Source organism: Xiphias gladius, chromosome 12 (assembly GCF_016859285.1).
Source record: "Xiphias gladius isolate SHS-SW01 ecotype Sanya breed wild chromosome 12, ASM1685928v1, whole genome shotgun sequence".
Taxonomy (NCBI): Eukaryota; Metazoa; Chordata; class Actinopteri; order Istiophoriformes; family Xiphiidae; genus Xiphias; species Xiphias gladius.
The window spans coordinates 13,629,397-13,699,894 of record NC_053411.1 but is presented as its reverse complement, the minus strand read 5'-3'; the positions used below and the strand labels follow the sequence as shown (position 1 = coordinate 13,699,894).

The following is a 70,498-nucleotide window of genomic DNA, read 5'->3' as shown; positions in this document are numbered from 1 at the left end:
GGCACCCTGGAACTAAAGGCTAAACCGTGGAGACATTTCATGAAAATATAACTTATGTTGGGTTATAAGAAATCTGAGCTCTGATGTTTCACCTCAACACACAATGGACAACTGGCAAACAATGCACAGGAGCTGGTTAATGGTAAATACTATATGATTTGAACTAATCTGTGACACCACGTTGTAACCGACATGTCCAGACTGCTAACAAGAACAGACAGTTGAGTTTTATCGTCCGGCTTTCCTTTTTTATAATTCTAATTCATGTTTATTACTGCCGCCGAGGAGGTTATGTTTTCACCCATGTCTGTTTGCTTGTTTGTTTGTTTATTTGTAAGCAGGATTATGCAGAAAGTAATGATCTGTTTTACACCAAACTTGGTGGAGGGATGGGCCATGGGCCAGGGAAGAATCAGTTAAATTTTGGTGCGGATCTGGTGAAAGGGGCAGATCCAGGAATTTTTTTATCACTTTCCTTAACATGGTGAGATAGGGCATTTTGGCTTTGGTGGAGTTGTGGTTCTACTTGGCGACTTTCTAGTCTTCCAATTTTATGAGTTGAAGAAGAACAGTTGAATGTTCCATTAAACAACTGGCCAGTACACGGTGATTTACAGGATGCTGATGGCTGCTAAGGATGAATGAGTCCTCTACATTCTGGCAAAAGGACACTGTAATTTCTCAAATGGCTTTGTAGGAGCATTTGACAGGGGGCCCAGTATGACATATCTGGTCTCGAAATCCAGACTTCAGGGGATCCAGTCCCTACATTGTGCGACAGTTTATGTGTGTTAACCCTGCGATAGACTCACTATCTGTCCAGGGTGTACCCCGTCTCTCACCCACTGCACAGTGGCATAGGATTTAGCCTCCCGTGAGTCTACCTTACCTCCAGATTCAGTATAATGTAATGTTAATTATAAGGAGTGCTTTCTGTCGTATTTTAACTCACCAGGTTTTTTTGTAGAAACACATTTTGTGTTCAGTGATATAAACCTGTAGTTTACATCACCGTGGTAGTGAATTGTGTTTTTTGTTTGGTCACTGTGTTGTGTTTTAATTCAAGAACAGACTGGAGAATATGTTAAAATTAGTACACACACACACACACACACACACACACACACACACGCACACACACACACACACCCAATATATGGTGGAACACCACTTGACATAATTAATTAGTGGCTTAAACAGAAGCCTCCTGCTTAAAAAATGACCTGTTGATTTTGGCAACAGGCAAAGCGGGGGGCATGCATTTGTGTGTGTCTGTGTGGAATGGGGGGTATTACCATGCTGTATAAATCCACACCAAGCACAATTAACAAGCAATTGGGAGGAGAAGTAATTAGTATTATCTGCTTATCACCATCAACCCCTATTCTAAGGAAAATGGGTTAAAAAACACACAATGACACACGCACACATGCATACACACACTAATTCCCTCCAGGCAAATGTGTAAGGGCTAATTACAAGCTCATTTGCAACTCAATAGCAGTATCCTCTCAGACAGGTCTATCCCCCTACGCCCCCCCTCCTCGTCCTCAGCATACTGTGTGTTAGCTTTAGCTCTCAGCCCACGCTGATAGTGCTCGCCAGACAAACGACAGAAATGACTTCCCCAGCCATCGCTGTGGGGTGAAAAGAGGAGAGAGAGGAAGATCTCTTTATTCAATAGACATAGGTGATATAAAGTAAATTTGGACTGCATTTGAAGCAAATACTGGAGGGGGATTTCATTAAAACTCTAAAGTAGAAGTTTACATCTTTAGTTGAGTTTTAATGGATATATTTATAATTTATACAAAATACATATATCTATATAAGGTAAATGGATATATAAGGAAATATTTGACATGCAATGGACCAGTTTAATAAGCATTATTGGCAATTGTATGGTATTTTAAGCTCCTGCCTTAGAAACATTTTCAGTGACTGTGGTTCTTGCAAAGCTTGTGATGCTTACACCTCATAACTGTATTAGTTTTGTCTCACTGTAACATCAAGGGATGCATATAATGACTTTTTTCATTTGCTCTTAATCTACCGATTATTCTCTCTATAAAATGACAGAAAATAGTGAAAAAAAACATCAAAATTTTCCAAAGCCCTAGTTGATATATTATAATTATCATATCTTTCCAGATATCATTCCAGAGATATCAGAGTTTTTCTTTTTAGTATGACCAGGTTAGTTTTATGTTTGACCTTAACCTCACAGCAAATTTACAAAGTAACATTTATTGTGCCTTAATTTGCAAATGATGGAAATCAAATATGGTGTTGTACTCAAGAAGGCTGTATTTGGACTGAAGCTAGCCTTAAAAAGGACGTCCCTGTAACCTTGGCTAAAATGACTGCAAAATTGCAAAATTCTTTTTTTTCTGTGACCAAATTTTTATTGGTTTCCCTCTTTCCCTATTTAGATTCATTATGGAGGAAACATTACATACGAAAACAAAAAACTGAAAAATTGCACTTGTTGTGGAATAAAGTGTGGTTCTTAAACATTTAAACTATAATGGAGTTCTGTGGAGCTATTTCTACTCAAGACATACCTACAAGACATAGCTTTCCTTTTGAGGTTTCTATAAAAAAATCTTAGAAATTAAGAGAACTCATATTTAAAATATCTGACTTCTATAAGTGTTCGAAAATTCTTAGGAACCCCAAAGGAGATTCTTAAAAGTCAGCAATCTTGTGGCATGCGACTAAATGCACTGTTCTTGTGTAGTGCTGTGTTACTGTGCCTAGTTTATTAACAATATAGCATGTCCAGGGGAAATTCCCTCTGTGCGAATTAAGAAGTGAGTCAGAGCAACAAGCTCCTTTACGCTTAAAGGTGTAAAGTGAAAAGCTGTCTGGAGATTATTTGTGTAATGAGATGTTCTTTCCAGGTATCTTTCACTGGTGGACTGGGTTATTGTTCCCTCCAGTATAATGAACCACCCCCAGAGTGTATCATGTTCGCTGTTTGAGGGATCAGCTTACCGCAAGCTCACGTTTAGCTGGCAAACTCTAATTTAAGCCTTTAAAAAATAGCTCCGGCAAATCACTGCTTGCACTGGATTATTTTTTTTCTTGTTTGCTGATTGTGGTCACAGAGCTTTGAATACTGAGAACTGACTGTCTGGGTGACACAGCAGGTGATGTAACAGGATGAGTTGAAACGGGACCATTTTCAGAGTTGATGTTTGGACCCTTGACTGCTGAAGTTTTTTAAAATAATATGAGGAAGGAAATTATAAAAATGTCTAGTCCATGTTTTGTTGTGATTAGATTTGATAATTAGCCCCAAGTGAATTTTCAGGTAATTTAAAGTACACATCAAACTGTTACATCGTACTGGGTAAAAAGCTTTAAAAATTGGATGATTTGAATGAATTGTGTAGGATTCAGTTGCCACCACCTCATTTAATATGTCCAGTATATGATACATAAATCAAGCGTTTTCTCAGGCCACTATATAACTAAAAGATAATGTGTTTTTGATTAATTGTAAAGAATATTTAATCTAGTGTAGTCTTTTCTTAAAGTACTGCCAGAATATGAAGTTTGGATTCACAAACCCTTTTTGGTATCCAATTTACAACTCATTATTGGTGGTTTTATTGGTTTAAGCTATTTTTTGGGTACATTTAGTCATTAACTAAAGCTCTGACTATGGTGCATTAAACCTTTAGTTAAAGTGACTTTCTGAGATTAAACACAGCATCAGAAGCATGTATGTACAGTAGACAGCTCTGACTAAAAACTATATATAAAAAAAGTAAAATATATGATTAATATTGTGCACTGTTGTGATGAAAAATAACTCTGGCATTTATTTGAGATGGTTCAGAAATACAAACCGTAGAAAAAAATGTTTCATTTGAAAATTAATTTTCTCAAATCAAAACCTCTGCCTTGCTTTATCACATAAAAAACCCTCCCCTTCCTCGGCTTCCATCATCATGTGTAACAGGTGTTACTGGAGTTGTTTAGGAATCCTGGGGGATTTAAGGTGGGACTTATTCTTACCTAATACTATAATGCTCATTAATTCCTGCTTTGGTGACTTACCTCCCCCTGATCCTCTCTGGTCGGCCGGGCCCAGCCCAGCCCATCCTTGCCCTGTGTGTCTGCTGATGCTGTAAGGGTGTCGATAAAAAGACTGCTCAGCTGTCAGACGCTAAGAAGAAGCACTGGAGGGTTGATTTGTCTTTCAGAGGGGTAATTGTTATGGAACGCGGAAACTTGAGGTTGTGAGATAGGGGTACATATGTGCATAGGCCTGTCACAATTATGGACAATTTTCATAACCCACCAAGGGCAAATTTGGGTATTAGAGAGGTGATCTTCCACTTCAGTATCTTGTTTAACAACTGCATGCAGGGATCTTGGGCATTCTGTGTCCAAAACAACAGTTTCCTTAGTTAGGGCAGGGTAAAGACATGATAAAGTTAATTTACTACAAGCATCAAGTCCCCCAACTGGGAATCCTGTTTTCAAACCTCATGAACACGAGCTTTGACACTGTTGAAGCATGACACACTTTGTCCTGGTCTCCTGCTCTGTGCCTGAACTTGCTCTCTGATTCTATTGTAAGTTGAGACGTGTTTTGCCATGTCAAGTAAAGTGTAAATTTGGACCATACCCAGTGTGCTTAATCAAATTTTCACTTGTACATTTTCTGCAATTACAAAAAATTTCTGCATGAGGAGCTCAGACACGTAAGAGATAGACATCCACACAAAAATTAAGATTTTGGGTCTTGATTTTCAATACATCAGGGAAAACAAAAGATTTAAATAAAACTAGACATTTGAATATGTCTTTTTGAGCTATGAGAAATTATAATGAACAATTTTCACTATTTTCTAACAGTTAATGGACTAAAACTTGAAAATAATCATCAGATTAATTTGTAATTACAGCCCTTACAGGCTCATTTTTTGTACAACTAAATGTAGCTGAAATTCATATCTGCAGTGATAAACACTTGTATAATAAGACAGCAGTCGTTCAACTAATTTCCTGCACCAACCAGTCTTAGACAAATGTATGTGGGATTGCACCCCAAGTCCTCAGGTTATGCATCATGTATGTTGTACTGCTTTATAATTATGAGGATTTTTGAAAGCCACCAGGTCATGTCGGGATAAAAAAATGTGCCTGTTGGTGACCTTTCTGTTAGGAGGGAGGGGGGGCTAAGGGAGGGAAAAGAGACACATAACCCTTTGATAGTCATTTGTTTAATGTTTTCTATATGCTCATGTCTGAAAACATGGGGGATGGACATGTGGACTGAGCCCCTCATTTATTGTGACACCTGTCAACATGTGTCAGCCCTGAGCTGCGTGCGCTAACTAATGGGAGGATCATCTTTCACATGGACCAAAACATCAACACAGTGTTGTCAGGCAGCTGGACTCAGGACTAAGAAATAATTGTAAATACTTTTTCTTCTTATTGGGTGTTATCTGAAACAAAATAAAGTTCAGTTAAACAAAACACTTAACACAACTCAACACATCTCACATTTTATCTGATTCTGGTGCATTTAATATTGAAGTTTTGCAATTGTATGTAAGCTTTGCAATCCCAGTGGCCAAAGTATGCTAGTTAATACCTCAGTTACAGGTAGAAGAAACAAACAAAACAGTTTTCAATAGAATTTGGGTTTGTTCAATGCTAATGAAATATTTTTGCAAACAGGGTACTGTAATAGAAAGCCAAGCAAATCTACCTGTGCATAAAGTAGGTTTATTGTTCCTGTCAATATGAATAAACTGTTTATGTTGATGAATGCAGGACTGTGGACAGTACTGTAAAACATCTGCTCTGCTTTGAGGCAATAACCCCCCCCCCATACCTGATGTAATGTAACATAGGTACTGCATGATTTCCACTTTAAACGTTTTAACAAAGTGCAGGGCAGAGCAGAAACTTCCGGAAAACAGTTTCTTCATTACAGTATGCTCCATTTATGAGCCACAATATGGTGTTTAAAACTCAGACTTTCAACAAACTGTAAGAAAAAGTGAATGTTGTCATTTCCGTTAGCATTAGCATCACTTGCTTATGCTATATTGGCTAAATCCACTCTCAACGGTTGTTAGTATTTAGTCAGTTGTCCCACTAAATGTAATAATGTCACCGGCAGAACTGATATTTCCGGCAACATGACTGCAAAAAATAGTGAAAACAAATAGTCACTCACTACTGGCTCATATTGATTTTGCTTAGAGTCATGTTGTGAGATCCTTTGACACAGGGCTGACAGCTAAACTAAAGTTTAATCTGTCATATAAATCCCACTTAATCTCCTTTATTACAACTGCTTTATATCAACTAGAGTAAGTGTTCACCCAGGTCTGTTGATACCAAAACAGTTGCTTCTTTCAGTTAACGTTAATCTTAACTGCTACTTTTTGTATCGAGTTTTTAAGTCAGTACAGGGGGTAAGGAAAATCCATCTTTTATTTGCTTTCTATTGCACCAGTAATGAGGCATAATAATATCACGGAAATCTTTGAGACCTTGTTGGCAACACAGCAGTTTGTGTTGTGCAAACATTGGGGTAATTGTATCATAGGTTCCATCATCTGTTCCTAAATGATCATTATAAAGTAGTCTTGTATTAGTGTATCGATCGAGGCAGAATTAACTCGCTCTGGCCACAGCAGCCACTGTAAATGTGTGTGTGTGGTGTGTGTGTAGGAGCGGTCGAGAACATATGTCACAGGGTTTCACTCAATTGTCCGTTTGTGTATGTAAAGTATGTATTTTTGAATTTCCTTCAGCACAGCATGACATAGCTAATATGTAAGCATAAAGACTCTTAATGATTTGTCACCTGTGTTTTTTTGGTTTTGTTTTGTCTATATGTGTATGTCTGTTGTGTCTTTTCCAGCTAGTTTCATGTGACAGCAGGGGTGGGAGGCTAAGAGGTGTTAGCCTGGTGAGAAGGATTACCTATATCTGTTAGGCCTCCTTTTCTTTCCCCCGGGCTGTGTCACGTCTCATTACTTCTGTCCTCCAGCCAGGATAGTCTGGCTTTAGCAGGATACATTTAAAATGCATGCAGCCTCGGTGTCCTGGAACACCAGGTTTAGAGGCAGAGTGATTTGCGTGCCGTTTGCTTGACAGGCTTTTTTTTTTCAGTAAGCAGACAGGTAAACTTCTCCCAAAGCTGGCATTGGTGACAGCTAAGCCTTCACTTGTTTAAGTGAAACGGATGCCTTCATCATGAGAGACATGCTCAGCGTGTGGTTACAATCTGTTGTTGTGATTGTCAAAACAAAAAAAGACTGTCTGTGTTCCTGGCTGACACACCTGCGTGTAATTAACATATGAAATAACACACACAAAATACATTATATAAAGAGGGGAAGAGGGGAGGTTACAAAGGAAGAAAGCAAATAAAAGTGGCAAACATTCTGCATTCTAGCTTCTCAAATGTGAGGATTTCCTGCTTTTCTCTGTTTTATATCATAAATTCATTACTTGCAGCCCTTAAGCGGGACTTCCGCCCACAGTTTTGATTCTAAAATTCTGAGTCGTTTAAGTCATTCCTCAAGGAAACATATCTAACATTCTATTTCCAGCTTATCAAATGTCACTGTTTGAAATTTATCTCTGTTTTATATCATTGTAAACACTGTAAAATGTTTTAGGTTTTAGACATTTGGTCGGACAAATTAAGCAATCAGAAGACCTCACTTTCGGCTGTTCAAAATGTGATCATTTGTCATCACGTGTCATTTGTCACTTTAGAGCAAACAATTTATTGATTAATCAAAAAACACGCCAGTCCTAACACCAGACCTCAGTCAAGTTTGTAACAAGATTCAACATTCGGATCAGCCTGCGTAGATGGATATGCGTTACCTCATCGGGAAAGTTTGTGGATTAGCGTAAAAATATAGATTTTAACTGTGTATTATGTCTAACCTTCTTGGCACTTTTGAAATTTTCCCAACTATGCCCATTCAAGCCGATTTTTATTTTTTTGGTGCAGATTTTTGTTATAGAACAACTGTCTCTCTGTGCAGGTATTTTCCACACTGAAGATACAATTCAAGTGTAGAAAATACACAGCGTGAGAGTAATCCGTTCCTCTCGGTTTTCTGTGACATTATATTTTTAATTTCCCCTAAGACACTTCAGTTAACAAACCATTAATTCAATAAATGTAAAGAACTCTTCAGCCATTTCTCTAAACCATTTGGACTAATCACTTGTAAATCCTTCCAGTCAAGTGGCTCACTAGGAGAAATCACTGATGTTAAGATGAGCGGCATAAGCATCCTCTATAGTCCTTTTCTCTTCAAACTGCTGTTGCACATGCTACAGTGGACAAACAACCAATTCATTCGTACCCACATTTCATTTTGCGAATTCCGTTCATCAGTATGGGTCATTGAGCCCTTCATTTCTCACCCATTCATTGACCCATACGGAAGGGCCTGTATGTCTACAACGCCTGTATGTCGACCCCTGCCTCTCATTGCATTCAACCTTCCCTCCCCCTCCTCTCGAGGAATCCCCCACCGCCTGCTCATCTCGCCCTCCAGCTGGTTACCTCCACCATCCAGAAGCCATGGAGCTCTCCTGGCCTTAGCAGGGCAGCTAATCTAGATGGCGGGAGGCCTCCCTCCTGCTAGTGTACACAAGAGAGGGCAGTCCTAATTGCTTATGTCGTAAAGCTCTCTGACCCAGATAAGCCTTCACTCCCCAAAGCTGTCAAGATAAACCCCACTTTACCTCACCAAACCTGCCTCTCCTGATCCACACAAGCCACCGCCCTCCCATCATTTCTGCACCTTCTGCCACATTATTAACACTCAGGACAGGGGGAGAAGGGAAGAGGAAATTGAACCACATGGGTAGACAAAACTTGATGTCTTTGACGAATATTAATTTGCTTGTCAGGTGTATACCAACAGCTTACTTAATGAGTTGCATGCTGCAGGAAAATATCTACTTTAAATGGTATACTTTATTTATATACAGTATGTTGGCAGTAACCTTCTAAGAAAAAGTCTGCATGTAGCTCAAAGGAGGTGGAAAAAACTTGGAAAACGATACCAGACAAAGCATTTTTAGAGGCATGAATAATCTTCAAAAATCAGTAAAATATAGTTCAGGACATGCTCATTAGTCATTGTAGGAGTTCATCTTTGAAGAGGAGGGTGTGACAAATTAACCAGAAAGCAAAAGTGCCCATATTTACAAACAACATATGACTTGATTAGGTGTGCCCAATGAAAGCTGATCTACAGCCAAAGTGTGGAGATGCGTGCTACTAGCTTTTGCGTGCCTGGCTCATTATTGAGCCCAGTAATGCAGGCTTAACCACAAAATGCTGCAGTGCTTCGGACAATTGTCAAGTGCCGAATGTCACATATGCCCCACTTCTCTAACAGATGGCCAGCTCACCGACTGACACTTGGGGAAACTGAACCTACACAAACAGATATTGAATTGATGTTTTTAATTTTCTATATCAACTTTCTAAAACTGACTTTTGTTACACGGAGTTGTGATGAAAAACATAATTCTTCAGAAATGTTAGTCAGTTACTCGGGTGGTGTAGATGTTTGGTTGCCATTGAAGAAATAATTCAGTCCACATCAAAAAGGAGCCTTATTTAGAACTCCTAAATTCCACTTTAATACAGATCTTAATTAACCAAATAGGAGCTTTTAAGTGGATGCTGTCCTGACTCACCCTGTAATCACCCATCACATGCTATTGGTGCAGAGATGCCTTTAAATCCCCATCTAAAGCCATGTTACACCACAGGTTAATGTCAACTGTGTCAAGCGCTAAGTGAACGATACTCCTACTGATATCCCGTAGCTTTTCTCACAGTGAATGACTGCGAATTTGAAATATATGAATTAATACCTAATGCCACGCACATTTTAGCTCAAGTGAGAGAAATCTGTTTTATTATGCCTTTTAGAAACATGTTTGTCATGTTTCCTTGGCTTGTCCTGCCCCCAGCTTCTTTACCTCCTCTTTAAGTGATACTTCTAGAAACACGGTTGACATTACTTGTCATTACAAATCCCTCTGGTGAAGTTAATTGATAGGATTTGTTCATTTCCAAGTGTTCAGAGAGCTTCCTGGAGACTGAGGGTGTTGTTAAGTATCTGTGACCAAAGACTGCATCTTGTACAATAATTCAAACTAATGGGAATGACAGTTATGGGTTAAATAAAGTCACCCAGTAGTTTTAATATAAATTCCAACAATACAAATCAGGCAATAGATTTTGTGAACACAAGAGAAAAAATAAATACAAATACTGCATTTTCAAGTAAGGAAAAGTCACATGAGAAATAAAGCACCACTTCACATCATCACACAAGGTAATTTGTTGAAATTGATCTCACTCCAAAAATACCTAATAAAATGATTTTTTTTAGTGGTTCTAAAACAAAACCGCTTAAATGTTCTGTACCAAACACAATTTTTCGCATAATCACACAATTTCGTGCTACCGTTTTTCCTGCTTGAAGTCATTTTAAAAAAAATTGTTCAACCAATCCCTGTTAAAGGAAAACATTTGTACAATAAATATATCTAAACTACAATTGAAGGAAAACATATCTAAAACTCTCATAAATCAACAACTACATAACAATTTCACACTTAAAAGTAACCAAACATCATCTTATGTATATGCAGTTTATGTACTTTCACTAAACCAACATGAGAAAAGTAGTAGTCAAGGTATAATACTGTTTGTTTTGTATGTACCAGTGGGTTACAGAATAAAGGTCTATAATTTGCTATTTGTTTACTAGTGGTGTTTAGATAAGTATTTCCACAGCAAACCTTTTGAAACCACAGGCTGCTTTTGTTTGTGGCTTATATTTTGATGATGCAGTATTTTTATCTTTCTACCCACTAACCATGTTACATTTCCACATGTAGCTCACTCACTCACATATACTCTTCTTAAAGAGGAGGGGGAAAAAAAACCCCAACCTTTAGATAATCGAATTGATTACCAGTGTCAGATCCTCAGTGTTATAATACAGTAGTTTTTCACAGTGCTGGCAGAATGCTAGTGTTGTACAATGTCTGTATACAAAGTAGCCCAGTGCTTTGTTGTCCTAGTGATGTGCGAGTAATCACCTCAGACAACTTTGAGGCAAGAACAACCACTGACAGGTTACTAAAACTTCTGAAATGCGCCCACAGAGGTGGCACAGAGTGAATTCACATCCCTCTGAGCACCAACCAACACTGGTGTTGCGTAATCCCTCACCTCATGCTGAAATATATTCTGCAACCTGGCGCTTAACACTCGAGCGCCTGTTGCCATCTGGTGGCCGGAGCACATCACGGCTTGGCACAAAAAAAGAGTCACACTTGCTTTTTCCATTAAACTGAAAAATTGTACATTTCTGAAAGACTTGGGGTCTTTTGTTAGCCTCATACTCAGACTGAATTGCCATTATTATTGACTGCAAACAGGGATGGCTAAATGTGATTTCAGTTGAACTTCAAGGTACGAGGCAATCTTTGATCAGCTGTCATGAAATGTAGGAACCGTAAACTAAACGTTACATACAGTAGTGAAATGTAGTGAAAACTTCTGTTTCTTTGAAAATGTAGAGACTCTGTGGCTTGCAACCACGTTTCTGTGTCTATTATTGTATCTGGACAAACTCAAAAATGTTTTAAAATATTACATGTACCTCATACAGATTAAAATTACCGTTGATCAAATGCCATCTAGATTTTAAATCATATTTGATTCCAAAACAGTAAACTCATGAGTTGCTGGCCAGCTTTTTACTTTCAGTCCCAACTAGCAGGACGCTCTCATAAATCCCTGGAGATCATTTTCCTGCTGCTCATTTTCAGAAGGATTTGAAAATAAACCCAAGAGTTGGATTAGCTTTAACTCTTACTGTGCCATCTTTACAAGAAATCCCAGGAAAAACTGTATGTTTTGGGCAGGGAGAGCCTGGCTGGAAACTAATTCTGATTTAAAAAAGAAAAATGTACACCCATCATTTCAGCAGAAGACTGATTTCATTAGAGAGCGATGCAGGCAGGACACAGAGTCCTCACCTTTTTTCAGCATCTTCTCGTGGAGGACGGATATTTGGTTTTCAGGCCCTCTTTGAAGCTGCGAAACAGAACCCGGTTGCGTTTGTTCTCCTCGTCTTTCCTGGCATGGAACTCCCCCTGGATCTTGAAGCCCCGGTGCACCACGAAGGCTGAGCTCAGCACCGAGAACCTGTATCCGGCCACATGGAGCTCGCAGGCCTGGAGGGAGATGGAGGGCGAGGATGAGAAGGCCGACATGACGGGGGGAAATAATGAGAGGGCAAAGAGAGGTGGTGAGAAGAAAGGTGACAGCAAGAAGGAAAGATGGGAAGCGAGGAGAAGAGATTATTTTCTCAGACTTCAGAAAGCTCCCTTCAGAGCCACAGAAGATATGATATAACTGTTTTTATAGGCAGAGTAATACTGCTGTTGACAAGTAAACTGACCTTTACAACTCCAGAACATAAAATGTACATCTAATTGTAATTTTATAACAAACATGGCAACAAGATTGTAATAGAGTCTCCGGACTTATTGGTTCTGCATTTCACGTTTCAAAAATGAGACAATAGGAGCAATTATATTATATTCTGTTATTTTCTCATCATCAGCACCAGCAAAAGCTCTAGAGCTTTTAGCTGTTTCTCATGATCTTCTTCCGCTTGAGCAGTCAGTGAGTGGCCCTCGACGTAAGATTTCTTAGTCAAACTGGAATTTATACTTAAACATTCATGTTGTACTGACCTGGCTGATGCGATTGAAGCCATATTGCTTGAAGTTCTCATCATATAGGGGCACAGTGCGGGGCCCGATGTAGAAAGGTTCCCAGGGGTCCACCCAAGCAAGTGTGTAGGCAACTTCCAGTGTGCCTGTCCCTCTAACGTGGCTGTTAACCCACTGTGAGTAGTTGGTGGGCGCCTGACAGCGCGTGCAAAGCTCTTCATAAAACGGCCGGACCTCACCTACCTGGTAGAGCTGAACCAGCTCTGCCTTGGTGGCAGGCATCTTCCTGGCGTGCCGGATCTCGAAAGCAGGTAACACAAAAACCTCATCGCTCGCTTGCTCTCGGCTCAAGATCATAGCCAGGAACTGATGGTGGAGGTCGGCGCTTGGCATCATGTCGATGTCAATGACCAGGACGTAGGAGGACTCTGTGCCACCTCGGGCAACATTACGAAGAAGGTTGTTGGGGTAGGAGATGTTTCCACTGATGGCATAGTTCTTGTATTTATCCCTGTAGGTCTCCAGTCTGGAGAACACTGCGGCACAGTCCTCAAGCCCTGCAAAATGCTCACGGTCCTGTTCAGGGAAACTGGCCATCTCTCCTGAGAGGCAGACCAAGTGGAAGTCCACCAGGGCCTGGATCTGAGGGCAGAAGAAGCTGAGAGCATAGACCAGAGCTGTGGCAAACTTGACATCTTGCCCATGTGCGAATATGGCCACAGAGAGAGGGTTTTGCCACCTTTCCAGAAGAGATTCCAGGTGATGCAGGTTGTTGATGGTTGTGTGTGTGGCTAAAGCCAAGACATTGGAGCTGGGGTCGGATCCTGGTTTCTGATTTGTGGTGAAATCACTTTTGATCAAGTTCTTGTACACCCGGTACTGACCACTGTTGTCGAAGATCCCACCAGTGGACAGCGAGTACCTCAGACGCTCCTTCCGTGTGTTTTTCTCGGGGGGCGCATTTTTCCTGGCTCCAGAGCCCCCGAAGAGCTCAGAGTATCGGTACCGCTGCTGCTTACCGTGAAACTTGGATAAAAAGGACAGGTATATGAGCTGCAGGAGCGCCACTATCAGCAGAGCACTCAGCACCACTTTGAAGGCGGAACATTTCTTGGAGAGATGCATTCCAGAGAAACTGCGAACTGGCAGATAACTGCACACAAAGCAGGTCCAAACACCGGAGCAGGCTGCTGTTTCCTTGGGGGCTGTCTATTTCTGTCCAAGCGTGCCAGCTAACATTGCCTACATGGCTACCACAATGCTAACACTACAGCCCGTTAGGCTGGAAATACAACGAAAATCTGACGACATGTTCAGCTGGTTAGTGACAGCGCTGCCCCAGATTTTCATATGGCTGTCGAAAGCGCGAATAAAAGGACGAAACTGGTCCAGTTTCTGTGGTCTCCATCAAAACACAACCATTCTGCGTTGCTGCTGCGACAGCGACGCATGTCGATGTGTAATAACCGTAAAGTCTGGAGTAAAGGCGCCGCTCAATGTGGTCCTGGAGCGCTGCTAGGTGGCTAGCTGTTAGCTGAACCGACTGAAACCACTCCGTCGGGTTACGTGAGAGCGAGGGTATCTGAAACAAATGTGAATGATCAGGAACGTCGGTGTGCTGTACGTCTTCTATAAATATCTACTTGGTATGGGGGGGGTAGGTAATAAGACGAGGTGGCCGAGTGGTTAAGGCGATGGACTGCTAATCCATTGTGCTCTGCACGCGTGGGTTCGAATCCCATCCTCGTCGGCAATTTTTTTTTTCTTTCTTTTAAATCATTTCTATCTTATATCATGTTTGTTTGTTTTTTTTAGCCCAATTACTCATATTGCCACGGTCTTGCAAAAATAACCCGGATACTCGCTGGATATATATATTTCTGTCTAACTGATTTTACTGGATAAATACTATATTCACGTGCGACTGGACCATCAGACGGCTCTCTATATAGAGATGTATGAACAGTGATGTTGCCAATATGATCGGTGTAGTGTCTTTTGTTTCACTATTCACCCTTGGTATAAATTTGAGCCTCCGAAAAACTTAACAAAACAAGCAAAACTAAATTAAGAGGGGCATCCAAAAAAATGTCTATTGATCTCTTTTCTCATTTAGAGGACTCCCCCCCCCAAAAAAAAAAAAACACAAACAAAAAAACATGGCTAGTTGCTGCCGACTTATAGCAGCAAAGCTTTAAATGCAACTCTTTTTTTAAACACATTCCCATCACAGGGAATAGATTTAAAAAGAGGGGCTGTCAAACAAAGTCTTGCACTAACGATAATTTGATAACCTGAGCGGTACAATCAGTGGCAGTTTGCCCTACTTAAAGTGTACTTACCTCACTTGTTAAAGTAAGGCAAACGCTCTCCCACAATTAACGAAAATACATTAGGTTATTTTTGCAGTTGTTTTTTTATTTTTTAGCCTTACTTTGAATTAAATCATTGTCATGTTATCCAAAACTGAAACTGACCCCAGAAAACCTTGTATGCGAATTATGCCGAATATAAATAATGTAAGGTGAGGTTGTGTGTATGCAGAGCAGCAGTGGCTGTATGAAAATACCTGTTAGACATTAATTTTGATCCACAAATGCAGACCGACAAATCTGGGAGGGAGAGAGATTGAAATCAATTAACCCAGATTTGATTTCACTGCATTACCGCTTGCAGTCCACTGGTCGCATGGTTACATTTGTGTAATCTAAATATGAAATCTACCACATATTTGCATGGAATACTGCGTAAATGGGTATAACTTCGTGAAAAAGGTTACAGAGGTGATGCTATGGTGTAAACAGTAGGTATAACTTACGGGCTATAACATCAAATGAAGACACCCCACAACAAAGCACAATTGTGACATTCTTTAATTCATGACCATTAACAAAAAACATTTTTGTCCTTACAACTACATGAACAGTGTGGACAGGACCCATCAGGTCCTAGGAGGCATTTCCTCAGTTTAGACCGTGTTAACAATGTAACCTAACCATTCCAAGCTCAAGCATGTGCTACAGATCAAAAAGAATATAACAAGCTATATCGTGTTTTCATGGAGTCACAGTGTGAACATGAAGCGACCCCACATCAGCATTAAATGAATACACACCAGCAGCCTTTCAATGCATGGCTTATGAAGGCAGTTTTCCGAGTCGTGCATAAAATGTGTCACAGGGAGAGGGTGGGAAAAGCTGGCAGAATAATTTTGATCTATAGTGACATGTTTACAGTATAACCTCTTTTTTCGTGTTCACGTGTTGTCAAAATGCCTTCCAGGACCTGTTCTGCCTCGGCAAGGGTGACTTTTTGCACGACTTCAACCTACTTTAGGGCCCCATGAAATCAGCTTTTTTTTTTTTCTTTTTTTACTAATTTTTTAAGTTGTTAGTCCAAAATCTGAAGTTTACAAAATGCAAAAGCTTGTTTACTTAAAACTGCAATGAGATCTAGCTTGTCCTGTATGTACTAGGTGTTTGACTTTTTTGTTTTTTTATGTTTTTTTAAACTTTGAACTTCCAATCCAGCACCCTGGCAATTATATTTTACGTGGGTAATGATATTTTCTGTAATCTGAGACGGTAAAATAATAATTACTCACTTGTGTAGATGAGAGTAAGACTTAAACTGAGAGTATTAGGAGGCTGTATTAAAAGTTGACTTTAAGCCACAATATTTCAGCTTTACTGAAAGGCAAATGCGAGAAACAACTTGACTTTTTACACACACTAGCATTCACACTGAACATACGTAAGCAGAGCACTATGTACACTTTGAATCTGTGCCTGTTGCAAATGACTTCAATACCAAGGGTATTATGTTAAGCAGAAATTTCAATCATCTCCAAATCCAAAGTTATCGTGTAAAGAGTTCAGTTTTTGAACCCAGATTTTGTGACTCCAACTATGTTTTCAGTACTGCAGAAATCATAAGGCCCCTCTGTCGCCCTATATTATCATAAACTATGACACTAAAACGCCAGCACCGCTTTTGGACCCGCCTCCTTCGCTGTCCCCGGAGGACGCTGCTGACTGGCCCTGTGCCTCTCCTTCACCCTCTCCCACCAACCGGATGTTGTATCGTTCCCTGTACTCTGTGAGTTCCCGTCCTTTCGCCTGCATCTGTGTGTTGATGGACTCGATTATTTTGGAGATCTGAGGGGACACAAGGGAAGAGAGTGAGATCTTTCCTACTACATGAAATTTTAGATTCTTGCCTGAAGTTGTCTCCTGACTTGTGACATTTTTGTGATTTAGATGAATACCTACTGAAAGAAGGTACTTGTTATTACTGGACTGTGAGGCTACTTGTATGTGGCTAGTAGAGGAAAGTGTTGACCTGACATGCGTCTGCTTGTTTTGCACTAGTACATTTGTTTTTCTTTTCTCATCCATTACCTGTTCTTTGTTGTTTTCCAAGGCTGGTAGAACTTCTTTTACTGTTCTCTCCACCAACACTCCTCCTACTAGACGAAAGCATTTCCTCGAAGCATCCACTTCCTTGAGCGTGTCAATTACTAAGCTGAATGGAAAAACAGAAACATTAATAACTAAAAAAATATTCCATCAGGACATCTTAAAGATCCATTCAACTGGTCAGTTTTCTGGTCTGAGAACTGTAACTGAAAAATCAACTGGAGATTATCCATGAATTTTCAGAAGGTGGCACCTTTTTTACAACAGAGCGGGATACATACATGTTGCCAATAGACTTTGAAATTTCTGCACTATAGTGGCTCGGTCACTAGCAGACTGTTAAACAGTTATTAAAAGGAAGAGGCACTAGAATTCAACGCAGAGGTGGTAACATCAGCTACCAACCTGTGCTCGTTGATCTCCATCTCCAGCTCCGCAGCTTTAGAAGCCATACTGCGTTGTTCCTGACGCATCCTCTGAAATGTTGCCACCACCTGTCACACAAAAAACACGCAATCAGCGACACAGTTGTGTGTCATACGGCACATTCATCTTAGTTTTAATCAATACTGAAACAATTCCAGTTCTGGTCATTAATTCAACAGTTAAATTATTTTTGGCTTAAAAAGCATTTGATTGTTAACACTTAAAAAAAAACACTGTGCTTGCTGCCTTTCATTGGGCACCTTTACTAATCAAGTACTTTGGATTTATGGCTGCTGATCAGACTAATTAACTCTAGAGAATTGTGGTGATATTTGTCATAGTTTTACAGGTTGTAGAGACAAACGATTAATAAGTACATCTACAAAACTGATTTCTGAAACTGTATGGCTTATTGAGAGTTCAAAATTGCCAAATTGTGCTGTCAGATTTAGCTGCATACTACGATTTTGCGCTGACTATTCATGTCCAGGCATAATAAACACTGTTTTGAGACAATAGTGGGTGCATTCACACAGATATTATTCTGCTGTTCTTGTACATTACTTGAGCAATTCTAATCTGTCCAACCTTATACTTCCAAGCTTGTAACTTTTTAGAGGCAACTTGGACTAAATTTATCTAACACGTTAGTAGAACAGGGTTGGTGGTCTTCAGTGATAAAAATAGCTTCCCCCACTCCCATTCACCAAACCACACCATCCCACTTAAGGCATATGCTAATTTAAATGCGCCTCAACCCTATTGAATTGAAGCACAAACCAGCGATAAACTCTTCTGAAGTGCAGATTATATTTAGGGCTTCACTCTGGCAGACTCTGTAGCAACGTTTTGTGGTGAGAAAGCAGAAAGATAGCCGGGTGATGGCGATGGGGAAGCTAACGTTAGCCTTGCCAAGCTGGGAGTCAGACGGGCGGCTTTAGCCTCACCTGACACGGATGGACAACAACGGCTAGGACTGTAGCGACTTAAACAGACTGAGGTGGAGGTGAGGGTACCTGTTCGGCCGAAGGGCCGGGCTGTTTTCCTCCGGCGCTGCTGCTGGACTTGCTACCCGTGCTGCTGCTGTTGGCTGCCATCTTGGAAGGGTGTTGCTGAGGAGGACCCCAGGCCGGATGTGTAGAGCTGGTTACAGTGATTGCCTGTGTGCAAACGGAGTCCGACTCGCATGGATATTTTCTTTTCTTTCTCCTTCAAATAATGAAGACAGTAAATATCGTGCCGCTCTTATTTTATATTTTAGGTGGCTAGTAGATTTTGGGTGTTTCTGGATCACTATACTGGCCTGACCAGTGGGTGTTTGCTTATGATTTCGTGTAGCTGGCCAAACCACAGTGTCTTAGTTGGTAAGAACAACTTCATCATTCTCCAACACACTACGTATAGCCTTTTCTTTTAATTGTTGTTTTCCAATAAAAAAAATAGAGCCAACCCCCGCTTCTGTTCTCGCCACTCTGTATCTAATTTTTCCCTAACAAATTCTAAAACATTCAGATTAACAGTTTACTTTGCAAGAGATTAAAATTTTTTGTAATTTAATTTATTAATTTATCAGCTACTTGATTTTCTTTAGCTACTGATTGTCCTGGCACCCAGAAAAATGCAACAACCAATAACATCCCATATTCTAATTTCTGAAAAAGCATCATAAAGTCTCCTGGAGCAGGTCTAGGATGTTTTAACCCAAAGATGCATTAATAAATAGCTATTTTGATCATTCAGACACATTCTGTTTTGGCCTCATGACTGTTGATACCAACCTCCCAAAGCTCAGATGACAAAACAATATGCAGCCAAACGGTTCTTTAAAATGTATGTAGGCTTTTAAAACAGATACAGATACATGATAACAGTGTTAGCAACGCGAGAGAGTCTGAATCTGTTTTGTCCACCAGTGGCGAATATATCAAAAACACCTTCCGGTATGCGATGTAGAAGTCATCAGGGCGGAGCTGTTGTATTGGACCGCACTTAACGGGAGGAGGCGTACACAGTCAACCGGCACCTTATCCATTCATCTGTATTACTATTCAGAGGTGGGCTGCTTGGTTTTTGTAATGTGTTTGTCGTGTGGGTAAATTTTATAACGAAAAACCGATGTTGAAATTTGTCAAAAATAACATTTAAAACAGTAGATCCAAACCATTCTGCCCTCCTATCAACCCCAAAGCCGCAAATACTCTCAATCTTATGTCAATTTTACAATTTAATACTACACACTGCGCAACCTTTTGTTTTGTTTTATTTATTTATATATTTTTATTACTTTACACAAGTCCCTGTCATTAACTTTCTCTTTTTTGTCGCCATTTATTTTTCCAGTATGCACCACAGCAATATCACAGAAATAAAAACTCCCCAGCAGGTGGTGGCGGCGTGCCTCAACCCTGGTTTCTAGCCGCTGACACGCTAGAGAAGAAGAAGAACGTAGCATAAGTCTTCCTTTTGCAGAGGACTGAAATGAACACTGAACCACATTTTTATATGAAACTCACATGGACTAAGCAGGGAAGGTGACAAGCCGTCCGGGTCACCTCGGATCAATGTTCACGGTCAGGTGCACTTTGGGATTGTCAGCTTGGAGACACAGGATTAGGCTGAAAAACAGGTTTGTTTATTATACTGACAAGGGCATATACTGTTTTGACAGCTAATAGCTAGCCCTTGTAAAAAGGAATCTATGATAAATTAAACTTAAATGTCGTCATAATGGGTGCAAAGTTGTATATATGTATATGTGTGTGTGTGTATGTATATATATATGTATATATATATATATATAATATACAGTATTATACAATAAATATATTAAAAGAAAGATTATTGCAGTTAATGATCAACCCTGGTTGACCTGACATGTTTCCTTGGCATGCAGCTTCTGTGCACCGTGTAATAACCTCTTCTCCATGCAGGATGTCCACTGTCCCTCACTCAGTGGCTGCAGTCTGCCAGGTGACGGCCACTCCAGACAAAGAGGCCAACTTCTCTGCCTGTAAGCAGCTGGTGGAGGACGCCAGGGAGCGTGGGGCCAGCATGGTCTTCCTGCCCGAGGGCTTTGACTACATCGGATCCAGTCGAGAGGAGACGCTTTCACTGTCTGAGAGCCTAACGGGAGACATAATCTCACGTTACACTCGGCTAGCCAGGTAGAGAAACGGTTTTTCCCAGGAAAATGTTGAGATTTTGTTAAAGTTTATGTAATGGCAAGTACTAGTGCATGTGAATGTAATATAACAATTTTGACAGTATTGGTAGGTGTTTATAGCTGTCATGTGCTTCATTTTATGGAAGTCACACCAACATATGTTTCTGAAGTTTGAAAGATGAATGTTTAGTGACTCGTAATATTGCAATTTGAGGATTTTGTGTTTATTTGGGCTTATTTGTTGATCCTGCTCACCTGCTGCACTTTGCTGCTCGCTAATATTATACTACTGAATCATCATTATTATTAAAACGTTAATATCAAAGCAACACTTAAATGTTATAGCTAGTTGACTTGGAGCTCATTTTAACTACACTATATACTGCTGGGTAGACTAATCTATAACGTGTGTATGAGAAAAGTGTTTTACTTGCAGGTCTTTGAAAAAATGTAGTGTTTTCTCTGTCACCTTTTTAGCTCATGTGCAAAGAAATAAAACCTTGTGTGCCGCAATAACTGAAACTCTGCAACCATCTTGTGTTCAATAAGTATTTCATAACCAAGTATTTGTAGATTACAAGTTTAAACTACGAATCTGTCAGCAGGTAGCCACATTTACAGGATGACCGAAAACCTATGTTTCCTGCTCTTATAGTCAGGTCTTTATAGTTAAGTAAAAGTTTGAAGTAAAATCTAGTTATCTTGCCTAGTTACCTTGCCGCATGTGTCAAGTGAGTGGGATGTGGATAACTGGCTCTCGTTTAGGATTTCTACAACTCTCCTTCTTCCAGGAAGTTGGAGGTGTGGCTGTCTCTTGGAGGATTTCATGAACGGGGACCTGAATGGGAGACTGACAGACGAATCTACAACAGTCAGATCATAATTAATGATAAAGGTACTTTCCATTTAACAATCTCTCTCTCTGGTTTCTCTAACTCTATTACACACACAGAAAACTTAATAAAACTCGCAGTCCGTGTTTTCCACTTGATGATTCCTTTCGGTACACACGACTACATGCAAGCAGTATACTAACACTGACACACTGTCATCACACCCCCAGGTGACATTGTTTCAGTCTACAGGAAGTCCCATTTGTTTGACGTGGAGCTGCCAGAGAAAGGAGTATCCCTCCGAGAAAGTGCCTTCACCATCCCCGGACCCTCCCTCGTGTCTCCGGTCCAAACTCCCATCGGCAAGGTGTCATTTTCCGAGATAAAAACCATCACCTAATGGACCTGTTTAACCACATGCATTCTTCACGTTATATCTTACTTTTGAGAAACCTACTGTCCCAGAAAACCACAACAGTTGAGGAATATAAAATTTTATTTTTTTCAGTTCTGAAACCTTGATGCAAAACGTAACATATCCCAAAAATCGGTCAGCAGAAGGAGACAAACTAATGTATAAATGTACTGTTGTCATATTACTGTCAGATTTGGACGGGGTTTACTGGAAAGAAACCAACATTTTTGAATAGGAATTTTTAGTTTTGGCCGCAAGTAGTGAAACCACCTAAGGCCTGAACTGTTTGTTTGCTTTTTTTTTTTTTAAGATACAGTAGATGATTTATAAAATTTAGAGGAACATAAAGGCGAAATATTCTAACTCAGATAATTTTCCATATCGTGGAATTTCATGGATAAAATTTCCAGGCTTGTTTTGGATCTACTTTGTGCTTCCCATCTCTAGCTTAACATTTGGACCTGTTTATATGTTTGTCATTGTTTTGACTATTTTTTTTGTTGTTGCCGTAGGTTGGTTTGGGTATCTGCTATGATCTGAGATTCCCCGAGTTATCACTGGCTCTGCGAAGGCATGGGGCCGAGATCCTGACATACCCATCAGCCTTCACTGTAGCAACAGGAGCCGCTCACTGGGAGGTGGGATGAGTCATTATAAGACAGCCAGAATTTCTATAAGATATGAATTTAAGCAAACCAAAGCAAAATTTCAATGAAAATGTACTTGAAATGTATTTATTCCCAGCTGTTACTTCGTGCACGGGCAATCGAGACCCAGTGCTTCGTAGTGGCGGCAGCGCAGGTCGGTCGGCACCATGAGAAGCGCTTGTCCTACGGCCACGCCCTCGCGGTGGACCCCTGGGGCGAGGTGCTGGGAGACTGCGGAGGGGAGAATCCAGGCATGGTGCTGGTGGAGATCAACCTGGAAAAAGTCAGCAGCACCAGGAGAAACATGCCGGTCCAACAGCACCGCAGAGATACTGGCTTCTACCACAGTCTGGAAAAGACTTTACCACAAGAGAAGTGGAAATTTTAAAATCTGTGTCACTGGAAAGACAGTGAATACGGACAACAAACTAAACGGGGTGTTGTCTATCAGTAATAGGGAACAGAGGAGACAAACTAAATAAGGTATTGAATTGATGAAGTTGGTTTTAGGTCAAGTACAAATTTCAGAAGCATAACAGGTTTTTTCTTTTTTCGTTTCAGGTTGTTTTAGGTTTCTGTCAAGCTGCACCATGAGCACTTCAAATGACTTGATTAATAAGTGATCAAAAGAGAAATCATTTTCAGCTTGTTTGATCAGAAACGCCAGGCTGAGATGAAGGAAACATCACGTTACTGTGTGAAGAAAGAAGCATACATTCTTTTCAGATGAAGATTTTAATAAATGAATAATCAGGGAAGTTGAAAGTTGGAGTAGCTGGGGGAGCTGCTCATAGTGGCTGAGGTGAAAACCAACTACCTTTGCTTCTGCTCCTTCTTCAGCTTCCTCAGTTTTCTTTTAAGTCATTTGATCATTAACTACATTGGATAGTCTCATTTCCAGTTAGGAAAGCTCACTCACTAAGTTTTTGTTGACTTTGAAAATTGAAAAAGAAAATGTGGCCCAGACCTCCAGCTCAAATCATCCCAAATTAGTTTGTAAAGGACTTTACTCAATACTGATCAATAGATGCTACTTTTGGTTAGTAAGAACTGGAGAAAATGGTTAGATAAACGGTTTAGTTTTGTGAACGCTCACAGTAAAACATTCAATTTTAAGTAAATCAATTGCAATTTTTTTTTACAATATTAAACAGTATCGTGCTGAAAGATTATGTTATGATATAAACTCATAAATCTGAAAAGTGTCTCTTGGTCTGTCTTCTTTTGTCTAATACAAATAAACCGTTTTTTTCATTTTCTCAGTGGTAACATGAGATGTGAATGTACAAGCAGGTTATGAATAAAATGGTGAAGAAACATCTTCTGTCAGTGGCCAGAAACATATAAAATGTTGAATTATGCACATACATGGGCCAAATATGTTAATGCGAACAGCGTCCATCCGAGTCTGAAGTCGTACAGGGAAGGTTTCGGTTTGAGGTTCATCCGTGTGGCTTTTGTCGCGAAGACGTAGAGTGAAGTGGTCCACGACAACTGTCCAGACCCCACGGTGGCGCCTTCAGATCCCCGGAGCGTAAGAGGTTTCCTCACACTCCGATTTCTCCCTTTGTGCAACCGCCGGTCAGAAACCCAAGGATTTGCACTTTGCAACATTATATATAAGCCAGCAAAGAGAAAGAAGCAGCAAATCCTCCCGTCTGAGAAAAAAAGTGTCCAGCAAGTGCTCATGCTTGGCAAGTGTCTGTAATGAATCATCGATTATCGAAACTGTTGACTAATCGATTAATTGACCGCTTGTTTTGGCACTACACAGGTGCGTGAAGTAATACTGCTTGTCGTTTCTAGTTAGCAACATCACTTTTCTTTAATCCCGGCAGTTTGATTGCACTGAGTTGAAGACTAATTGATGAGATCTCTCCTTCTTTGCCTGTTTCACCATCGCAGAGACGAAGGACTGGGAGGAGGAGGAGGAGGAGGAGGAGGAGGGGTCTTCTGCTGCCGCCGCCGCCGCCGCCGCTGGGATGGGAAACAGGAAGTGGCCGTCACTGACACAGGAATGGGACCGACAACAGAAAACACCATCATGATGTGGGGAATGTCACATCCACTCGTGTAGCAGGAGACTACATCCTCCTTTCCAGTTAGGAAAAAGGATGAATTGTTGTGCCCGTGCTGTAATTGAGGCATCACGAAGGTACGTAGCTCTGCTTTTTTTTTTCTTTTTCTTTTTCTCTCCATTTTTAAATCACCCGTTAGGTCGGTTAACCTAGCTCACTGTGTTGGAGACTGGAGATGTGTGTGTGTGCGTGTGTCTGTGTGTGTGTGTTTCACCACCCGAGGCCGTCCATCCTCCTGCCGCTGCCAAATGTTGTGAACTCACAGGCATCATTTCGCATCCTTCTCTCTGCTTGGAACAGGTGCTAGCTAGCTCCTAGCTCCGGCCGCATTAGCTTGCGTGCTTGCCTGAATACAATTTTGAGGAATTTTTTTTTTTTTTTTTTTTTTCCACGCTTTGGTGGACGCAGGCCATCGGCTGCAGCCGAGAGGAAAAACTGAAGCTGCGCGACCCGACGGCCGCACGCAAACAGTGATGTGCTTTTCCGTGGTCGTTGACACCTCGCACTGCAGATGTAACGCTAAATGCGTGCGCGGCGAGCCGCCGAGCGTCTGCCGGAGCCCGAGAGGACTGTCTGTGAGGTTTTACTGCCATGCCGGCTGTGTCATGGTTGCTGTTTTTTTTTTTTTGTTTTTCACCATCAGCTTGTGCTTGTTCCTGTGCTTGTGCAGGCTGTCGTCTTGCCTAGAAAATTCAGGCAATGCAGCGTTGTCCTCCAAAAGCGAGATTTCCCCCATTTCATCAAATTAGTTTAGTGTGTATCTCAGTGTCAAAGAAACTAACTGGCAGGGCTGTAGAGGGAAAAAAGTTGGGTCATATATTAGCATATATAGTGGCATTTCTCTAACACTGAGGTATTGTTGTATAAAAGCAAACTACATAACAGCTGTTAAGTTTTGTTTCTAAATAACTTGTGAATACTAGCTGAAAATGACAGTTCCTCCCCATCTTCATGTAGCCGATTGATATTTACTACTAAGTTTATTAGTGGAATAATCAGTTGGTTGAAAAACAAAAACATATTCAGCAACAAATTTGATAGTCTAAGTCACTTATAAGGCAAAAGAGGCAAAGACTCACTGGCTACAGCTTCACAATGGGAATTTTTTGCAAGTCTCTTGTCATAGTTAAATGAATGTCTTTGGGTTCTGGACCTTTTTCTCTAGGACAAAGTAAGTCACCATTTTCCAACAGTTTGTAGTCCAAATGATAAACCAGGTAATTGGGAAAATGTATTTATTTAATGTTTACTTATACAGCATGAACCACTGCCACGTACCACAGCTTTTACAGCCCAGGCCAACTTGCAATGGCCGTTCCCATACCTGGCAGATGGATCAGTAACAAAAACAAATGTTTGTTGACGCTTCAATATTTTTCTGACATCGAGGTTTTGTTTTATTAAATAAAACTGCTTATAATTAAGCTACTTTGGCTGAAGTGTGATAATAACTTGAAAAATGAAAGTTGACCTCCCATAATTTTGTAGTCTGTTGGCATTAACTACATAAATTATAAATTATTTCCATATCTAAACATATTTGATGACTGGTGTTGACAGTAGTGCTGCAGCTAATGACTATTTTCAATATTGATGAATCTGCTGATTGCATTTTTGATTAATTACTTAGTTGTTTGGTATATAAAAAGCCAGAAAACTGAAACATTCCCATCACAAGTTCCCAGAGACTAAGGTGACCTCTTCAAATATCTTGTTTTGTCCAACAAGCAGTCCAAGCATCCAAAATATTCCATTTAAAATGATGTAAAACAGAGAAAAGCAGCAAATACTCACTCACATGACAAACAATTTTCCAGTTATAAAATAGTCGATGGCCTAATCGTTTCAGCGCTGGCATACAGCATGTGGGGCATATGAGGTCTAGGGACTCTTGTGTAGGGTGAGCTGGGATGCTGTATTTCAGGCTTGAATGTCTTATTTCATTTCACAGAGCCCCGGGAACTAATGAAGCCTGAAAAACAAGCTGGCCATAACACTAACCTTAGTGTTAATGTTAACCATAAACCTGAGTGAATTTTCCCCTACTCTTTCCTTCTCACTCTGTTAAGGTATTCACTTGTACATCAATGATTGATGATTAGCCGTCCGTCCTGTTACAGCAGGATCGGACTTTGTGGTATTTTTGTTCTTTCCACCCAGTGGTTAGTGACAGGTCAAGCCAAAAGCGCTGCAGCGTTCCTTACTTGATTTGCTTTCCCTGTTGGTGTAATCGGCGCCCCTGATTGTGTTATGTTTGTCCGGGGCCTTTGTTACCGTTCTGTTAAGCCAGGCTTTAGAGATTTCATTCACAGTCAGACAGTCGCGACATCTCATTCAAGCGTTTCTCTCCCTCCCCTCAGGTCACACATTCAGGTCACAGTCTCCTAGATCACCTACAGTTTATGTCCGATATTGTTCATCTGGACGGACCAGCAAAGATAACGCGTTTTTGAATTTTGCTAAATCACTGTCTTGGCTTTGACCTCCTTGTACCTCTTAGTTTAAAACATCAACCTGGACTTTACATCTACAAGTGATGTTCTTAATAAATGATAAGTAGCACAGAATTACAGCAAATTTCGATACTTAAATCGACTTGTAGTGATGGATATTCATTATTTCACCATTCCACTTATTTCTTTTTTCACTGGTCTGGTAGATTTGAATTAAACTCTTTTCTTATTCCAGGATGTATCCACTGCTGTCTCCCAAGTAGAACTAGAATTGCACTCAGAGAAGCACAGACCTCCACCGAGGCCAGTGTCAAACAACGTACACAGACCCCGTAGCAAAGATTTATTGTAAATGATCCGGATCTTCCGCAAAATTTAATGCGTTCTTCTCTGGCCCGTGCCCCATCCCTCCACCAAGTTCGGTGGAAACTGGTTTAGTACTTTTTGTCTAATCCTGTTGACAAATAAACCAACAAACAAACAAACCAACAAACGGACACGGGTGAAAACATAACCTCCTTGGCAGAGGTAATAATATTCCCAGACTGGCATAGGCTGTATGAAATTGGTAGCTGACAAAGGCTCATTGACCCCACACACACACACACACACACACACACTCAAGAATGGTTGGCTGTATTTCTTTTCTGTTTTTTTTTTTTTTTTTTTTTAGGACATGTATTATTCATTTTTTCAGCATTCATTTTGAAAAGTAGGTACGTCCCCTGTCTTTAGTCAGGCCTGTTGTTTTTACATGGCAGTATCTCCCGTTCATACAGCAGCATATTGACTGATATTGTAATTTACATGATGCAAATTCCAGGTCTCCATCGTACACGTCTTTGTGAGACTCTTGCAGACACACAGTACACGCACATATTAAGCGCCAGAGCCAATGATAATTTCACTGCTAATTAACCTGTTACTTTTTGCCATTAATTGATGACTCATGTAATCTGTCGAATATCGAATGTTATTATGTCAATTTGACCAGTTTGTTTTCTTACTTAGTCTCATCAGCAGCGAAAAATTCAGATCTTTCTTCCATAGTAATAAGACACAGAGACAAGCAAGCTCATCTTAATTTGTAAAAGTGTAACCAGGATATGCTGTGCATTTTTATTTGATTATGATCCAAAATGATCGGTTGTCAATCAGAGCCTGACCAGTATTAGATTTTTGAGGCTAATACTGATATTAACATTGAAGATTTCATAAGATCTGATAACTTTTTATTAGCCGATGGTACTTTTAAACAAAAAAATAAATGCAACACATAAACATTTTATGAGGGTCCCTTAAATTTGTTATTAAAGGAAAAACAATTTTTTTAAAAGATACATACGACTACTGATATTATCACTGATATATCAGTGATAAACTAATATAATCAAATGTACGATTGATTAAATCTGTCCATTAGTTTATTAATCAACGTTACCAACATTTCTGCTTCTGTATTCAGGAACTGTCTGCGGTACATATTTATTATGTCTTTATTGGTACTCATGCTGTAACCAGCACCTCTATTAATCTGGTGTGAATTCACCGTAACAAGACTGCCTATGTACTAACCTTCCCCCAAACACAATGTGAAACAGTTAGTTGTTTTTTTTTTTTTTTTTAAGGCTTGGCAAACTTCATCAAAAAATTACCTTTAAGCCAAAAAAAATGTGAAATTTTTAGCTTAATGTAGTTTTTGACGTCTTATTAACTTAATCAACAAGTCGATTGAGTGTTAGCCAGTCGCTATATTGATAATTGCTTAATTGTTGAAAAGAATTTTTCAAATAAAACTAGTAAAAACATTTCCTGAAAATTTAAGAGAAGACTTTATTGATACCCAGAGGGGAAATTCATAATTTAATGGGGAGTTTTACTTTCTTCCATATATTACGAACTGAATATCATTGGATTTTTTAACTGTTGGTTAGCTAAAATACATAATTTTAAGTAGTCACTTTGAGCTCTGGTAATTTGCAACGGGCATTTGTTATAATTTTTTAATTTAATAGACTGAATTATTTAATGAATAACTATATCGATTAAGATTTAGTTAAATCCACTGACAGACCTTATTTCGTGGTATTTGCATGATTTCCTCCATAAACTGAATATGTGTGTGTTATTTCTTCAGTCATCACTACATGACTGCGCAGCTTCAGCAGTTTGTCAGTGTTAGGGATACTTCTGATCAGCTCCACATTGCCGAGGTTCCAATAATTGTGAGGAGTGAAAGCTCCCCGCTGTGTTGGAGCTGCAGTACGGTGGATGTTTTGCCACAAAGCGACCCATGTATCGACCGCCCGCTTCATTTGACGGATGTGTGTCAACGTATTGGCCCCGTCTGTGGAGGAGGTGTGAGCCCTGTCGGTTAGAGGGAGGACAAAATGCTGAATCACATCCCAGCAACGGTCGCCTGGGCAACACCTCCATAGTGACCAGCCGGAGGAAGATAAGGCCCCTCGCTGCTCGACTAGTTGTGTGACATCAGCAGACCCTGCAACGTTTTGCTCCCTCACCGTTGATTATACCGCTGTTATCGGCTGTCACACACACACACACACACCCACCCACACACACACACACACTCCTCCCTCTCCTCATCTTATCCACGTCCTCAAACGGCAACATGAAATCTGACTCGCAGGGTAGAAACTCCCCGGTATTGAACAAACTCTAGTCTTCTTGGCATAATTGCTGTTTTGGTTTCTGTTTCAAACTACAAGGGGGAAACATGAACAAACACGTACACCGCAGACTGCCATAATTACAGCTATCAAATGTCACCAGCAGAGAGAGATAGGAGGAAGGATGACAAGTCTAATTAAAGCAGACCATCGTTAAGAGGCTCAGCAGCACAGTTCATTTGAAATCGGATCAGTCTGAAAAGATAATTACACACCTTTATGTTCTCACTCCAATTTGTCCTGGTTAACATTGCTGCATGAATCAGCACTCCCGTTGTGCTGTTTCCTTTAAGCCCAAGAATTATCACAAGGGCTTTGTTTGAATCCAAAAGACAGTGTTGTGTGGCTAAGCAGACTGGTTTAAATTTCGGACTGGTGAAAAGTCAAATCACGGTGACTCTGCTTTTTAACTAGAGGCCAAAGTGCAATAAACAGTATCACATGAGTTCAATCAAAGCTCTCTGCCCTCGACGCTGACTTTTGTCTACAGGCTGAATTGAATTTCCTGGCCACGCTGACCTGCTATAGCTCAAAGGGAAGTCCTGTCTCATGGTGAATCTCTGTGATTGTTGGCGCAGGAAAAGTTTCTCTTTCCTCTTTGCCTGCATTATGGACTTTGTGCCAGCGAGGATTACTCCTCTTCAGTTTTCACTGTTGGCGTTTGCAGGGGGGCTTTTGTAGTCGGCCAGCCTGTAGTTTCACTGTCATAACAATGTGTCAGATCTTATTTGCCAGTGGTGAATGACCCTCACTGCAACAAAACATCTGAAGTAAAAGGCCCAGTGCGGTTGCAAGCCAATTTTAAATATAACATTGATCGGAGTTTGATTGGAGAGCACTAAATAAGTTTAATCGAGATATGTGATGTGGGAATCTATACTACATGTGTAAGTGAAGTGTAAAACATGTTGCACTTCTGTCCATACCCCGAGCGATTTCACAAGACGCCTGTTGTCTTTGAAAGCTGAGGAGAAAAACACCTGCTGTGACACCGCTGATCGGTGTGTGTGTGTGGCCAGAAATGCGACATGCCCGGCGGGTTCAACCCAAAGAGAGCAGTGCAGGGAGCAGCTCTCCGAGCTGTGGGAGTCGGTGCGGATCTACTCTTTAAAGCAAACGTTAGATAGGAAGCCCCGTAGCAGTTTTGTTAGCTGGTGAATCAGATCGTTGATGCATTTGATGATGTTTTTCAGCGCTGCGGTCAAGCCACAGTGCTCAGCTCAAAAAGCATTAGAGACATTCAAACTTTTAGACTTTCCACTAGTTAAATAATATCTGTGCTGCCCCGAAACTCACTATTTTTTAAAACATACTTCCCCTCTTGTTGAGAATCCATTAGAAACAGCCTTTTATTCTCTCAGTTTGTCATACAAACTGAACATACACTTTGCCTTCTCTTGTTGAAGCATTCGCTTTTCATCCTTTCTGTATTCACCGGATAAAGGGTCCTTTTTTTTTCCTTTTTTTTTTACAGAAGCAGTTTTCACAGAAGAAGAGAAATCCTCTTCCCTAAATCGAATGAGCTGACCCCAGCTGTTTTTTTTTTTTTTTCTTCACTTCCTTTTCACTTTAAATGTCCACACTAACACTGCAGGGAAAAAAAAAAAAATGAAGACACGACAAATGGTGGGAAGTCAAGTAGGAAACAAGTAGGACATCGAATTCACTCTGGTTGATATGTGGGGAGCTTAGAAAACTATTAGCCCCAGGTTTTTTTTCACAGAGGTACAGAGGACTATGGAGTCACCTATCAGACCGTAAAGGATTAGTGAAGATCAGTCAGGCTACAGCACTTCAGGACATTAAATGTTTCTCTTTCTTTATTACTTTGTGACTTATCATGCCCCCTTAGGCTGATATCCCTAAAAACATACTCCAGTAGTCTTTAATTTTCAAGCGTCTTTGGACTGTCATTGTGCGCAGACTGGCGGGGGTCATCTTAGGTCAAATCCGTCACTGCCGGAGCCACGTTTGTGACGACAGACTCTGGTGTAGTTTTCCGGCTTTTCCACAAGGGGGCGAGGTTTGAGAGCGGGCGAATAGCTTTGCCTAGATGCTGCCCCGCTCCCCCGTGGCCCAGCAGCATTATTATCGCGATCATCCCCTCATTGTAGGGAGGATGTCCATGTGCCATTTTAATCCCTCGGTCTATAAATACACACCACTTGGCCGGGCAAACAGAAGTGGTTTTTTGTTATATCACCACCGCCACATATCTTGATGTAAAATTTTGTACGCATTGTCCGAAGGAAACAAACAAGTTAAGAGTTATTCGTAGCTGTATGCAGTATCGCCCAAGTGCATTATCAGAGGTATTGCACTTTGGCAATAAGCCAAACTGGCCGAAACTCATCCAGTCAAACCAGTCTTCAGCGATCCAGTGGGTCTACATTATCTGAATTAACATGATCTGATGTCATCAGTCCATCAGGGTCCTGCCTTAAAAACAGTATTCTTTAATTATTCCTGAATTATTGGAAACTTTATTCTCCACATGTGTTGAAATTATTTAATGCCTGTAGACATATTTCTAATTTTTGCATGTGCACTGATTAAAAGGCTGTCTAGGGCACAGCAATAATCAATTGGAATGAATTAATTAGGAAAATATATATTCCGCACTGTCCTCCTTTACCCTCAAAATTAGTGCCAAATGACGTACTGATTTCCAAGAAATTTATCCGCGATTGCAGATCTGTAAAATAAAGCTTTACAAAAAAAATTGTGAGAAAAGAGCTACGAAGGTAAGAGTGAGAGAATGGAGGCTGTTTAATAGCCAAGGTATTTACTTTTTTGTCAGGTGTGGCTAAGAAACCCAAGCAAGTGTGAAAAGTAATCATTCACACTGGATTTGTTGATCGTCTAGAGTCTACAGTCAAAGGTCAAACGTGATTTTCTTCTTCTCCGTCCATCTCTGGTCAAATACCCAAGCATTTATTCTCCACGACTCTGATTTGTTGCTGGCATGGAGGGTTGGGGCTCATGAGTTCAGTTCGGCCGACCATCGTCGTTCATCTTATCCTCCATATTAGCCACCCTGACAGTCCACATTCATCTTGCAGCCTAATGGACGTCCCGAATCAAACTGTCTCTTACCTCTCAAGGTTAGCTGCAGCTTGGAGATGTAGCGGACTCTGTTGTATAATATGTGTATGTGTGTGTGTGTCTGTGTTGCCTGGAATTTTTTATAAAACAGAAGAAAACTCGCAAAGTAGTAGACAAAAATGTATGTGGGTTTTTAAAGAATAAATACCAAAGGCATGGTCTTTCACAGCGTTGTTCACTGATACGTGAAAATGGGAGGCAGTGATCTAACAAACAGTATAATATTCAGTTTGTTCAAATACGGATTTCTACACACATTAGAAAGATAGAAGAAAGGTCAAGTTCTCTTTGTCACGTGTAGGAAAGTACTTTGTAAGGACTTTGTGGGCTTAATTTGGCTGTTTTGGTTCCCTAGTGAAGGTGCTGGTTGCTTCATCTTCGAAAAGACCGGGACAGAAACGTAATGGATGGATAAAATTAGTGAATGTGTGACAACATTGTTACATTTCAGCTTGTATAGCAAGTTCTGGTTTTCAACAAACTTGTCGTACTTGGGTTTTCTGTTTTTTTTGTAGTAAACTGTAAGCTGGTCTGAGAACTAGATCTGGCGCCTGTTTGTGTCTGTTCTGCTTTTCAGCTAATGACAAAGTTGCTTTCTGCTGGACTATATATATGTTTGTAAAACAATAATCTCATCCATCACAGCTGCACTGTGTCCATCTGTCTTTGCTGTATGCACGTTAACAACCCACCCCTACTCATCAGTGTACCCGATAGACTCACTTCACCCTGTAGACTCTATGATCTAGCCGCCTCACAACACGGTGTGTATATCTCCACCACACCCTTCCTCTCTCCCTCCCTCCTTATCATCCAGGGCATCGGCGTGTTGCTAAATGGAGTCGGAGCAGCTGTACCACAGAGGCTACTGCAGGAACAGCTACAACAGCATCGCCAGCGCCAGCAGCGACGAGGAGCTGCTGGATGGAGCCGGCGTCATCATGGACTTCCACACCACTGAGGACGACAACCTGCTGGACGGAGACGCTGCCTCCCCAGGTAGGGAGTACGGGATACTTCCAAATACCTCACCCAGCAGTTTTATTGGTCCCAAATCTGCTTCTCTTGAGCTTCCCCTCCATGACCCAGGCTTGATGAACCCCAGCCCTCACGACCCAATCAGATAGCATCTTTCCTTGAAATCTTGCTGAGCTCCCCATCATGCCCTGACCTCGCTCTTGTCGCGTATTCAAATCCAAATATCGACTCTCTTGTGGTTCATGCTTGGCCAGACGGAGCGTGGAAATGCTGCTCTGGTTGTCAGTCACCCCACCGCCGATGTCAGGATGCATTAAGTGTGTGTCCGTTTGTGTGTGCCGCTGTCGTGAGACACAGCCGCTCTGCCATCTGCCCCCTCGTCTTCTCCATCCACACCCATCAGCTGCTCTACATGCTGTCTTGTCACACCCGGCAAGACACCTGCTACCCAGCATCCATTCAAGATGATCGTCCTCACACATGGTTATAAACCAATAACCGATATTTAAGTAGAAAAGGAAAATGGCTATAGAGCGAAAATCACTTGTTTGTGACCTGCTTATGAGAATATGTGAAACATTCTCATTTCGAAAGACCGCCTTCAGAGCTTTCAGCCGCATTTCACTGTCTTCATTCAGCCAATAGAGCTGGCTCAGCCGACCTAAGTAAGGAACTTAAGTCACGTGAAAGAAGTTTAGGTGATGGCCAGTAGTTCTGAGCATGGAGGTATGGAACCAGACGACCAAATGTCAGAATCTCTATAGACATTAATTTACCTGTTTTTAATCAATCTATCTAAGCATATTTATTCTTGTTGTAGTTATTTACAAATCCATTCATTCATTTGTGAGGTCTTCTTAATCCCTCTCTGTATGTTCCATTTAAAGATCAATTAATACGTTGCTCTATAACCATCTGTAAGGCTCTCTAAGGACTCCAGTTTGTTTGTTTTTTATCATTTCAGGTTGTTGTTTTTTTTCACTTACAATCATTTGTTTGGTTGTCTTTCCTGTCTTGTTGTACCTGTTTTCTTCTGTCCATAACTGTGACTAATCTTGTACCAGCATTTTACTGTGCGTGGTGTCGCGGTTTTTATCTCCTGCCTCATGTGGATTTTCCTGTCTGGTAGCAATCAAAGAGTGGTGGTAGTAACAATACAGACACGTGGCAGATCATCTGTTTTTTGTATTCATAAATGCGTCATCGGCTGGCCGAATATAGAAGAGGTTAGGCGGAGCGTGCTGTGCAAGTGGTTTAATGATTTTTAGCTAAAATAAAACAGTGACACATTTATGATGCAGTTTTAAAAGAATGTGATGCGCCATTGCTTTTTTTGCTGAGTTAAAGAAGTTGGATCATTGTCTAATTCACGGTTAGACTGCTGAAAGTGACCTCTGCCAGGCTTCTCCTCGTCTGGCTGCCATGCTACATAACTCTAGTCGTACCGTACCTGCCATTCCAGTGCGGTCACCTGTTTCTCATTCATTCAGCAGCTCAGTTGCAATCAGACTGGTATATCTGGTGTCAACATCAACATCCGATCTGCTGCATCCTGTTTGTTCTTCTGAGTTTGAGCAAATATGCTGAATCCTCGGTTTTTTCCCCATTTCTTTAGCTTTGACTTGAAGCTGATCAAACAGAAAACACACATGATCCCTGCTCTCTTTGAATGCAGAATGAGCAGTGAAGTTGGCAAACTAGTGTGTTTACGCAAGGGATAAAAACACTCTTTCCTATTTAAACTATTTTTTTTTTTTAAGTGTCTGCTGAGCAGAGAGGTTATTTTCTGTCCATTTGAATTGGATAATTAGGATTAGCTGCCTTTATTTGATTCAGTTTAATGGTTTTTTTTTTTCTGCAGAGAGGGTTCAGAATAAAGATACAGTACACAAAAAAATACACATTTCTTTCAAACACTTTGATGAAAGTAAATTGGACTAGTTGCTTCAAGTGAACACAGACCTTTCGCTTGCACTTATTTGACTATTATCTGTCATTGTCTTTGCTCATGTGGAGCAACTTTCTTCAGTTTGAGCCTAATCACAGCTGTTCCTGTTTTACACTGACAATGTGGTACTTATAAGGTTGGTTTAAAAAAAACAAAAGCAAAAAAAACCAACATAATATTTCTGGTAAAGCGAACACCCAATGCTCAGAAGCTAAAAACTCGTTCACTCTAGTGTTCAGTGTTGCCTTTTGCACATATGTAAAAACTTACAATTCTGTGGAAAGGTTGCTATGATACTCAGAAGAAAGGCACATAAAACATCTAAAATTAGACCATTTTCTGAGGTTGGCATATGCACTAACGTTTTGATGGAGAAAGTTGCAATCCTTATAAGATAATGAGCGGCTGTGCCTGGAATCTCCAGTGCTTTTTCTTCTGTGCAGCACTTCAGCACTTCTGTTTACATGCAACCATAAGCTTGTGTTTTCTGTAGGAATTCTGGATTCTCTGAAACTGATAACTGACAAGCCGTCACTGGACTTAAATGACGTTGGCGGCATATCTGCCGACGTTGAAACAGCGCTACTAACCGCAACACTGTTGATTGAGGCTACAGGTTTAGATTAGGACACAGTCACAATGCGTCTGCAGCTGCATCTACAGGTTTACTCACAGAGTTAATGACCCATTGACTTCTGTGGTATGATTTGAATGTGCAGTAAAGTGTAGCAGTGATATACCTACTCTAGAGTGTAGACTATTTATTATTGAAGAGGAGACTGTGGGTGACCAGGCTATTCAGTAGGACACACATATAAATGACTCGACTGTATGAGCGACCATGCACAGAATTCTTTTATTTATATATATGCCTGGCTCTATTACATACAGTACGGACGTTTTGGACAAGTGCATATTTTTACATGATGTTGGAGCTTGATGGAAAGTGAGGGGATCACCAGAGTCACTAGGATTTATCATCTGGGGAGCTGTTGCAAATGACGTTGCTGTTTTTGGGATTTTCCAAAGTCTTTATGAGTTTTGTATTTTGTCTTTGCCGAATAACTGTATTAATGGCGGCATCAGAGGTTGTGTCAATATACTGTATGTGTTTTATTTGAGAGGGATTGGCTTACATTTCCATGTCTCCAGTCTCTCCCTGGTGATTAGCCTTTTATTCTTTTACTCTGAAACTGGACCTCTGGGCAGTTAACCACAAGAGGTGAAAGCACAGAGTAACCCTAGACCACCAACACTTATACTGTCATTGCTCCTACAAATACAGAGCGAGCGTCAGTGAAATGTTGCAACAAGCAGACGCCAAAAACACAACTGATGCTGTCATTTTTTTAAAACTTTTAATCAAATCTAATAACTACATTTGTAATAAGGTTAACAAACATGTACAGCTACTATTTGGCCTGTTTACAATCTTGCTTTTTAAATATTTTAATGTGTTATAAATGAAGTCTGGGCTTCACCTACCCGTCTCGTCAGTCTTGGTTTGTTTGTGACACCCAAACGTGCACTGACATTCCCCTGAACCAGTTTGGCTGCCAGCTGGTGTGATCTAGTGTTTCAGGAAATCTCTGGATGAATGTCCTTCCTTGAAGCTTGTGTGTAGCTTGTCACTGCCTCCCCGTGCTATTTTTACGTAATGGTGAGGGGTGGGTTAACAGGAAAACTTGTAAAGCCCTCCTCTCGGCTTAGTCAGCAGTGTGAGCAGGGGACTGGCTCTCTTCGTAGCCCCCTGGTGATTTCTGCTGAAACTTTTTGTTGGATTAGAAGGAGTACAAGAAACAAATGCATCGGTGCTTTGGAAAACTTTGGTTTTTGAACTGAAAGAGATTTAGTCTTGTTTCTTTTAACTCACTGGATTACAGAAACTTGAGACTTTCCCGTCTCAAACTTCACATTGTGGTTGTCCTGTCTTAACGTCCCGACGGGACTTGTTGTGGAGGGTGGCAGCAAACTATGGCTGACATCACCTGTGCCATTGCCTAGCAACAGGAACCCTGCTGAAAGGTAAGGGGCCATGAAGGTCCAAGGTATGAAAGGCTGTTTGTTATTTTATAGTAATTTTCAATTGAATTCAATTTTATTTATATATTACCAAATCATAACAGAAGTTATCTCAGGTTACTTTTCATGTTCCTTGAGATTACACAAACCAAGCAATACTGCCAAGAGGAGGAACTTGTTGCACCATATGTTGCTCCTGCAGTTTCGGCTTGTAGCAAAGCATCTCTGATGTTTACTGCATACAGTGGATGTCTGACCCCTTTTGGATTTTACCCATGAAATCTAGTTCTGAATGGTGTAACGGATGGAAGGTAAGGGGCGTTTCTCTACATAAGAGTCAGTAAAGTCTGTCTTGCGTTATGTCACAGATGCTATGAGATGTCCTGATGTTATCTCACATGTTGTTGTCTCATATCCTTCCTGTAGAGTCAACACAAGACAGGAGGATTGAACAACTGTCTTACATCGGAGCCACATTGTGCTTATTCTGTCTTGCTTTAGTTTATTTTCTCTTTGCATTGTGCAGGCAAGGCAGCAGTTGCAGTGGACTTTATTCCAATATAAACAAAATGAACATGGCAAATTTGCAAATGACTCCCACGGGAACGTGTATTTCTTGTTTGTACAATCAAAAAGCTCTCTTTCATTTCATCTATGAAAAGGCTAGATGATTTTGAGTTGAAAAGTTTATCTAAGGCTGTAACTAACGTTGCAGAGGTCTGAAATTTTCTCTCCCAATACATTAAACTAGGGTTTCTGCAGATACCCATTATCGATAGCAGTGCTCTCTTCTCTCTTCCAAAAACCGTTATGCCTCATTGCGTTGCGCTAATTGGGATAATTTTCACTCAAAATGAGCTCAGACCTTACGTACAGTAAGGGTAACATGAGGCCAGGGATTGCTGTGGCAATATAAAAAAACGGAGTCAGAGGCCTGACGTGACTGAATGAATGTAATTCTAGGATGACAGTGACGAAGAAACTATATTTAATGTGGATAGGTCACATCTGGCTGACAACTGATTTGCCTAATAGGATGCATATTGGCCTTAGACTGTATTGCCAGTGTATGGCAATGGTGCATCCCTACCTTCAGCTAATGATTATTTTCATTATTGATTAACTTGCAGAATACCCTGTTAATTAATCTTTTCTATAAGATGTCAGATGCTAAATACTAAAAAAAAAAAAAAAAAAAAAAAACTGCCTGTCACATGTTTCTAGAGACCAAGGCAACATCTTTAAAGTAGAAGTCGACTTATTATCAGCTTGTAGTCTGGCTCGGTGTCCTGCCTGCAATATATAAGATTGGTTATATGTCGTGAATAAATAGCCGGTCAACCCTGAATTCCGTATTTGTGGGAAAGATGTAGGAAAGAGGAACGGAGAAGGGATTTCACAGCCTCTATGAGAGATATGGGAGCCGTCTCACAGGAGAGCAAGTTGAACAACCGTGCTTCCCCCACAAAAACCTGGTGCAGTTGAATTGGGGAGTACTGAGCGGTTATTGGAGGCAGCGAGTTGGAGAGAAGGATTCAAATTATAATTAAAATTTTACTGCTTTTAATTATTTTAATTTAATTTGTTTATTTTTACGGGACAATAAACCTATGGGGAGCTATTAGTTAAATGTTAATTGGTTTGAAATTGGTTTCTAAGAAATGCTGCTAGGAGTTCCCTGAACTTTATTTTTCAAAATAAAAACACTAAAATTTTCACTGCAAATGTATATCTGCCCCAAATATCAGTTATGGGTCTCCTTAACTACTAATAATCGGCATCTGCTTTGGCCCTGAAAAACCATATTCAGCCACACCTACTTCAAAAGTATTGAATTCACTGTCAGATATGAGAAGGAAAAGTAGGGAACATTCACATTTGAGAGGCTGGAATCAGCAGTTTTTGGGCATTTTTCTTAAAAATTGTTGCCACATAATGTCGACCAATTTTCACAGCTTTTTTACAATTATCCACCTGACAGTGTAGCACACCTGTCATCGAGGGAGGTCCTCGGCCTGTTCTACTAATACTAAGCTATTTAAACTTCCACCTAACCTCCTTACTGTAACTCCCCTTTACTTGCTCAGAATGGAATATTCCATTATAGAACTCACCCCCCCCCCCACGCCATACCTAAACACACACACCTACCCCTGTGACCCGGCACCATGGTCTCTTCCATACAGGCAGGGCTCACTGATCTCCCCTAGCAACCAAGCAGGCAGGGCAGACTGGCCTGGTGTGATCGTCTTTCCTTCCGCGTGCGTGTTTGCGCGCGCGCGTGTGTGTGTGTGTGTGAGTGTGATGACATCATCAGCTCTCTGAGTCAGCTGCTGCAGTGGAGAGAGAGCGAGAAAGAAAAGGGAGGGGGAGGTAGAGAGCGCGCGCGCACACACACACACACACACACACACACTCGCTCTCTCACTCGCGCAGCCCTGCTTGCCTTTCTCTGGGAGACATGGCAGCGGCTGCAGAGACCGACACACACACGCACACACAACGAGCAGTGCGTAGCGAAGCCTAGCTTAGTTTAGCCTCGTTTCAGCTGTCAACATGGAGGAGGAGGACGCGGCGGCCGACCCCTATTTGCCCTACGACGGGGGAGGGGACACCATCCCCCTGCAGGAGATCCCTAGAAGAGGTGAGCTACATCCCCCCTTCTCTTTCTCCTCCTTCCCTCCGATTCCCTCCTGACGACGGAGGCCGTCCTCCCTTCCTCTTGTACAGCGAGTTGCTGGTAACCGTGTGGCAGGCAGGCGCGGTGCGGATTAAGCGAGCGCTGCCTCCTCAGCTGTTGGCGAGGCGTGGACACCGGAGAGCCGGTGCGAACCAAGGGGCTGCCCTTCGCTAAAGGCAACGCCGCGGCGCGCCGCTCGCTCCGCCATTCACCCCTCTGTGGATGATTAACCACCGGTGTCCGTGCACGTCAGCCGGAGATGAAAGATAAAGAACGGGCTCGTGTGGTGTGAAGTCTTGCGTTCGGGCCTTTGAAGCAGCAGCAGCAGCAGCGACCGAGGAGACCAGCGCGGGCATCCATTTTAATGTCCCCGCAGGAACACATGCACAGGCTGTGGCTGCCACATATGTGGATGCTCGTAGGGCTGCCCTGCGGGTTGTCAAAGCAACCTTCCTGCAGTGTGAGGACACCTGTTGGCCGGATTCAGGACGTCAGCTCATGTCACACACAACAGGGTTCAGGGGGTGAAGGCAGGCAGGCAGTCAGACGATGACACATTATCGTGTTTCTCTATCTTTCTTTTTTTAAACAACAAATTTGAGTTCTTGCATTGAGTCCTTGTTTGTCTGCTCTGTGCGGCCCCTCCGGGAGTTTTCCTCTCAGTTTTGAGTTGGTCGGCTCCTCCAGGCCTTGTTAGATTTTTACGGTGAGTGAGCAGGGACAAAAGGTCCCCAGTGAGTTTAGGACACATCCACTTTGTACAACGACCTCAGCCTGCAGACGGTCCCTACATCTAAGCCTTTATTTCCTCTCTCCTCGCGGAGTTTCCTCGTCTTTAGTACAGTGTGTGGTCCTCTCACAGCTTTTGAATTAATTGTTTCTCCTGCGGGCTACGTGACCAGGTTTCATTGCGCACACTACTCTCTCTTCCTATTCTGGCTGTTTTTTTTGCATTGAAAAAGCTTAACCCATGTATATTCTGGCATTTTTCATCTTGGCCACCATTGTGCTTTAATAACCAGTGAAAGAGAACATATAGTGTAAGTGGTGCGTGTGCTACTATTTTTGCAAAACAAAAATGGTCACTTTAGGAGGGTAAACAGTCACCTTAAGGTCATTTTCCTTAGACACTGTGGCCTTGTTTCAACTATCAAGACCAGCATGTCCTATATAAACACACAGGGGAAAGTTGTGAAGAAGCGGGCTTTCAGTCCGCAGGCTTTTTCGGAATTCGATCAGTTAATTCATCGCCTTTTCATGGGACTCTGCAGTGTCCCCCAGTATAGTCATGAGGCTGGCGTGGTCCAACGACAGTGCTCTCCAGGCTATAAGGAGGCTGGCGGGGTCAGTTTGCGGTGCTGATCACATGATGGCTGAGCAGACTAACCCTACTCCAACCCCGCTGACCCACAGTATCCCAGCCGGCTGTCTCTAAACCTCCCTGATCTGATTTACTCAACAGTAGTAGAGTAGACCTAATACACGGGAATGAATAGGTGGCTGTTAGACTGAGGTGACCCTGTTTTTTCAGCCATTAACAGTCAGAAATTTCTGAACAAACAGTCGGCCGATGGTCTTTTCCCACCTCATTGATCAGAGTCACACAGGAAGTCTGTGACAAATGCTGTTCATTTAGAGAATTGGTAGTATTGACAGTCAGCGTGCCTGGGCGTGCGCTGATATGGCTTTTTGCCCCTGATGCAGGCTGAACCGAATCGCAGCGTCACTGTGTAAAGTGCACAGGGGGAGGAAGAAAAAAAAACGGAAGCCTTATTTTTGTGCGTGTGGGTGTGTTTGTCTTTTGTCTGCTGTGAACCATTGGGAGGTCGGTGCTGGCGACGTGCTCTCGGTTTCTGTTTTTCTGTGGCGTCACCCTTGGATTGGCTTCGCGCTTCTGCCTCGGCTGATGGGTGCCAGTAGTGCGGTATCATCAGGAGGGGCTTGTTTGCTTTCTCATCCGTCAGTCTTCCTGCTCTGTTGTCTTCATAGCCTGGGTTATTGTCATTTCTCCTGCATGTAAGACTTTCAGATTCAGATATATTGAAACAATTTAATATTTTCAGTCAGTGTCTGCTACGAAGCACTCAGTTTTCACCACAAAGATTTGTTTTGATTTTTCATTGCTGGGCACTTGCAGCAGATATTGCACAAGTCTCTTACTTGAAAATTTTTGTACCATATTTTTTAAGTGTGTGTGTGTGTGGGTGTGTGTGTGTTTTTGGTTAGCATTTCTGCTGCTACAGTATGTTTAGCAGCATCATTTCTTCTTTTTTCTAGAGCATATTTTGTTCCTTTACAATTAAGTTTGTTCCACTTGTCTCATGAGTCAAATCATGAATCATCCACAATGGCCCTCGAGGGACAGTAATGCCACCGATACATGGATATGTGGCAATTTTTTGTCGTCTTATTTTAAATTCATGGATCTCTCCTGAATTTTCTAGAGAGTTGTTGCTCGAAGCCTGTTATTTTCTTACCCCGGTTACAAAATATGCACTTTTGTCACCTCTGTTCATAAATACTATATTTTCTTCTAATGCCAAACAGTAACTGGCCGAAATCAGGTGCATGTTAGCAGCGATTTATTTTAGTTTTATAAAAATTTGCAACAGGTCAGTGGTAGACACCAAGTTGCTCCTTATTAAGTAGGCAGGGATTTTGAATGAATGAATGAATGAAATCTTTCTTGCCCATTACTGAATTTGTTACCAGTGTACACCAGGACACACACACAAAGGTTCACCAAGATGGAGTTCAAAGTCATTACCATCACTCTCTCATACAATAGGTGCTTTGAAAGGCCTATTTAAAAATAAATATAAAAGGCAGTGTCTTCAGTCTATATAAATCCCTTTTATTTTTTTAGAAAACATTCTGGCTCTCTTTGTCTTGGCTCTGGGCATCAGAAACTCTGTGCTCAGAACACAAGAAATAGTGACTGGAACAGGCTGTCCAGTCCTTTCAGAGCAAGAGTTATTATGGTAACGCTGCTCTTACAGCAAAACTAACTCTCCAATATAGTTTTAAATCCTCTGGAAAGAACTCTGGAAAGAACTCTTACAAAGAGAAAAAGCCTCGCTAACTAAGTCCATCTCTTCTACCTTTTTATTGTGCCTACAAGTGCATAACTATGCAGCAAGCTGAGCACTCTTCCAATTAACGTTAAAGACAGGAGCTGTATTGAAAAAATTAAGAATACGATACAATAAAGCACGAAAACTGGACTCACCAGTTTTGTCAGAATCATTAAATTGTCCGTCATGCCAGGAACAAAACAAAGTATCACCAGTGAAAGAACAGCATTAAGTTCCCATAGTAAATCATGCATATAGACACAGTGAACAAGGGTAAAAGTAAAAAGAACTTAACATTTCACTCAGCAGTAAATTAACAGTTACTTAGAATGCTGTACTCGCAACACCTCAGCCTCAGACAGCTAGTATAATGGCTAGCTTGGTCGGCATTAGAAATAAATGGAATATCACAAATTACAATCTAAAGTCACTAAAGAGCCATGAGAAAAGGAGTACCCACAGATGATTACCCAACAATGGTAAATGTCAGTGAGTATATTTACATCTACGTTACTATCCTGGTTTTGAGTCTTATCCTGGTTTGGAACATGAAATACTTGGTTAGTCAGCTTCCTGTATACATGATAAGTTATTGTCCATGTTGCTGAACACCTGCGTAGGTGGAGGTTTGTCTTGAACTCTTACACACCAAGCAAGTCACTCATTTCTGTACAACCCGATTTACCTCGACAGTTAATGATGAACTCGGTTTGGCTGCCCTGGACTCTGTTGTATTTATCGTCCTCCTGAATATGGCTCCATCTGGGATATTTACATTTCTCAGAACCAAGATAAGGGCTTATCCAGTTTTCTGAAACCAGGATATGGTGTTTACATGTGAAAAGGAGACAGTGTTAGGTGCTACAGTTATAAAGTAAAGATGTATATTATCCTTGTACTTTGAACTTGAATATTAATTTATGTTGCATACCTACCTATGGTTTTCAGCTGAATCAGAAATTCATTGGTTTATGTTTCAAATTGATCAACAAATAAAACACACTCCATGCTATAAAATTTCGCAAACTGAGCAGTTGTACTTACAAAAATATTCTTACCTAATTTCCACAGAACAGACCTGTAAAACAGAGCTACTCAGTGTTGCACATTTTCTAACTTACTGCCATATAATTTACAATTTTTTTTCTTAAAAACTTGAATATAATGAGCAGGTACTTAATAACTGTAGCAACTAACGTTTTCTCAATAATTAACACCAAAGTGCATAGGTCTTTCATGGAAATATCCTAGTAATTTACAGCTAATTACGAGCTCATTTTCAGGAAATTATGGGGAACGTTTCCAGGAAATTAGCTGGAAAATATGGATGCCATAAAATTAAGCATTACCAAAATTTCCTTTAAATCAGATGGAGTTCCAAAGTCACAAAGCCCACTAGAACAAATGTTTTTTGTTGTTTTTGATAGGTCCAGAAAAGTTCATATACTGGTCCTTTACAAAAGCAGACCTCCATATCAGACTGCTACTGTTATTGAGCCAACAACTGAGTCATCACCATCCCACCTGCCCCTCACTCAAACACACACCGTCCATCCCAACAGTCCAGACTGCTGCCGTCACTCCGAAATCAAAATGGAGGACGATAGCATCAGCCTCCCTGCCGGGCCTTATACTCTCACTGCTGCTGACTCCACAACCACAACAGTAGTAGCTTACACGTTTCCTTTCTCCTAACGGGACAGGATATGTATCGGCTGGTCAGATGGAAGCTGTACTTGGCCATTTTGTCCCTGCCTCTTACAGAAATTCCCACCAAAGCGTTTTGACTTATTTCTCCTCTCTCACATCCCATGAAAACTTCAAAGGAAGTGATATAAGCTAATAAGCTGCACTTTCAAAGACTCTGTCGTGGTCCACATTTATAATGTGGGACGTCTTTGGGGAAACAGGCTTTATCCTCTGCTCGTGTCTCAGTTACTGCGGGAAAAAAACATTTTGCCAGTTTGCAGAGGCTTTATTCTAAATTGAGATTTATGTGATTTGATGTAAAGCAGCTTCTACTTTACACTGCTCATAAGCTGTCTCAACTGTTGTGGATGAATTTTCTGGTGCATTGAGTTGTGTAGCACATTTACTAAGAAAATGGTAAATGTGTAGTGGTTGCAGTGTAGTAATGCTATGGAAAGGATGCAGATGTGTTGGTGACAGTTTTATGATCTGTTTTATGGCCCTGGTTAGATCCATGTCGGGGATTTTCTGGTGTTTGATCCTGATCACAAAGGGTTAACAGCTATGAATGTGGCACTGTTTGATAGTTATGACCCTGTCGCAGTTGTAGTTGTGCTCAGGAGATTAAAGACATAAAGGAAAATATGTATTGTGGACTGGAATGTGTACGTGTAATGTTCAGAGGGATACAAGGTTTTCTCGGCTTAGTATTAAGCATGGCTTGCCACTCAGTTGGTATTAGTCTCGCCCACATTTCTGTATTCACACCTTTATCTTAAGCAGCGTGAGAGACACAAAGTCAAAGCAGTGCGGAGGCACTTTAGTTTCATATTGTTACAGAGCAGACTCGGTAGAAAATGACCTGCAGGGTGGCAAATGAACATATTTTGCTTTTTCGACTCTGCTGTATGTGCCACTTTAGCAGAAAACCAATTCTCATTTGTTGGTTACTTTTTATTCTGAAGTTGAATTTTTCCTGTAAAATAGTTGAATAAGCGATAAAAGTTTGGGATCTGTCAAACTCTGACTGAAGGAGCTTTCCAGAAGTGGTCAGTGAAACAATGCTTTTTTTTTTTCTTTCTTTTTTTTTGTGCTAACTTACTCTTAAAGACGCAGTGAATTACAAAATACATCTTTCGAGCTCTTACAATTGTCCCTATGATAATTTTTGTTGTCTCTCGGTATACTCTTAAAATGACCACCTGCCCATGTATTTCCATTTCAGGAGGAAATAAGTCATGTTACAGAAGCTAAAGATGCTCTAACTGCCCTTTCACTCTGAGTTACAGCACCACGGTTTCTTTGAATGTAATGCTTCTAACCATTTTTGTAAGACCGTATACACACTCACCTTGTGCGGGTAGCACAGACAGTCCCAGTAGAGGTATGTGCACTCTTTGTCCTTTTTTGTTTCATTTGACGGGGTCAGATTTAACTCTACTGTTAACGTTAACACACACAGTGATTACGCCCATGTTTAAATAGATTAATCTGATATTGCTGAATGTACACAGACAGGAGAAACACTCGTGTGCTTGTGATGTATCAAATAATTATTTGGACTGGTAGCACATATTTTCCATTCTGTTCCTTCGAACGCTCAAACAGAAGCTCTAACTGTTGCTCTGTGTCTCCCTTTCGTCATTGGTGCACACAGTACCGTCTTTGTGTTGCAGATGAAAAAGTATCAGATATTTGTGTCATCGCAAGTAGGAAACTCGGGCTCAGCTTTTCTGACAGTTTCGGCTGTTGGACGATGGGTTCCCCCTAATTTATCGAACACACTTTTTGCCGGATTAGACATGTGACAGTGCATTTTTAAGTTAATGAAATGGCCTCTTATACTTGAATTTGGAATCGAATATTATGAAGATGTTTATTTTTCCCATTGTTGACTCAGAACTCTATTATTACATGTTACTTTTTTCACTTTTTTTCTTTGTTTTTGTTTTTTTAATGTGAGTAATTTCTTGTCATGCAACCACATCAGCCGAAAAAACAAAATGACGTCCATGTAAATCTTGTGATGTTTTCCAGATAAGGGTCAGAGAGAATAACCCTCTAGGCTGCTTTTCCGTGCTCTGTTTACGTCAACAAAGTGGGCATTCATGTGCGCTTGTGTGTGCAGATGTGAGTCAGCCAGTACGTTTTGCTGTCCCTTCTCGCGTTGAATCTGTGCATCCAGCCAGAACAGATCAGATGTAACGAATGATTTTTATAACTCCTGTCATTCTTATGAGCAAAGTCACTGCACTAATTTATTTTTAAATATAAAGACAGTCTTTTAAATAGCATCGGACAATGTCCGCTTTGTATTTTTTTGTTTAATCGTTAATATGTGCTGTGACTAATCCAAGTCATGTTGAAGTCATTGCTGAACTGACTGTACGTGGTTATTGGCCCTATAAGTAATCACATTGTTTTGCAGCCTGCAGTAGACTGATACAGTCAGACCAGTTAATAAAACTGCCAGACGTCCAAGTTAGGGCTCCAAGGAAAAGCCACAACAAGGCGTCTGTTAGAGGTTTTTAGATATGATTTAAAACGTCATTTTTAAACGTCATTTACTTCTAGATGTAACACCTCTGGTTCGTGCAGATTGCTGATTGACTTTTTGAAAGCCTAGAGACCATCAGCATACATGCGCACATCCACCCACACACAGTAATCTGCATCTCAGACCGGCAGAGAGAATCTGCTCTGTCAAGGCACCCACAGGCAGCTTACTTCACCCCAAATGCTCTGACGTAGGTGTGACTGTTTGTATAAAATGTGGATAAAAGATTTCCCTCGGGTATTTCAGCGCAGTTGGCTCATGCAAATGTTTCAGCAGCGCACGTGAACCTCCACTAGGTCCGTAGCGTTTTTGCTCCAGGTGAGGTGATGGATTGCGGGCGCTGCGGGCCCTGCAGGGTTTTCTCAGCATAGCTGTTTCCAACGGTCTCATTACATTTCAGTGGTGACTGTGCGGTTAGCTCTGCAGTGTTTCTCACGGGCCGGATTATCGATGAGATGTAGCTTTGATGCGCAGCCCGCAGCAAGGCCGTTCAGTGATGGATTTGTTTGTTTTTCATTTATAAGCATCAGATGTGCAGCAGAACAGCATGGCCAAAATATCACATTGCAGGCTTTTTTTTTTAGTTTTAACATTGTAAAAATATTTGATTGTGTTTGTTTCTTGCTGATCCGTATTGCAGAGGTGGACCTAGCTTAACAAACATAGAGTTCAGACAGGTCTCGCTGGTAAAATAAGCATTTGTGTGCATATACACGGTGTAAAAAACTTGGATTCTGAGGCCAATAATAACATGTTTGTATATATTTGGCTTGTATGTGCTGTATCGTATCGTGTATTGTTTAATTGAAGGCTCACTGTCTGTTTCTCCTCCTCAGGGTCTAACTACGCCATGTCTAACGGGGGCGGGGCCGCCAGCAGCACCACTCACCTGTTGGACTTCCTAGAGGAGCCCATCCCTGGTGTGGGGACCTACGACGACTTCCACACCATCGACTGGGTGCGTGAGAAGTGCAAGGACCGCGAGAGGCACAGGAAGGTGAGGATACCTGAAATCTTAAGGGCTTGCAAATGCTTCAAAAAAAAAAAAACTTTTCGTATGGCAAGTCATCAGACCATGTCTGAAGGCAGAAGGGTTTATACCTGTTTTATTGGCCGTCATATCCTCCTCCCGCATCACACTGCCTCCCCAGCTTCTCTTCCACAGTTTTGTTTTGAACTAGACGTTGAAATTGACACATTTTTCTGGTTTGGTCCTATTCCGGCACATGAAGTTTTCACATTTGCTGGCGTCACTGAAAAAATCCTGTGCTGCACAAGAAGTAATTTTCTGCACCATTTCCCGTAGCAGCAGCAGCAAAAGAAGAACTGGATAGTTAGGGTCAGCAGTTTTAGCCTCAATGGCTTAACGGTGGATGACAATTGCCCAACCTGCCTACATTTACTACCAACACTTAATCCATAGACAATAAAAGGAAAAAGAATTTACTATCAAACCTTTTGCCAGATATTTAAAAATTGAAGTTTTCTACCTGAAATCTATCATTAATTTAGGCAGCCACTGTTTCTAAGATTGTCTGTTATTGTAGAAATCTAGTTTGATGAGAAATAAATTCCCAAGGTCCACTGTTTTTTGGAGCTTTCAGCTACATCTCAGAGTCTTCATCAGCAGTTTGGAGACCAAGACCAAGGTCAAGAGTGAACTGGTGCAGAAATGTAATTGTACAGATGTCACGAATAAACCAGAAAGAATGGACACACAATAAACTGTTGGCTCTCTGCCTCGTAACTCCCAGTCACGTATTCACCTCTCTCTATCAACCCTTTCATCCAAATATTGACTCAATTTCCCTGCCCCGCTTTCTAGAAGTGTTTTAGTGCAGCTCTCCTGGAAATGATAACTGAGAATTTGAATGCCATTTGAATACTTTGTCCAACATTGGGGAACGGGGAACGGTGTAATCAACCTTTTTATTCAAGCAACAGTAGAAATCATGCCACAAGAGTAGATTACTGAATTACTTATCAATAGTAGTTATAAACCTTTGACCTACTTGTGTCACTACCATTCTAAGTACTTAAAGCATATAGTATATTCTTAAATCTGAAGCTTGTGATTTTTTATTTCCTGTATTATTAATGTATCTTGTGATTTTTATTTTTTTTTTTGTGCATTTTTACTATTAATCTGTGTGTATTCAGATTAACAGTAAGAAAAAGGAATCAGCATGGGAGTTCACAAAGAGCTTGTACGATGCCTGGTCTGGGTGGCTGGTGGTGACGCTCACCGGCCTGGCCTCAGGTAACACACATTCATACATGCTGTACAAACACACACAGATACACAGCTGTTATCTCCTCTGCTGGTTACTGTTCACATGCTTTGCCTCAGTCTTCCTCTTGGTCTCTCTGTCTTTTGCGCTCATTGACCGACTTCTCATAAGCACACTTTCCTCACCAGATGGAGTTCAGCCCTCTGATCCAAAAAATCTCAGCCTCTTTATGACCACCCAAAGAAAGAAAACCAACCAGGCTTTGAGGACCAGCTAGCCAGAGTACAGTTGCTGTGAAAATTTTGTTTATGTTACAAAGGAAGAGAAATGAGAAATGGGTTGATAGTGTTCCACTACTCCACTATCCAAATCGTTGATTTTATTTGAAAATCATAAAAGGTCTGGGACACGGACTGACATTTGACTGCCTAAACGAGCCTGTGAAACATCTAATAAAGGCTTATCTGACTTGGAACATGTTGGCCTTGAATGTGAAATTAAGGATTTCCGTTGTTTGAGACCATGAGGGGGTTTAAATATATAGTTATAATATTTATTCTGAGAAGTGTCTTATCTTCTTATGTAGAGATTTGTAGTCTAGAGTAATATTCATGTAGTGATTTGTTTTAAAAAAAACCTTCCATGTTGCATTTATATGGGTAAATATTTAGGTAGTATGTCCCTGCTCTTTGGCAGGAGTAGTACTAGATTTTAGGAGAAGGATACAGATGAAGGCACAAAGTCTTTTCATTTTGAATTTTCTTTTGGTACAGTGACATTGATGACAGGCTCATATAAATCTGGTAGCATCACTGGCAAGCTAACTGCCCACAACCACCTTTCACTTTTTCCACTTCCTCTCTCCTCACTGCCTTCACTTCTTTGCCCACTCTTTTCCTTCCTCCTCTTCCTCCTCCTGTCAGGTGCTTTGGCTGGCTTGATTGACATTGCTGCTGATTGGATGAACGACCTGAAGGAGGGCGTGTGTCTGAGCGCCATGTGGTTCAACCACGAGCAGTGCTGCTGGACGTCCAATGAGACCACCTTCGCTGAGCGGGACAAGTGTCCTCAGTGGAAGAGCTGGGCTGAGCTAATACTAGGGCAGGCCGAGGTAGACTAACACAAGCACATGAGAGGCTCCTCTGTCACTGCGGCAGCATTTTTTCCGTTGCTCAATAGCAAAGGTTACCATGAAGTCTCAGATATTTTAATTAATTACATCAACTTCTGAGGGAACCAGGCCTTTATTTTTATTTTCCCATCCTTTATAAGTATATTTTATTATACTCTAGTAAGAAGCCTCCCTGTTTTCTGATCTCCTGTTTTAATTCACTATTGATGCCGTTTGCTGTTATTTCGAACTCAAGACTTCCTTCGTGTTTACCTATCGTCTTAATAAATTCAGTAAAATGCACATTTACATTATTTACATCAGTACAACATGGTCATGCCATACTCACCACTCTGCTGCTTTTTAACACTTCATGTGTCACATTAAAGAAGCCCTCCGGCACCTTAAACGGTGCAACCCTTCGCTTTCCAGGTATGCTTTTAATTTAAAACATAAGCAGGAATTGTTGAGTTTTATTCACGTTAGCTAAACAGCAATGCAAAAAAAAAAAAAAAAAATTTGCAAGGAGAAGCCAAAAAAGTAATTAGTGAGTAAAAACTGTATTTCTGTTAAAAACACAGTCTCAGCGCAGCAGCCAATCTACCTTTATTTCTTCAGTGTAGAACTGATTCCTTAAAAATACAGTGCCTCCCCAAAGCAGTCTGGCATTTCAACAGACAAATAAATCCGTAAAAACTTGACATCCAAACATCACGAGGGACAAATGATCAAAAATATTCCATTTGTTTTCATTTGGGTAGACCGACCCCAATCGTGGGATGAGTATTAATGTGTCAAAAAGGGTTGTTGCTTTGAGACACAGTGGCCCCCAAAAATGTTTTCCTCATTAGCTGAATGCAGCAGAAGTTACAATGACAAAGGGAGGAATGGGACCCTCGTCATAGCAAAGAAAGATGTGGATGGAGAAAAAGAAACACAAGTTTACACAGATGATTTTACATCTTTACCACGCACAGCACACATGCATGAAGGCCAATGCTCTCAGGCACATCCAGGCATTACACTGTATGATATTTGGTGCCAGTAAATTTCACGGTGTTGATTCTTTTACTTCACCTGCTCGCCTCTCTTTTCGCCGCCCTGCAGGGTCCCGGCTCTTACATCATGAACTACTTCATGTACATCTACTGGGCTCTTTCCTTCGCCTTCCTGGCTGTCTGTCTGGTGAAGGTGTTTGCTCCCTACGCCTGCGGCTCGGGGATCCCTGAGGTGAGGAAAACGGTGCCGTCACAAAAGTGCACAGCCTGTTCTGAAACCTCTCCTTGACTCATTTGGTTAAAGATTTGCCACTTTTTTTTTTATTTTTTTAATGAAACTAATAAGGTTTGCCAGCTATCTCTGCTTGTGTCAGAGTGTCTTTCTCTTACAGAGAGAGTGATGAAGCTTTTGTGGAGACTATTGATCTGGTTCATCCGTCAGTTCTCATTTTCTCACATCTTGATCGATTTTGCTCTGGATGTCAGAAACTAAGAGCAGCACATGAAATAAAAAGTCTGTAACTCTCTGCAGTTGCCTCAAATTCTCCATGATGGTGGTCTAATTGGTTAGGTGCACTTTCTGGGATCCACCCAGTGTGCTTTCACGCTTGTGGGTTCCCCTTTAATGTGTTGAAGTGGCTTAAAAATTGTTAATTCAGTTTGACCACGCAGTGAAAAAGCTATTTTCATGTGAGCGCTCTGAGCTTTCAGAAATTGTTTAAAACTCGAACCGCATTGCCGGGGAAAGTGTGTGATAGTCCGTGACTTTGAGCTTCTTGACATTAAGAGAATAAAGGAAAAGATTTGAAAGAGAGAGTGAATTTGCTGCCTGGTGCTTTCCCCAATTTGACTCCATCCTGGCACCTTTGTTGCATGTCATTATCCACCTCTCCCTCGTCTAATTTTCTGTCAGCTCTTTACTAAAGTCATAAATTGAGTCATTTAATAAGCAAAAGTGCAGTTTTTCTGTTTTATATCATAGTAAATTGAGTGTTTGTGGTTGGAGCGTTTGGTCGAACACAACAAGCAAACGTTACCTCAGGCTCTGGATAACTGTGATGGGCATCTGTCACTATATTCTGAAATTGTATTGACGATACAATTAATGGATGAATAAAATCAATAAAAAATAGACATGTTGCAGTCCTAGGCAGGATATATGATATCATCTGTCTCCTGATTTTAATTAGTTGGAAATTACTGATTTTGACTGTTTCTATGCATTTCATAGAATGCGTGAAGTAGAACAGTACATAAGTCGACTGACAAAACAACAATAACATCTATGTTTAATATCTTCTTAACTTTTCATAGACTAAATGATTAATCGATCGATCTAAGACAATAAGCGATGGATTGTTTAATAAGGAAAATAATCATGAATTGCAGCCCATGTGTCAAGAAAAGAGCAAAACTATGACATTGACTTATTTTAAGGTTATTGTGTAATTTAATTACATTTTAATTACATTACATTTTTCTATCACCAAAGGTCTCAGTTACTTAGTGACAAGATTTGGTTTTCCAGGAGATCTAAAGTCCTCTCCCTGTTTAATTACCCCATAGTTACACTACATGCTACTGCTGCTCCCAGACTTACTTCTCTTTATTGATTTTCCTTGAATAATTTTAATTGTTTAGACATACTGTTGGGTCTTTGATGGTTGTTCTATGCAACCTGCGTTCAGTGTTTCTCATCACACCTCAGGACTGACTTTGACTTCAGGATGTAACCTAACATTTGTGAAGAGCACCTTATTTTGCCATGAAGACATTTTTCGCCTCGGTGACCTCGGTGGGAATCAAACCCTGAACCATGCTGCATTAGTGGGTGTCCAGTATCCTTACAGCTCGGCTTCATTTGAATCTTTCCCTTCTTCCCATCTATCCGCCTCTTTCCCCGCAGATCAAGACCATCCTGAGTGGGTTTATCATCCGGGGCTACCTGGGCAAGTGGACCCTGATGATCAAGACCATTACTCTAGTGCTGGCTGTGGCGTCCGGCCTCAGCCTGGGGAAAGAGGGCCCCCTGGTCCACGTGGCCTGCTGCTGTGGGAACATCTTCTCCTACCTCTTTCCCAAGTACAGCAAGAACGAGGCCAAGAAACGAGAGGTGAGAGAGAAGAGATGGAGGTTTATATTACAGCAATGAAGAAAATGCTTATATGTTACTTGTTGTCTTTTAAACCCCCCAGTGTTTTATTATTATGACATAGGATTACGTTTCAGGGTAAACGTAGCTGTAGCTTTGACCGCATTTAAGAAGCCATCATGTCAGCTGGGGCGCGTTTCTTTTGTCCTCTCAGGTTCTCTCTGCTGCGTCTGCGGCTGGGGTGTCCGTGGCTTTTGGAGCCCCGATAGGAGGAGTTCTCTTCAGCTTGGAGGAGGTAGAGCACATGACCGGAATTTGCTCCGTTGCCTAATTTTCGTGCTCCAAAATCACAGGATAATGGATTAAACTTTTCACAGCTGATCTTTTAAACTCTCCTCTCTCTCCTCCAGGTAAGCTACTACTTCCCCCTTAAGACGCTGTGGCGCTCCTTCTTCGCCGCCCTGGTGGCGGCCTTCGTGCTGCGATCCATCAACCCCTTCGGTAACAGTCGTCTGGTGCTGTTCTACGTGGAGTACCACACACCGTGGTACCTGTTTGAGCTCATCCCTTTCATCCTCCTGGGAGTTTTTGGAGGCCTCTGGGGAGCCTTCTTCATCCGAGCCAACATTGCCTGGTGCCGGCGGCGCAAGTCAACGCGCTTCGGCAAGTACTCTGACTTGATTCAGGATTCAGATTGAGATATTTGAGCCAGTCCGGGTGCGTGAATGTGAAGAGATGGAGCTGTCTAGATCACTGTGAGCTTTGCGTTTTTGTACCAGCAGAGAGACGTTAAATGCCAGCAGATGTGAGAATAATCCATAATGAAACAAACATGAATGACTGAACATATAAAAATCTTGTTGTTTACATAGCATGCACAGCTGGAAATACTAGTTGAGTCATCTAAGAAATAGTTACAGTAAGTGTGCTTGAAATATTGGCTAAACAGTCTTTGATTTGAGATCCCAGTGAGAGGCACGTCATGCTAAAAGCCTCCCACAGTTCTGACATGTTGGGTTGTCTCTCTCCTCAGGAAAGTACCCAGTGTTGGAGGTGATCCTTGTGGCCGCCATCACAGCTGTCGTGGCGTTCCCGAACCCATACACCCGTCAGAACACCAGTGAGTTGATAAAGGAGTTGTTCACCGACTGTGGCCCACTGGAGTCCTCGCAGCTCTGCCAGTACCGCAGCCAGATGAACGGCAGTAAGGCCTTCACCGACAACCCCAACCGGCCGGCGGGGCCCGGCGTCTATGCTGCCATGTGGCAACTCTGCCTGGCGCTCATCTTTAAGATAATCATGACCATATTCACATTTGGACTCAAGGTGATCCCCCGATGTCTTTTTTTTTTTTTCCCCCCAAACAGGGGCCGGTGTTTTACCCTTCATGCCTTTATCAACACTAAAACCAGTTCCCGTTTCTCATCCCTAGGTACCATCGGGCTTGTTCATCCCCAGCATGGCCATCGGGGCGATCGCAGGGCGAATCGTTGGTATTGCAGTGGAGCAGCTGGCCTATTATCACCATGACTGGTTCCTGTTCAAAGAGTGGTGCGAGGTTGGAGCCGACTGCATCACTCCAGGGCTCTATGCCATGGTGGGGGCTGCGGCATGTCTGGGTGAGTCAGCAGATAATATAGCAATATTTACAGTGACAGTGTGTAGCCGGTTCAATTTAGTGCTTGTTTGTTTTACCGTTTCAAACAGGGGTTGAGGGACATAATGATAAACAATAACATACTACAGAAATTTGTCAACTCTCAGATATCTTGGAGCGCTGTTTATACCATTATCTCTTCATATCTGCTTGTGGACATTTTGGGCCATGTTGCAAACCAATTAAATGTTTGATTTTACTTTCTCTGAGATAAATGACTTGATTTTTCAGGTATTTAATTAACTACATTAGACATAAAATAGGCCACGTTATTTTATCAATAAATGGTTTCGTTATTTAATTTACATAAAATAAACCATCTCAAGACATACTGTATCACTATTGCGATATAGAATTACATACAGCGTAATTGGAGATCTCGTCCATATCACTCACCCCAGCTCCGAAAGGTTTTTAATTTTCTCCAAAAAGGTGTACCTCTGCAGAATAAGTGTAAACGATTGAGTTTTCGTTTTGCAAATTGATCCACAAAATGGAGATTTTTGTCTGGATATTAATCTAATTGCATATAGTCGTTCCAGTGCAGAGTTTCCTAGAAAACTAAAACAAATGAAAATATGTAGCATCAGGTCGTGGTCACTTGATTTCAAAAAGACATATATTTAATTACAAGTAAAATTATGTTTCCACAAAGGTGACACGAGTAGAGAAATAACATTATTTATAGTACTAATGCTTGACAAAGATTTATGATTTTGCAACACAGGGTTGTGTACTGGGCCTTTATACGTGTACTTTTTGATGCAGCTTTATGTCTGGTCTTTGACTTTTGCCTCAGTCTTTTGTTTCAGCTGTGACTAATATTCTTCTGCGTGTTATTTTCTTACTCTCCCGCCTGCGCAGGTGGCGTGACCCGTATGACCGTCTCCCTGGTTGTCATTGTCTTTGAGCTGACAGGCGGGTTGGAGTACATCGTCCCCCTCATGGCCGCTGTCATGACCAGCAAATGGGTGGGGGACGCGTTCGGCCGCGAGGGGATCTACGAGGCCCACATCCGTCTGAACGGATACCCCTTTCTGGACGCCAAGGAGGAATTCACACACACCACGCTGGCCAGGGAGGTGATGAGGCCACGACGCAGCGACCCGCCGTTAGCAGTGCTGACGCAGGACGACCTGACGGTGGAGGAGCTGCAGGGCATCATCAACGAAACCAGTTATAATGGTTTCCCTGTGATAGTGTCCAAGGAGTCCCAGAGGCTGGTGGGCTTTGCTCTGCGAAGGGACATCACTATCGCTATAGGTAACACTGCAGAGCAAGACAGTTTCGACAAAACCGTTTCTTGCGCATTCCAGTGCAAAATGTATGGTACCGGGCCTGTCTGGGGCCTCGAGCTTTTCAAAAACACTTTTAGAAGGTTTCCACAAATAAACTTTTACACTGAATCACCAAAATGAGTTAAGTGTGTGTGCGTATGCATGGGAAAAAGTGAAGTTGCAAAGGTACAGTCTTTTGATTATAATGTATGTCTCTATTTTTTCCATGTCTCTCATACCCCCGTTTCTCCTTGTTGCCTTCCTATCAGAAAATGCCCGTCGTAAGCAGGAGGGCATCATGTTAAACTCCAGGGTCTACTTCACTCAGCACGCACCCACCCTGCCGGCTGACAGCCCTCGGCCCCTCAAGCTGCGCTCCATCCTGGACATGAGCCCCTTCACCGTCACCGACCACACGCCCATGGAGATCGTGGTGGACATCTTCAGAAAGCTGGGGCTGCGCCAGTGCCTGGTCACCCACAACGGGTAAGTAGGAAATAGAAAGCCGGGGATCGATAGACGATGGGCTGGAAGAAGAGAGAGGCGAATCCTTTTCTCCATCCTTCTTTTTGACGCTGTTACTATTAGGTGATCCGTCTGAGGTTGACAAACATGGCACAAACACATGTACACACTGTCTGGTGTTGCATGGGCTCTCAGATCCCTGGATTTACCCTGCAAACTGCATGGCCTCGCCTAACCGCTCCTTTGTCCTCCTACTGAGCAATAACAGGCGGCTTCAGTAGAAGGGACTGTGCTGCTGAAACTTAACTACAACTGCATAACAGGTATCGTGCTGGGAGAATATAGTCAGCTAGGAGACCCATTCGATTTGGGTTCTGAAATTGAGAAGGGAAGCTTGTTGATAAAGAAATTCTGAATGTATAAGGTTTCGACCCATTAATTTCTAACAATGTCGGGCTTTGTTCTTTTTACAGTTAGTGGAAGTACATGACAAATGTCTCATGACCGGTTTCGGTGCACACTGTCAGATGGCACAGTCTAATTTATTACAGACTTGGGTTTTGAAGAGAGCCACCTGCTGGTGTGATAGAGGAATTACAGGATAGGTTGTGCCCAACAGCTGATGAAGTCCTCGATCCACAGATCGGTTGTTGCCTTCGCTAGAGAGGAGCTGTCCTGCAGTGTTTTGTTTTCAATTTACATATTTGTGTTCAACTTTTTAAAAGGACAACGCTGGTGTCCCTCTGTGTTTTCCTGGATGCCAACAAATCTCATGAAAAGATCGAAACGAACAATGTCAGTTTGTCCCTCAGTGCTTTACAACTTCTCTACGCTGTCTGTGGCATTCAAGCCCATTTGTTCCTACTCAAGAAATAGTCTTTGAAAAGGTCACAAATATATGGATTTATTTTTCTTTTTAAAGGTTCATCAATTTCCTAAAACGGCTGGGCACTGTTGTTTTTAATCAAACGTTACTCACACAGTAAATAGTGCATTTGTTGGGGAATATTTTAAGCTGGAGATTAATACACATTTGGTGCTTTAGTGAGTATTTGACACCAGAACCGTGTATTTGGGATCAGGTTTAAAATAAACTAGGGTGACCATGTTAGATGTTTGGTCCTTTCATTGGATTTGCTGACATCAAGAAAAATTATAGAATATCACCAGACTTATACTTGATTCAACTTTTTCTTACACTACATTTTATATAATTTACATATTTGATAGCATAAATTCTTAATATTCTATAGTCATAATATTTTATTAGATGAGTTACATACTACCCCTCATAACACATGTGAAATTAATTTATAACATGACGTTTTGTCAAGTTTTGTTGTTTTTGTTTTAATTGAATGTTGTAATTTTGAGGTATATTTTATGTTAACACTGCGTTATCTGTTTAATATTTTAAGTTACATCCTGTTATGTTTGTTTTTTGTGCTGCTGCTGTCTGTTCTCTCTCTGTCTTTCTTTGTTGGTTTTTTTTTTGTTGATGTTTTTGTTTTTGGGCAGTTTACCGAGTAACGGGTGTGTGTTTCAGGATTGTGTTGGGCATCATCACAAAGAAGAATATATTAGAGCATCTGGAAGAGCTCAAGCAACACATGGAGCCCCTGGTGACTAGCCCCACCCCTTTACACATGTGACCCCCCCCCACACACACTTTTGCAACTGTCTCTTAGCCTCCGCCTCTTAGGAGGGATGCATGAAACTTAGCGTGAAAGGCTGTTGACAGTTCCCAGCTAAACACTGAGCCCTCCTTCTCTTCTTCTTTCTTACTGTTCGCACTCTGTTGTTCGTGGGTTAGTTTGGTTGGTGTGGATTCACCCTCTAATTAAGTCGTTCATCGTAGAAAAACATCTGTAGATAGACTTTCTCCAACTCCATCTTCATCGCTGGTAGCTGTTGCACTTTAGGAGACACCATGTAGAATGGCCTTCTTGTGTTTTGTGGGTCCTGTAATGTTGGACCTCCTATGGGAACTGTCACCATCGTCACTTTAGAGCTCCTTTCAGACATGTACTTCATTACGTAAATGCGCTGGCAATTTTAACATGACGATAGAATTTTTTTATTAACCCCGAGTTTTTTGGGTTTTTTTTTCTTCCCGCAAAAGCTGTGACAGCACTCTTACTAGGTGGGACTCTGTAACATTTCCGTAAAATTTCCATCACTGTTCAGGTCTGAATGAAGTGTCGTTGTATTAACATGAAGGCTTAAAAAATAAACCCATTTAATTTATCGTCTTGTATATACAAAGCTTTCAACCAAACGAAGGTCAAAAATCCACTTTTAAGCCAACATGGGTGAGAAGACCTAAAAACAGCTAATGAGTAAATCCTAACAGCTACTGAGCTCGCATGTCAACAGATCCATCAGCGAAACCGCTGACCCGGCGGGGCTCCAGAAAAGGATGAGAATGATGAAGAATGATCTTTGATGAACCATGAAACACTGCGACTGAGCCAATTTTAATAGGCTGTAGAGGACCTCTAATGTCAGATCCGTCTACAGGGTCGCTGGGCCCAAAAAAGCTTAAAAATCACTAAAAAGGCCTTAGAAGGTATTGAGAAGTCTTAAAATTCGTTTGATTAAAATTTGATTTTATTTCATTTGACACGGACCTGGATAAGCGTCAGAAAATGGAGGGATGGATTAATCAATTAAAAAATACAAGATAATATTGACAATATACAACCACAGGCTTTAAAGCTATTTCTCAAGACCATTTCACGAGCTCAAAACCTTATTGACCCTTATTTGATCCATTATTCTGCGTTTGAATGCCTTAAAAAAAACCATTAGTTGAACAGATAGATGAAGCCAGCGGTGTTACAGATTACATGTCTGAATGACGCTCGCCGGATTCCCAGAGTGCAGCTTTGCGGCTCATCCCTGTTAAGCTACAGTCGTACCTACTGTAGCCCTGCCTGGTGCTGTCTCAGCCGCGTCATGCTAGCACCTTCATAAGAGTGTTTTTTTATATATATATATATATAGGTTTTCTGTTGTATAGTAACTACAAAGCTTAGATGTGTTTCTGGCAGAACTGTGATTACACACCGTAGAACCAGTCAGACATTCAACACTGGGTATAATTTCTCAGCATGTCTGCAGTCACGTAACCACGGTGCCTGTTGTTTGTTTCCCATCTTCCTTTTTCACAACAGTAGTCGTTCATTTCATTTTGAAAATATTCACCCACCTTCGGTTCTCTGTCCTCATTAACGACTGCTTTATCCTCTTTTCTTTTTGTTTTCTTTTTTTTAAACCCGTCACCCACTTGACCCCGCCGTGTCGCCCTGGGTCTCCACAGATTGACGACATCTGACCCGTCGCCTTAACAACCACTTGGCGAGTAGCCAGCCGCCTTGGGAAAGCGGGCCGCTGTTGTTTTAATTGTTTTTTGTTAATTTTTTTTTTTTTTTTTTTTTTTTTTTTCTTTAAGGCTGGAATTTATTTTTAAAAAGGAGGGGAGAAGATCTGTCGTGATTAGATTCATTCCCGTGTTTTCCCTCATTCTGTAGTGGTAGTGAGGTGCGGTGTGGTGCAGTGACCTTGTTGTGTTGATTGGTACTAGTAGTGCTGTAGTGACCTAGCCAGTTAGCGTGGTGTGATAACACTACCTTGATGAAGTAAGTACTAATCCCGTGACTTCCCAGTGTTTCCTGTGAGCCAGCTGTGTCCTGTCCAATTTCAAGAGAGAGTCAACAGATTTATGTTCCAAAAATAGGGAAAACAGTGACGCGCATTTGGCTTTATAAAACCAAAAGGTAACAAAGAAAAGTGTTTTTTGAAAACCTCACACTCAATGACTAAAGTTGCGCATAGGCTTATGTTCCACTGGCAACATGTAGGTTCCGAAAAACAGGGATCGTCCTTAGTAAGAAAGAAAAAAACACAAATGTTTGTGCTAGTGACACCAAACTTAGCTCGTAAACGTATGTGATGAAGAAAGTGTTATATCAGCGTCGGCATGAGGAACGAATTCAACACTGCTTCATCACAATCATCAAAATATACAACGACCCGAGGCTTTGAGTGATACAGCACTCTAACACATGCACACAGTACAGATACATGGAAAACTGATTGAAGTTTAGATAAACAATTCATATTTTTTTTGACCAGCATTATTAATCCGTCTCTGTATGATGAAACAGCATGTAAAGCACTGTGTAGTAGTACACACATAAGGTTAAACCAAAAAAACGAATTTCCCAAGAAAAAAAGAAAAGTCGTACCAAAAATATGTTTGTTTGTTTTTTTTCTCATTAACAGCTTCTTTTTGGGAACCACTGATCTAAAAAATAACCAGCTTTCTTCCTTGAGGAATTATTTTGCACCTCTGTCACATTCTCACTTGGATGCCACACTCAAAAGGCCCATGCAAAACTCCTTTCCTCTCTGGGCCGACATGTTCATGAATTCAGCCGGTCGCACCTGGTGTCTGATGGCTGCAGAGTCATCCTGGGAAATGTTGGAAAATCTTTAGCTGAAGCAGGAGTTGACCTCAGTGGAAGCACAATGAGGGTAAACCTTGAGTATTCAATTAAAAGCGTTGTAGCGTTTAGCACAATTGTACTTTCTGTCTGCAGGGAATTTCTTTCTTTCCACTTTGTACTCTTACAGCTTTATTTTGTACTATAAATTGGTTCTAAATTTAGTTCTACGCAGCATTTAAAAAGGCATTTTCAAAAACCCCAATAATTTCACGTTCTGCTCAGAGTTTCCAGTCATTACCTGGAATAAAAACATTAAAAAGGACTGGACACCGCTGACTTACAAGGAACACTGCTTTCAATTCCCCCGACCCTTCGTCCCCGATACCCTTTTTATGTGTACCTGGTATCCCAAGTGTCTACAACTGTCGGCGTTCGTTTCGCTTTGTCAGAAAATGAACAAGACAGTTGCAGACCTCGGCAGCTCTTGGGAAACCCCTGTCCAATCTATGTGACACCTCACCAGTGTTTCATGCCTCCTGCTGCTCAGTAGCTGTCGCTCTAATCCCACCACAGGTCGTCTCCGCTCCTCTCCCTCAGACCTGGGTTCAAATGTTTGTTTCCGCTCATTTTTGGTCAAACTTTATTCGACTCTCCAGGGTTCAAATGGAGCTGAATGTTTAATTATGAATACGTGAACTCCTTGTGTTCCACCTGGCAGTATTAAAACGAAGCGCACTAAACGTTTTGGACCCAGCTCTGCACTCTTTTAGCTCTGTAGCAGATGGACAGCTTCTACTCACCACTTTCAGCTGTTTTTAATCCCTCAGATGCTTCTCTTCACCTGACCTCAGACTGCATTCATGGTTAAATTCAAGAGCACAAGATTCACAACTTTGTGGTCATTTGTAACGTTTAAATAGCTGTGAAATCAAAGCCCTTTTATAATTGGTCGAGTCTAAGATGTGTGCTTTTGGATCAGCGGGAATAATCCTGACTGACTCAATACTCGGTAACTTGTCAGGAGCTACGTCAGTTCCAGACCTGGTTAGTTGGGTCTATCGGGTAAAGGAGCTCAAAAACATGAAGGAGAAGAGGAGGAGGAGGAGGAAGCAGCTCTGTCCCACGAGTTAAATGAAAACACTGATAAGATGATCCTGTTTAAGTGGTCTCTGCTGGTCTTACACTGTAAAATCACAATGGGAGCTGTTGCTCTGCCATCAGTTCGATTGTGGTTTAAAACAGGTTTAAAATTGCGTTTGCGTGGAACTAAATCACATTTTATCTTAAACCCTATTGCCTGGTTGTCAGACGCTGCGGTCTAAAGTGCACCTCTGGTTTAGTCTAACCCCAGCTGCTGTGTTTTGTAGACATCGCTTAACGCTGCCAGAGGTCATCGGAAGCGCACCGGGCTGTTCTGAGGCTTCCCCGTAATCACATTTAGGAAGCGCCACAGTTGCCTCGATTCAGCTTAGATGCAGGAAAAAAAAGAGGGCAAGGGATCATCTGACAAACTGAGGAGGTCAATTTGAAGCAACCATGTATTAATTAACGCAGCAGAGCAAGTCCACTAAGCGTTGGGGTGGTCAGCCATGTAGGCAAGTAAGACACATGAACTGCTGAGTCACCTGAAAGTGATATACACAAAAATAATGGCACTATTGTAAAACTCATTCCCACTGCGATTTTAATGGAAGCTAACAGGTTTAGCTCAGCTTATCAATCATTAGATTAATCCTCAGATCTATTTAATTGGTAGTCTGTTGAAGGTGATAAAATAATGGTGGGAAAAATGCCAATCACAACTTTCCACAGCCCAAGGTGACATCTTCCAAATGTCTTTTGTCCGACCAACAATCCAAAACCCAAAGGTGTTCAGTTGATTATCATATATGACAATGAGAGGCAGGAAGTACTCGCATCTTAGAAGGTGAAACCTGAGAAATGGCAGAATTTTTTTCCCACTGTTTTTGCTGATAAATGACTGAAACGATCAATCGATTATTAAGACAAGGCGACTTTATTTATATAGCACAAATCAGACACTTGGGCAAAGCACTTTACATACATTTTAACTACAATTAAAAGAAAGGGAATCAAAGACATTCATATAAGACAGCTTGTTAAATAAATTTAAGGAGATGATGTCAAAGCTTCTCATAAAAGTTAGATTATTAGTTATTTTCAAAAAGAATATAGAAATATATAAAAAATATAGGAGCAAGTGTTGTTTTTGTCCACTTGTTACCTTGAAAAAGAACTTTTCAACCTAGTTTTTTTAAACAGTGAATCATATTCTTAACGCATTTGCTCAATCCAAGTGTACTATGTGGTTTCATATCACTTCCGATCAGCTGTTGTGTTCAGGTGCGCAAACAAAGCCAAAGAACAAAAGCCGGAGATCGATAAGTTCCCGTTAAATATAAGTGGGACATCCTGGAAAATCAAAAGACCAAACTGAATTCCCCATCTCAGCGTCCATCTTCTCAAATGATTTCAGACTCCTGTGACAGGGACATGTCTCCTCTTCTCCTCCTCCTCCTCACAGGTTTTAACTTTTCACCACATCCTGTTCAGCATTTCCCATCTTCCCTGTAGGATCCAGTTTTGTCCCTCTTCTCACCAGCTTCTTTTTGGACCGATAACCTAAAACCAGCCGAGGCAGTGTCCGAAACGACACCCCGTTCTGACGTGGGTAGCCGGCTGCTGTTGTCTGACCTGCTTTCATCTCTTTTTTTTCCCCTCTGGTTACTCACCCTCTCCTCTCCTCTTGCTGACTTTTGCTTCCTCAGGGACTCGTGTTTTTGTTGGCTCCAGACATTGACTTAATAACTCATATCCAATAAACCAAAATTGAATCAAATTCAGATCACGCGCTTCGCCCTGAATGAACACTTCCTTGGCGTTAGCCAACAAAAACACGATGTTGTTTTCTCTCCCTCACTACAAGCCACCACCACCTTCCACACTTTTCTAAACCTCTTTTTTTTTTTTTTTTTTGTCTCGTTCCTCCTCTGCTTTGTCTCCCCCTGCAGGCGGCTTCTTGGTATTATCACAAAAAAAGATATCCTTCGTCACATGGCTCAAATGGCAAACCAAGATCCCGAGTCCATCATGTTCAACTGATCCGCTCCTTCCAGGACGGCCGGGTGGGAGGGGGAGACGACAGCGAGGAGGAGGAGGAGGAAGTGCGCCTCCTGGACGGCTCCAATCTCTGACATTCGGATCACGTTTTCTCTTCTTAGTTTTCAGCTTTGTAGACCCTGAACCTCGCCGACTGACTGTGGCCCCCAGAGACTTACGGCCATGAGAGGGAAAAGACAATGACAGAAAGACTTTGTTATTATCATTCTGGCTGCTGAGGACACAAGGAGGTCACGGGTTGCAGGCGTGCACACACACGAGGAATGCACTTTTTACACACGTATACACACACACACACACACACACACACACACACACACTTTTGCGCTTGCAGACACCTCAAACATGCATGCTCTCTCTCTGCACGCACGCACACACACACACACCCAAACGACTCCCTAACCTGTAAAGATACACCCATTTGCACTCTTCACGTGCCTCACCCTCTTCATGTCTCTGCTGAGGTCGCGGTGGGGGGGCCTCGCCTGGCTGGGGTCAATGGTCAGAATGAACCGCCGATGACGGACGCGATGAGGGACCTTGAAACCTCCAGGCTCTCGTAAACAAAACAAAAAAAAAACACACAAAAAAAATCCCTTTCCTACAACCCACACACACACACACACACACACACACACACCAGACCTGTCCGTCCTCCAGAAAATACATTGTTTACCTGTGAACTAAGTGTGTGTGAGAACATGTGGGTGCGTGTGTGTCCTTAGCTCGACAACATTCCGGCCAGGTTACCTTGGGAACTGAGAGGATGTTAGGTGTAAATGCTTTAACGAGCGCGAGTGTGTGTGTGTGTGTGTGTGTGTCCTGAGAGCGAGTAGAGAGGCATAGATGGGTACTGTATTTCAAGAACAAAAAATGTTCCCTTTTAGAAGGAAAAAGGTGAAAAAGTAAAATCTCTGAGAGTGTTCATGTCTGAGCCAGGTTGAGCTGTGTGCGCGCGCGCGTGTGTGTGTGTTTGTGTGTGCCGTCCATTCAATCAAAGTGAAGGCGGGTCGAGTGTGTATGTAAAGAGAAAAACGGAAAAAAAGGAAAAAGTGTCCGGGTTGAGTTCTACTGTTGACTCTTGTTACAGGGGGAAAAAAAAAATAAATCAAATTTCCTTTTTCTTCTCAAACTATAACTCTTGTTACGACTTTTAAACTAGTGATCTTGCTAAAATCAATTAACTTTTTATGGCTTGAAGCAAAACAAAACTGGAAATCCGCACTTGTTTTAAGTGAATCGGTTGAAATTGGAGGAGGAGGAGAATGATGGCGAGAATGCTACGTGGTGACTTCTTGTGTTCTTTTTGCTGAAATCCCTCCAGGTCTTTGGGAAATAACATGGTATGTGTTCAAACACCAAGCGAATTCTCTAAAAAGCCCTGACAGATACACTCCATCCAACTTTGGAAGCATGAATCTTACTTTACACAACAAAAACTCTGTTTTATTCTTTAACACAAACATTAAAAAGCTAAATATTTCACAATATTAAGAGATGTTTGATCTATTTTGCACCTTAAGCTAGCAGCTGTGTTTGTTTTAATCTACATTGTGTGCCACATAGGTGGACGTTCAGATAGTTTTTGGAAAACTGTGATTGACGCTACATTGTGCTTTAAAACCATAAAGCAAGAAATAGTGGATAAATGTTCAAACAAAACCGGGCCATTAAATTGAGGTTCAAGAAGTGGTTTTGAACTTTTCAAGTCAATTTTCAATTAAAATCTTTTTTTTTTTCAATTAATCAAGCCCAATTTCAAATAAACAACCCAAGGGGACATCTTTAACCAAAACCCAAAAATAATCCTTTTCTAATCACATAAAACTTTTTTTAAAAAAATGAGCAAATCCAGCTGGATTTGCTCATTTAAAGCAGCAAATGTTAGGCATTTTCTGCTTTAAAAAAAAAAACAAAAACTTGACATTTGAGTTAAAAACCTAAATATTTCACCCAAACTCGATACAACCCTGTGAAACAGAAAGCCCACCAGGTTAAAACCCGCTAATCAGTCAGCAGATACTGTTCGAACTCGGCTCCTCCCCGCAGACACGCACGTAGATTAGAAAATGATTAGTTCGCTCAGCGGTTCCCAACAGTTTGGACCTGTGACGCGTTCAGACGTCCCAAACGAGTTGTTAACAGAGCGACGCTGTATTTGCTCATAATTTCTATAATTTCACAAGTTAAAGCATAAATTTAATTTAGTTTGATATAGTTAATAAAATAATCTCCACTCAATGTTTGAGCGTTTGTACTTAACTACACGAACTTTTCAGCCAAAATACTTGAGAAATTCTTAAAGTGTTGATAATGGAAAGTTGAAACATCCACATGACTGTTTTTATATGGTCAAAAGCTCTGGAAATCAAATCCTGTCAATCATCTCAAAACCATTAAGATCAAACAAAAACGGAAACATCTGGCGGCGTCTGCTCACTGCTTTTGGTTACAGCAGGTAGTGCTCAGTCTCGCTTGTCCAATCCTGCTACATCTGCCAAGTGCCTGGCAAAGGTTTTTACGGCTTCTCACGCCCGTCTTTTATCCTGAAACCCCAACGAGGAGCCTGCTACTCCCACTAACCCCCCCACCCCACTTTGTCCTCAGAGCATGTTGTGATCCTTTTAAAGTACAAACCATGAAGGGAAATGATGCGATGGGGAGATGGCACCTTACCTGTAGAGTGGCGGTAGACGTGAGTGTGTGTGTGTGTGTGTGTGTGTGTGTGTGTCTGTGAGTGTGAGTGTGAGTGAGCGAGTGAGGGAGGAAGGTGGGATTCATCCTGTGTACGTCTTTCCGTTGCAGTGACTGTCCTGCCGTGGGTTGACAGGGAGCAGAGCATCGTCTTTGTTAACCAGTGGTGTTGCCTAACATTGTATTTCATATTGATCTTGATGTTTTTTCCTTTTTTTTTTTTTAATTTATGCGTAGTGTCGATAGAGTTGTGCATTATTATGAAGAATTTTATGTATGATTACATTGATTGTTTGATTGTACATTTAAAACAAAATATGTAAAGATTAAATTTTGTTTTAAATTAAAAGGAAAAAAAGGTTCACGCTGGACAGGTTCTTCCTCACTCGGTTCCTTTTTTAAAACCTGCGTTTCTTGGCAAGTATTATTTTAAAAAAAATTTCAATATTGGTGCTAATAAGATATCCAAGTTTCTGTGCCAGTTCCAAAATTTAAACAATTTTTTATACCTTACCTTGAAAAATATACATTATTTAAAAATAAGGTTTATCTTTATGAAAAAAAAATATGTTCTATAGAAAGATTTAAATATATAAATAATCTTTCGACTAAAATAATTTCCAGCAAATGTCCAATTTTTTGCTCGATCTGGAGCTTTCAACCCTATCACACGATCTTCATCAGCAGACGTAGTGATCTCAGTTTGCCGCGGGTTTCTAAGGTCAAAAATGAACTGTCAAACTCAAATTCTAAGCCAACAGGGGAAAGAAGTTTGAATAATCCCGTGACAAAGACGACTAAACTTGATCTGCTCGTGAGGACTGTGTGATGGGCTCAGAAGCTCCCAAACAACGGAGTAAGTGGACTTTGAGTGGAGACGGTTTTTGTCAAGTTTTCTTTTTTTTTGTTTTGTTCACCTGCTCACTTCATTAAACTTCCTCTGCTTCTGCCTTATGGGGAACAAACAATCGGCTACAAAAACAACACGCAGACGCAGACTCGCAGTGTTAAATGTTCGCGGCCGTGCTAGTGGCCGACGTGCTTGTAACGCACCACGAGGCTGAATTCTTGGAATTGGACGCACGAAAGCGGAGAAACGAGTTCGTTGTAGTTGTTCAGTGACAGCACCGGGGCGTCGGGGAAACACTTCATTTATCCTGGGGACAGAATGACCAGAACACGCTCGTTTTCACGGTGATCCACTTCTTCCACTTGGGGTTTCGAAGTCTGACGCGCTGAAATGTTTAGTCCTTCCTGCTGCCGCTCCGTGTCCTACCTTCATTTGGGAGACGACCGCGTACCCTCGTGTTTTGGAACTACAGTTCCCCGCCTCCCTCCGCAGCCCGTATTTCCATTTTGGTGAACTGGCACCAGTAGAGTAGGGCGGACTGGCCGTTGGGTCTTCCTGTGACGACCATCGCCGTCTTGCTTTGATACTTAAAATGACTTGATGATGCGATGGTTGTTAGGCAGGTTCTGGAGTTGCAAGGAGCCGCTTTTCTCTATGATTCCTAGGCGGATCTAAGGGCGTTTATTCACGATGGACTCTTCCTCCGCGTCCCCCTTCTCAAAACCTGATTCGGAGATACTAAAGTTACGTCCAAACGTAGCTCAGGAGCTCAGACTTCCTTCAACTCAACAGTTTTTATATGTTGTGCATAATCTTAACCGGCTCCGTATCGTCCTAACATTCAACAGTTTTGGAGGAACTGTCCTATTTTTCATTGATGCTAAGAAATGACATTTTAAAAAGACGATTGCAGGAAAAAGCAAAGTAAACTCTTACCGGTTGATTTCGCTGTTGATCGTTCCCTAGGTTAGTCATTGGGTCTATCAGAAAAGTGTGCCATTGCGCAAGGCACCTGTTGGTCGGACAAAGCAAATCATTTGATGTCGGTTTTGTCCGATCAACAGTTCAAGCCAAGATACTCAGTGTACAACGGAGAAAAGCGGAAAAACCTCAGATTTGAAAAGCTGGATCGAGCTTCTCAAAAGCTAATCGGTCATCAGGATAGTTGAAGACTAATTTTCTGCTGCCAATAGGCCAATTGATCAATGGACTAACCTTTTTCAGCTCTACTCTTAAAAGTCATAATAGTAGATGTAACAGTGTTTAAGTCTGTCTAATTACAGAAATAAGGATTTTTACTGTATGTGGATAAAGCAGATATTTATGATCAATTCCAAAAAGTAATGTATGCAAGACTGATAAAAGAAAAAGAAAAAAAAAAACAACACAAGACACACAGCCGACCAAACTGTGGAAACCATGTTTTTTTTTTGTTTTTTTTACACAGCACTTCCATTTTATTCCACTACAAAAAAGAGGCATCTCAAGAGCACCAGTAAAAGCAGAACAGAGTCCAGTTCATCTGCACCACAGACTGGACTGTTAGCCAAGCAAAGGAGGAAAAGAAGA

At 41.4% G+C, this 70,498-nt stretch overlaps 4 protein-coding genes, 1 long non-coding RNA gene and 1 other non-coding gene across 15 annotated transcripts; 3 read left to right on the top strand and 3 right to left on the bottom strand.

The window, feature by feature from the left end:
• Positions 1-10,201: 10,201 nt before the first annotated feature.
• b4gat1 (beta-1,4-glucuronyltransferase 1) lies at positions 10,202-14,293 on the bottom strand. The gene is made up of 2 exons (XM_040141504.1): positions 12,808-14,293; positions 10,202-12,282 (listed from the first exon to the last, which is right to left on the bottom strand). The coding sequence occupies exons 1-2, from the start codon at positions 13,909-13,911 to the stop codon at positions 12,091-12,093; spliced, it is 1,296 nt and encodes a 431-aa protein (XP_039997438.1). The 5' UTR covers positions 13,912-14,293; the 3' UTR covers positions 10,202-12,090.
• Positions 14,294-14,454: 161 nt separating this feature from the next.
• Positions 14,455-14,536, top strand: trnas-gcu. The gene has a single exon. It is a non-coding gene; the product is annotated as a tRNA-Ser (tRNA).
• Positions 14,537-15,641: 1,105 nt separating this feature from the next.
• Positions 15,642-18,818, bottom strand: pfdn2 (prefoldin subunit 2). Its single transcript, XM_040140591.1, has 4 exons — positions 18,647-18,818; positions 17,610-17,698; positions 17,187-17,310; positions 15,642-16,943 (listed from the first exon to the last, which is right to left on the bottom strand). Exons 1-4 carry the CDS (start codon positions 18,725-18,727, stop codon positions 16,752-16,754), a joined length of 486 nt encoding a protein of 161 aa, XP_039996525.1. The 5' UTR covers positions 18,728-18,818; the 3' UTR covers positions 15,642-16,751.
• Positions 18,819-18,908: 90 nt separating this feature from the next.
• Positions 18,909-24,018, top strand: nit1 (nitrilase 1). 2 transcript variants are annotated; one of them, XR_005708466.1, is made up of 8 exons: positions 18,909-18,994; positions 19,971-20,256; positions 20,561-20,794; positions 21,585-21,688; positions 21,857-21,993; positions 22,554-22,679; positions 22,786-23,171; positions 23,250-24,016. XR_005708466.1 is itself a non-coding variant. In XM_040140590.1 (7 exons), the coding sequence occupies exons 2-7, from the start codon at positions 20,192-20,194 to the stop codon at positions 23,074-23,076; spliced, it is 957 nt and encodes a 318-aa protein (XP_039996524.1). In that variant the 5' UTR covers positions 18,909-18,994; positions 19,971-20,191; the 3' UTR covers positions 23,077-24,018. The 2 variants fall into 2 exon arrangements, 1 of the variants encoding a protein (XP_039996524.1); XM_040140590.1 differs by having other exon boundaries at positions 22,786-24,018.
• A 646-nt stretch (positions 24,019-24,664) lies between these two features.
• On the top strand, positions 24,665-65,482 carry clcn3 (chloride channel 3). 9 transcript variants are annotated; one of them, XM_040140580.1, is made up of 16 exons: positions 24,665-24,843; positions 33,832-34,013; positions 48,799-48,959; positions 50,123-50,222; positions 51,117-51,304; positions 52,412-52,534; positions 54,209-54,415; positions 54,609-54,689; positions 54,805-55,057; positions 55,428-55,720; positions 55,827-56,013; positions 56,916-57,314; positions 57,598-57,814; positions 59,340-59,415; positions 61,116-61,153; positions 65,277-65,384. In XM_040140580.1, exons 2-15 carry the CDS (start codon positions 33,851-33,853, stop codon positions 61,128-61,130), a joined length of 2,463 nt encoding a protein of 820 aa, XP_039996514.1. In that variant the 5' UTR covers positions 24,665-24,843; positions 33,832-33,850; the 3' UTR covers positions 61,131-61,153; positions 65,277-65,384. The 9 variants fall into 9 exon arrangements, with proteins under 9 accessions (XP_039996514.1, XP_039996516.1, XP_039996511.1 ...); XM_040140582.1 differs by lacking the exons at positions 33,832-34,013; positions 61,116-61,153 and adding an exon at positions 37,824-37,965 and having other exon boundaries at positions 65,277-65,482; XM_040140577.1 differs by lacking the exon at positions 61,116-61,153 and having other exon boundaries at positions 65,277-65,482.
• On the bottom strand, positions 65,449-69,910 carry LOC120797190. Its single transcript, XR_005708467.1, has 3 exons — positions 69,866-69,910; positions 65,829-65,941; positions 65,449-65,538 (listed from the first exon to the last, which is right to left on the bottom strand). It is a non-coding gene; the product is annotated as an uncharacterized LOC120797190 (long non-coding RNA).
• Between the last annotated feature and the right edge of the window lie 588 nt (positions 69,911-70,498).

Bases quoted from the DNA above. Each gene is read 5' to 3' on its own strand.
- b4gat1 (XM_040141504.1), bottom strand. From the start codon at position 13,911: ATGCATCTCTCCAAGAAATGTTCCGCCTTCAAAGTGGTGCTGAGTGCT. The intron at 12,283-12,807 runs GTCAGTACAACA...ATCTCCCTCCAG, and splicing joins GCTTCAATCGCATCAGCCAG to GCCTGCGAGCTCCATGTGGC.
- pfdn2 (XM_040140591.1), bottom strand. From the start codon at position 18,727: ATGGCAGCCAACAGCAGCAGCACGGGTAGCAAGTCCAGCAGCAGCGCC. The intron at 17,311-17,609 runs GTTGGTAGCTGA...TTTTCCATTCAG, and splicing joins ATGGAGATCAACGAGCACAG to CTTAGTAATTGACACGCTCA. The intron at 16,944-17,186 runs GTAATGGATGAG...GTGTCCCCTCAG, and splicing joins TGGAAAACAACAAAGAACAG to ATCTCCAAAATAATCGAGTC.
- nit1 (XM_040140590.1), top strand. From the start codon at position 20,192: ATGTTCACGGTCAGGTGCACTTTGGGATTGTCAGCTTGGAGACACAGG. The intron at 21,689-21,856 runs GTACTTTCCATT...TCACACCCCCAG, and splicing joins GATCATAATTAATGATAAAG to GTGACATTGTTTCAGTCTAC. The intron at 21,994-22,553 runs GTGTCATTTTCC...TTGTTGCCGTAG, and splicing joins TCCAAACTCCCATCGGCAAG to GTTGGTTTGGGTATCTGCTA.
- clcn3 (XM_040140577.1), top strand. From the start codon at position 33,851: ATGGAGTCGGAGCAGCTGTACCACAGAGGCTACTGCAGGAACAGCTAC. The intron at 48,960-50,122 runs GTGAGGATACCT...GTGTGTATTCAG, and splicing joins ACCGCGAGAGGCACAGGAAG to ATTAACAGTAAGAAAAAGGA. The intron at 50,223-51,116 runs GTAACACACATT...TCCTCCTGTCAG, and splicing joins GCTCACCGGCCTGGCCTCAG to GTGCTTTGGCTGGCTTGATT.